The sequence below is a fragment of the Cavia porcellus genome, unplaced genomic scaffold (assembly GCF_034190915.1).
Source record: "Cavia porcellus strain 051 isolate PalLab524CR breed Dunkin Hartley unplaced genomic scaffold, mCavPor4.1 scaffold_18, whole genome shotgun sequence".
NCBI lineage: Eukaryota > Metazoa > Chordata > Mammalia > Rodentia > Caviidae > Cavia > Cavia porcellus.
The window spans coordinates 50,541,072-50,612,668 of NW_026947501.1; the positions used below are offsets into that span (position 1 = coordinate 50,541,072).

The following is a 71,597-nucleotide window of genomic DNA, read 5'->3' on the forward strand; positions in this document are numbered from 1 at the left end:
GCGTGTGTGGGTGCACACAAGTTCAGTTTGGGTGACACGCTTTCTCTACCTGTTACAAGCTATAAATGACTGGGCTGGGGGCCTGCTTGGACTAACTCCGGCCACCCAGCACTGGTCCTGCCAGCCCTTGTAGGGAAAAGAACGAAAGGCAGAGACAGCCTGGGTGGGGGACCCAGAGTGGAGCTGGGGAGACCAGCTGCTACTTGCTGGCGTCCCTTGGCACCGTCACCCTCTGGCTTCTCACCCCCCATAGGGAGCAGGGGCCTCCAACTGACACACAGAGAGGCCTTTAGGAAGCGCAGTTTGCCACCCGTGGCCCTTGCTGTTTTGCGTCCCTGACTTTGGTTTCCTCCCTCACTTGCTCCTGCGCCCATGATGGACTGCAAAGGGAAGAAAGAAAAGCATGAGGTGAAGTAGATGGAAGCAGCAAGAAGTCTTTAAGATACAAACAGGGTCCACATACCCTGCCCAGGAGAGCGGACGCCTCTTAGACCTGTGCACTGCTGCACGCTGTCGGCCGTGTGGCTTTGGGCTGCTAACCCTTCTTTGTGTCTACCACGGGCTCCCACTGTAGTACTGGGGCTCTGGGAACAACAGGAGGAGCCCACTGCTCAGGGCAGGGCACAGAGGGGGCCATCCATGGCCTGGAGCTGCAGGGCCTCCCACAGCCCCAGGAGCACGCTGGGCTTTCAGGCAGGACTAGTGGGAGGCCCTGACCGCAGCAGAGTCCTGGACTCTCACCAGTGCGGGTGACTCCGATTCCGCAGCTCAAGGTCAGGAATCTCATGGCAAATTGTTGACCCGTGAGTGGCTTCGATGCTTTAGGGTCAAGGGGAAGTAAGTGCCACATGTGAAGATCTACACTGACACCTGCTAAGCTACTGCCACACTGTGACCCAGCAGAGCTTAGCGACGGACATACAGCCAGACAACCTGAGCAAGAACCCCAAGTCCACTTGGAGTACCAGGGCCCTGGACAGAGTTTCTTACCTGCTCTGTGCCTCGTCTTCAGCACCTGGAAAATGTCTATAAGAGGACGCCGTGGTCTAAGTGTGTGTGCCCCTCCTCCATTGACATGTCCAACCCAGTCTCCAGCTGAGTGGTCTTCCCTCATGGATGGGATTAGTGCCCTCTTAGAAGGGACCCAGAGAGATCCCTTGACCCTTCCACTTGGTGAGGCAATAGCTAGAATGTGGCCACCAATGAATCGGGAATGAGGTCCTCACCAGACCCCAGACCTGCCAGTCCCAGGTCTTCCCAGCTCCAGGACTCGGTTCCTATGGTTTCTAAGCCCCCAATCTATGGTGTTTTGTTACAGCAGGAAGAACTGACTAAGACAGGCAGCAGCTCCTGGGCAGGAGCTCACCTGCTCTTCTCTGCTGCCGGCTGCAGTAGCGTGGTGGGCTGGCCAGTGCCAGGGCTACACTGCATTCCCCACCACTCTGCCTCTGCAGTGTGGCCGTGGGGATCCCCGGAGACTGTGAGTGCGAACACTTTGTGCTAGTTCCAGGCTGAGCTTGGAACCGCCTCTACACCTGGTCTCTGTCTCTGATGGCTTGGGCAGAGACAGAGAGATAGTGGCAGAGCACTCATCTTCCCTCTTGGACCTTGCATCTCCACTTGAGAGAAAAGGGACACCTACTTGTTATCCTTACTGACATCCTCCCCACAGAGTGCTGGGCCATCAAGTCAGCGAATAAACACAAGCAGTAAGACAGTGTCGGCCAGAGGTGGAACTGTGTACCACAGGTACCTGCTGGTAGTCCTGATGCAGGGCACATGGCTGCAATCTAGCATTCAGAAGGCTGAAGCAGGAGGATCAAGGCTGCCCTGGCTAACATAAGGAGTTCAAGGCCAGCCTGAACTACATAGTGAGACCTTGTCTCAAACAGCCCAAATGATGATGATGATGATAGTGGTGACAACAGTGATAATGAACCCTGTCATGCAATCATGAAGAAGAGGCTTGTGTAAGATGTGTATGGCATATTTCAAAGCTATGTGCCAGTGGGCTACGCCTGAGTCACTGTCTCCACGCTGGGATATGATACCCCACACCCACAATGTAAAGGAAGAGAGATTTATCTTGGCTCACATTCCAGTCCATGGTCAGGGACTCAGAAGAGGAAGCTGCGCTGCAGAGGGTCATAGTGAAGAAAAACAGCCTGCATCATTGTGGAGAGAAGCAGCCAGGGAAGAAAGGAGCTCCCAGGCCAGTCCCCAAACAGACCCACCTCCCAGCAGCTGTGGTGTTGCCCTAATCTGGTCCCCTCCCAGGAGCCCCAGCCACGAGAGTGTGAGGCTCCTAAAGCACATCTAGGGAGAGACTGGAACAGCTCATGTGCCATAGAGTGTCCTAGTGCCCAGAGCACAGGTATCCCGGAATGGAAGCTCATGACATTTTGGGTGGCGTCTTTGGTTGTGCAAATTCCTTACGATGACTAAAATAATGCACCCAGCTCAGAACGTTGCCCAGAAAAGTAATCAGCACCTCATGCCAGGAAGACAGGAATAGAATGATAATTACCAGGCTGGATGACTTTTCAGTTACCTAGAAATATAAATGTGAAGAAGATGGATGTGCAATCCTTTTGCTGAATTCCATTGCTGTGTTTCTTTGTGTCTTTTTTTCTGTTTTTCTACTTTGACACTGATGCTGTAAGTGCATTTCCAGAAAGTTGTGGGAATCAGCCATCACTGCTGAGTGCACAGCCCCTGCAGCCAGCATTCTGGGATGCACACACTTGCCTGGTTGCCTGGTTACGGAGCAGAGGAGGAAAGGGGAGCTGGGAGGAGGCAGCCTGGAATGGCAGCAGGTGGACTGCACAATGCTGGAACTGCCAGGAGTCTTTTTGTTTTGATAAATACATGGACTTTCTCCAGATTTACTGTGTCACAGCCTGGGCAGACACAGTGACCTCGCTGTGAGGTGCTAATGGAGCTGGTTGCCTGCAGAGGGCCAGTATGGTCATCAGCATGGATCCCTGCTTTGGACAAGAACGAGAAAAGCATGAGCTATTTCCAGCTCCCCTGGCTGGGAACACTGACTCGGACTTCTTGCTCTCCAGCCTCAGAGCTCAGTAAGAGACAGACAGACAGCTTCTGGACCAAACTCAAGGACTAACAAGCCCCATGCCAAGATTATCCTGCCCCCGCCGGAGCCTGAAGAGCTGCTCAATCACACACCAGCCTGGGTGAGTCGGCTCTAGATGTCCACCGAGGCCAGGTCAGCAAAGGGGTCACTGAGAGCCTCTTGGCTACTGAGCCACTGTCCAGCAAGGGACCCCAGAATTCCGCATTGCCTGGTAGCATCTAGGCCTGCTCAGATGGTAGCCATAACATCCACTCCACAGGTGCTTGAGATTGACCAAGGTAGGACTGAACCCACAGAAAGTGGGCCATCAAAGGGCTCACAGGCACAGGCTCTGAAACACACATCTGATTCTGCCACTTACAGGTCAAAGGACTTTGATGTGGGTCCTCTCTTTTCTCTGGCCTGAGTTTTCCAGTGAGGCAATGATGACACACAGACTGACCTAACAGAGCCTTCGATAAGTAGAGACAAGGTAAACAAAGGACATAACAAGGAATCTTCCACACATGCATGTCCCATAAGGAGGGTGACCATCCTTACTCCAACTCATCTTTTACCCTAATTACTCACAACACTCAACTTTCCATTCAAAGAGTCCTAGTTTGAGTGACAAAGGTTATGGTCACCCTATTAATAGTTGACAATGACAATGACTCACAGGGGCAGAGGCCTTCTGGGGAACCTGGAGAGGTCGCTGCATGGGAACAAGCTTGAGCACCATGGTGTGGAACTGCGTTGCTGGCATCTTTTGGTTCTGTACCACTCAGCTATGCTGTGCCCAAGGAAAAGGACATGAGCCTGACACACAGTGGATTGAATGATGTGCAGATGACAGATGAGATGTTTTGTTTGAAAGGGATTCTGTCCCCTGTGAGCCTTTGGTCCTGCTGAAGCTATGGCCATCAAAAGCAAGGCCAGTAGGAGACAGATGAGGAGCCCAGAGCAGGCATCTGCAGAGCTGTGGGGAAGCCAGGTCCTGTTCACACAAATCAGGAAGATTCAGGAAAGGGCTGGACCTGGGCCACCTGAAAACCCTCTGAAGATAATTCAAGAACTTTCTTCTTGATACTGTTTTCCCTCAAATACTTCATCCCTCTGTTTTCCCTTCAGTGAGGAGCTCTCTGGTGACAACACAGATGACAATGACCAGGACACAGAAACTGACACGGCTCTACAACCCAGAAAGAACAGCCATTTTTGCCTGAGTTGGGATGAAGAGCCACCATATTGTTGGTCTTTTCTTCACCCTAATTGGAAAGGGTAGGACTGTAACCACCATTCCCAAGGACAGAAAAGTGGAACCTGGAAAGATGAAGCCTTTCCTTAAGGTGACCCAGCTGGATATGGTAGAATTCCACCTGGAATCTACCATCCAGGGAAACTGAGCTCAAGTGGCTCCTACACTGGGATAGCTTGTTTGCCAGGGTAGGGTCTGTGTCCAAACTGTGGCTGCTCCTTCTCAACAGCCCTGGGTCCCAGAGAAGAAGACAGAGTCAGCTATGAAGGATCAAGAACACCCCTCTGAGGAAGGCTTGCCTTCAGAATACAGCACACAGATACACTGTTCAGTTTTCCATTACTGTAACAAACACCTGAGAGGATCCACGTGTGAGGAGGAAAGGTTTATTTCCAGTTTACTGCTTTAGAGGTCAGTCCATGATCATTTGCTTTGGGCCTGTGATAAGGCATCACATCATGGCGGGAGCATGTGAAAAAGCAAAACCACTCCCTTCATGGCATGGAAGGGGATGGGAAAGAAGGAGCCTATGTCCAGAATTCTCTTTAAGGCCCCTGCTCCTCTCTTAAAGGGTCCCTCACCTCCCAATAACACCAAGGTATGGACAAAACCTCTAATGCATAGGCTTTTGGGAGACATTCAAGGCCCAAACTGTAGCATTAAGGGGCACAGGGTGGCTTTGCAGGAGCATCAGTCTAAGAGCCCCCGACTGGACCTGGTCTCTCCTGTCCCTGTCTTGCTCAGGGCATGTCTACCTTGTGGAGAGCAACAGTGGCACCCACCCCCCCTCAAATTTTTCCTGTGTGCCAGCCTGGACATGGTGGCTCATTTGAGATATTTTTTTAATCTCACAATAACCCCAGGAGGTAGATGTATTTGACAGCATGGGCCAGAGATGCAGCCAGCTCCATCTCATACACAGGATCCAGTGCTGGAAGCTTCTGGAAGGCAGAATATGCTCTAACTCAGGGCAACAATTTAACCCCCTGAACATGATGTGGGACAAATTCCCCAGCGAGTAGTGGGCTAGAAGTGGCGGTGCAGTGGTTCTGAGAACTGTAAGCCTGGAGAAGTTTCCTGCCAATTGGTTTCCTGGCTTTGTCTCAGATTGTATGTGCATGAGAGAGAGAAAGAGAGATGAACTTCCAGTGTTATGAAGGAAATCACAAAATGTGAAAATTAGTTTTTCTCTGCAGGATAACAGCCCCAGAGCTGGAGGAGTGATTCATTGTGCAGGAAGGATGTCAGTGCTGGCTGGACTTGGCATGTGTATCGTCAGAGCATCAGAGTATCGTCATGGTGAAAGCCAGGGTGAGTGTGGCATTGGGTGAAGATCAAGATCAATGTGTCATCAAAGTGAAAGTTAAGGCCTGATCAAGTGGTACAAAGTGTTTTCTGCTGTCATCACAACATTCCTGAGAATGAGTAATTCATTCTCAGGTGCTGGTTTTCTTGGCTTATGATTCTGGAGGCTGGAAGTTGGAGAACAAGGCAGCAGAGTCTGCTCAACATCTGGCAAATGTACTGTTTCCTGGGGGAGGACGTTATGAGGTGAGACAGACCAAGTGTGCCAGTGCACGTCTTTCTTCCTCTTCTTCCAAAGCCACTAATGCCATCCTAGGGTCCCACCTCATGACCTCATTGGAATGGCCAATTGACCAGCCTGCAAATGCTCTTATCATCTGAACTTGGGGATAATATTTCAACACAGGAACTTTGGGGGACACATTCAAATCACAGAGAATCTCTGATTTCTAAGGCCTGGAGCACAAGGTTCAGGCAAGCATATGACAGGAGAATCTGGGGAGCAGATGGGCCTGGAAGGGTTAGAGTGCAAGGATCTAGTCACATTGGCTGTAAGCACAAACTTGGCCCAGAAAAGGAAGGGCTGGTTACTAGGACAGAGCTACAAGAGCAGAATGAGATGAGAGGGGCATTGGGTCCCCTGTCTCCAACTCAGAGTTCCTCAAATGCCCCTTGACTCAGGCTGTGACAGTGGTTGCCACTGGAGGTGCAGGTCACCAGGAGGTGGGGCACAGGCTGACGCAGAGGTGGGCACACTGTGAGAACCATTGTTTGCTGAATGCGCTGCGTATCCCTTTTTCCTCCCCTTGCTCCCCATTCCTGCTTCCCTTTGACAGAGGTCTACCGCCCTGTTCACTAGCCTTAACTTTTACTTTGTTTTTAATTGACTTATATGTCAGCAGTCTTTAGTCCGGGAACTGTGGCCTTGGTGACGACGGTCCTTGTGAATGATGGCTTAGTGATTGAGAAGACAAGCTTGTGTCTTGCGATCAGCAAAATGTCAGTTAATGGCAGGGGGACCCCAGATGTCTGTCATTTTTCTCCTCTCTGAGACACAATACCTGATACTCACAACTTATTTGGGCTCACATGTTAGTCCACAGAGGGGTGGCGCATGGCAGAGGGTCATGGCGGAGGAGAGCTGCTCAAGGAATGGAGGACAGGAAGCAGAGAGCAGAGGGAGGAGCTGGGAAAGGAAATGAACCCTTCTGAGCCACAGCTCCAGCCACTGCCTCTTCTGACCAGACCCCATCTCCGAAGAGGAAGTCAGCGGTGAGCGCCCCCATGATCCATGCATCTTCCAAAAACCCTGCCTGTAAGCAGGAGGCTTTGGGGGGACACATCTAGACAGAAACCATAGCCCCAGCTTCTATGTGTCTCTGAGAGCATCTTGCACAGCCTTTGTAAGCAGTGCCCCCACTGGTATTTCCGACAAGAACCGATTTCCCCAAAGTAGGTTGGGAGCTCCAGAGAAGCTTGTGAACTCTCACTTTGATTTTTCCATGTTGAAATTCAAAGAACATGAACTTCAAAGTTCATTGGAGAGGGAAAAAATACTTTTTAAATATGAAATACGCTTGGCAGGAAGGGAATTGAAAACTGGCAGGGAGATGGGAGACCCGAGCTGTGGCCCAGCAAACGCGCCCCATGGCTGGCCTCGCCTTTGGCTAGGGCTGGATCCTCGGCTGCGGTGGCTGGTGCTGCCCTGGATGCAGAGTCCCTGAGCCCAGGTGCATCGGTGGGTGTCCAGCACCTTCAGCCAGGTCCACTTGTCTCGAGCTCTGTCATTGAAATCACTTTTCCACGCGAGCCATAGTGTCACTTGGTCAGCTCAGTGCTGCCCGAGCTCTCTGCAAACTGCTCTGCTCTCTTTATTGACCTTTGCCAGAAAAAAGAAATGGGGGACACTGATTAAGGGTAGGGGGCATCGTTTTCCAGCACAACATGAATATGAGCCAAGCTGAGCCCTGCCAGGAACTACTTTTAAGGTGCAGGCAGGTATCCTGCATCCTCAGTGGTTTTCCTGGGATTTTTATGTTTGTGAGCCTGTGTTTGCAGCACAGGCTGATTGCATTCACGGCAGGGAGTTGGTGCACGGACAGAACACATCTTGACTGGGTTCTTCTTTTTATCCCTTTTTCCTCCCCTTGCTCCCCACTCCTGCTTCCCTTTGACAGAGGTCTACTGCCCTGTTCACTAGCCTTAACTTTTACTTTGTTCTTTAATTGACTTACATGTCAGCAGTCTTTAGTCTAGGAACTGTGGCCTTGGTAACGGTCCTTGTGAACGATGGCTTAGTGCTTGGAAGAACGAGCTTGTGTCTTGCAATCTGGCAAAATAGTCTACACTGGGAAGAACTGGAGGATGAGGTTAGGAGTGAATCCACTCTCCTGGCCCCCTGGGACATCCATTACCTTTGCTGACTGCCATCCCTTCCCATCTTCTCTAGACATCAGCACTGAGTTTCCCACTCATGACCCAATTCTCCCACTGTCAGCTTCTCAGATCTGGGTGAACCTGACTGTCCCGGCTCCAACTGGCATCAGCCAAACTTGAAAAAAATCACAAAATCAACTGCCATGCTTTGGGTTCTAGAGTCAAAGGGGTCTAACATTATAAAATGACTTTTTCAAATAAACCCATATGGCAAATTTATAATAAACTGTGCTCTTGGCCCTGATCTCTCCCTCTCTTTCTCTTGAAAGTGCCAACAGATGATGCTGGTACAGGCTATTCTGTCCTCAGGCATTGGGGGACATTTATACAAATGACCAATGGGAACAAATTAGATTCTATATTATGTTGATGAATCTCAGCAGGCGCAAGCCCCCTTCTGATCTAACAACTAGAGCTACCTCAGCTATAGCAAAATGTGAGTCAAAGTTTGCAAAGGACCAGAGTGGAAGTTTTAATGCATCTTGAAATTTTGTCCTTCTAACACCAATATTAATGCAGATCAAAGAGACGCATCCACAGCTTGGTTGACATGAGACTGCCTCACAGAAAGTCTGTCATTGCTTTGCCCACAAATCTCTTCATTTCTGGCCAGGCTTTTGGCTAGCATAGTGCTGATGGTTGAGCTCAGTTTCCTCCCAACTGGACCTGGTCATGGTATACTCTGTGGTCTAAAGACCTTGACATGGTGGTATCATTTGTCCATGAAGACTTGCCAGTGGCAACCATTGGTAGTAAAGCTAAGAACCACGCCACATGGTATCAGATTCTCAGGTCCGTCTCTTGGAAAGTACTTTTGTCCCCCAGGGAACTTGGAGATTGAAAGAAAGGGCAATGTGGGTGCCTCTGGAAACAACACCAAGTTTCATCTTTGTGTGGCTCAATATGCCCAGTTAGGGACTGCAAGAGCTTTTCTAGTGGTTGTGGAAAAAGGGCCATCTACTCAGGCCTGTGACGCTCTGTCCCCCTTGGACTGGCTAGTGTCAGGCTCTGGGCACAGGGAGACCAGGAAGTATCCCCTGGAAATCTACTGGGGCGGGGTGGGGAGGAAGCAGTCACCTCAGTGTGAGACCTCCCTGCAGAGGAGTCCATCCTGCAAGGCTTTTGCTAGCAAAAAAGAAATTCTCTTTCCTCAAGAATGTCTCACAAAGGATCACAAAGGATCACGCAGAATTGGGCTCCATCCTTCTCTGTGCAGGCAGTCCTCTGCCAAATTCACAGGTGAAAAGCTTGCCAAACAATTTGGGACTCACAGATGTTCAGCTAAATAAAAGAAAGAACTGGCAATTTGTCCTTAGCAAATTTTTTTCTTTTATTGATCCTGAAACTCTTTTCATACCATTAGCTTGCATTTGAAATTCATGAAGAGGGTACTGGGCCTTCCAACTTAGTTATTATTATCTTTTATTTTAAAGAGAATAAAACCTAATAAAACTGGTCAAAACAAAACAGTGGAAGAGGTACAGAACTTCAAAACAGGATCACAGCAAATCAACAATGGCTACCATAGTATATCTTGTTATCATCCTAAGATGTCCATTCCATCAGATATAGTAACATCAAATAAAACAAAACAGAATAAAACCAACCAAAATAGAACATTAAATAAAACAAAACAATACTTCAGAACAAAACAAAACAGTGAGAGCAATATTGGATTTCAAAAACAAAACAAAAGGAATCCCCCCATACTTGCTGTACTGCATACTGTTATCCTCCCAATAGATGCTCAAACTACAGGCCTTAGGCCTGCAAAGTCAATCAAACAGTACAAGCATTTAGTTGTTTTTGTACCTTAGTTGCTATCAACTCAGCCTGCTTCTGCATCAGCCAGTTGCTTATGGGCTGGGTAGCTTCTTGATTCTCAGCCCATGCACTGGTTGGCTCATAGGAAGGGTGAACTGACTTTTCTTTTCCTGAGCCCTGAATGGTTTGCACAGCTTACAGGAAGGGTGGATTGGCTTCTTGTTATACTCCTCCCAGATCCAGCATGGCTTCTGCTGATTCACGGAAGGGTGAACTGGTTTCTCTCTTCCTGGGCCCCACATGGTTTCCCTTCCAACTTAATTATCAATAAAGAAACTCACAGGGATTTTTGACCCCCAGGTCATCAGCACCACTGAGACCTGACCCTAATCCCTGCATACAAGTCTGTTCTCAGCACAGATTTGAGTGCAGGGACAACAAAGAATCCTCCCTTCCCAGAGAGAAGCCTGGAACACTGCAGGTTTTGTAACTCCTGAGGACAGTCAGTTTCTGTCCTCTCATTTCATGCAAAATGTCCCATCTGAGAAAGGGGAATGTAGCTCAGTGGTAAAGCCTTTGCCTAACATGTGCGAGGAGGCCCTGGTTTGATTCCCAGACTATAAATAATAATAATAATAATAATAATAATAATAATAATAATGTGTCCCTTCCTCCAAAAATCCCTTTTCTGTGAAATCTTTTTTAACACGGTGGAGGTAATTCTGAGAAGGACTCAGTTTCTGCCCTGTGCCCGCTGCCTTGGAACCTTGTCTGCCACCCACCCTTCAGCCTGCTTTACTATGGCAGCCACCATCATCAGATCTGCCCCGCATTTGTGATTGGATCCACTTGGTTCAGTTCACCTAGGAGTCCCTGTTTGTCACAACTTGCTCTGGAGACCTTGTCACAGTGTTTGCAGTGTGGCCATGGTGGGACACATGAAGAACACAGAGAGGACAAGAATGTGGACAAGTGGAGGAGTGAGGTCCCATGATCTCTGCTGTTTCCGTCCTGTTTGTTGTCATTCAATCCCACACCTTGCAAAGCTGCCTTGACCTTCTCTGACCTTGGGCTCAGGATGCTGTGGAGGCTCTGGCCCCATATGATCCCTCCTAGAGAAAGACTCTTGGATGGATGGATGGATGGATGGATGGACATGTGGACAGGCGGATGGCTGGAGAGGCGGAGCTCTTCTGACAATGCTCAGATACTACTGCCCAACAAGACATAAGGACCAACATATTTTCACTTTGATTTATTTAAAGTCAGAAGAAAAAATGAGCATAACGATAACGAATACAACATAATGAGTCCAGCCTGGATTATTCATCTTTACACAATGCGATCATACAGTAGAATTTCTAGTACATTTTTATGGAGGAAGCCAAAGTGCCTGGCTCCTGAGAGCCATCCGAGGTCCTGAAGACTTGGAATCTTCTGATTATGGAAAATCCTCCTTCGACCCTAGAGACGGAAACATAGACAAGCCTGTTTCCTCCTCCTCCCTCCCATGTGCCGAGAACAAGCTGTGTGCTTGAAACTGGAAGGACAGACTGCTCTAGCAGGGGACATGGATGGGAGAGACACTTAAGCCCACATCACATGGGCAGAGAAGGGGGACTTCAGAGCACCCCAGGACTCGTGGCATGCATGGTGCCAGGACCAGGTTGGATCCACCAGCTGGCCTGGCCCTGCCCTACTCCTACATGCTGTCCTGCTGGGTGTCTGCTCTGTGTGAGGTCAAAGATCCTCCTGGTCCTCTCTCCTGGGAGGGACATGAAGGACATTGCCCACAGGCAAAGACCTCATGAGGCACAAACAATGGGGGTCACCATGGATGGGGAGATAGGCTGTGAGATAAGAACCCCACAACTGGCCTGCAAAGGTGGGGGTGCTCAGAGTGCACCAGCATGTGATGTGATCAGGTTTATATGTTACAACCGTCACCTGCTGCCTGTATAGAATCAATTGCCAGGGGAACAAAGCCAGAAGCAGGAAGGCAAGCAGGGAAAGAACGACCAGGAAGGCACAGAGAAGGGAGCCTTGCGTGCGGTGGAGTGTGCAGGCTCCCTGGGGTGTGTCCATCCTGAGAGACACCATGAGAAGGTATCAGTAAATTTGGGGGCCCCTGTCAGCTGGGGACTGGGGAGCTTCCTCACAGCGGAAGGCTCTGGTTAGCCCATGCTCACCTTTTCCCCTCAATACAGACCACAGGAGGAAGCCGCTGGGCTCTGATCATGACAGCGCTGCTTTACCATCTGCAGAAACGGCGGTAATCCTGACCATCAGAGACAGCAGAGCCCATTGCCCAGGAGGCTGAGCCCAGGGTCCACCCACTGGCCACACCTGTGCAAGTCTCTGCAGCTTTCAGAGCCTCTGTTCTCTGCTGCTGAGTGGAGAAGCTCATTCTGGTACCCTGGGATCTGAGTGTTAGTGTCCTAGGCATCCTGGGACTCAGAGGTCAGGAGAGCCTGGGCTGGGCACTCAGTGGGTTTCCTGCAGCTTCCACTCTTTTCCCCAGCATCTGCCTTGCCAGCCTGCAAGCCCCAGGGGATATCTCGTTACCTGGTAAATGCCTGAAGAATGACAGAATCCCCCTCTCTGCCACTCACCCCACCTTGTCAAGCTCTCTGTCTTCTAGGAGCTGCAGGGAAACTGAGGCAACCATCCTTTATCCACCCTTCAGGGCTCCTCTTACTGTGTAAACAGGACCCAGGCCTTGGCCAGTGAACCTCAAGGCTGTGCCTTCCCCCTTGGGGCAGAGGGAAACGCAGGGCTGCTTGGTTGCTCAGTAAGAGGGCTAAGGTGCATTTCTGCATGCACTTGCAGAATGAGGGGCTCAATGTAGCCACGGCAGTCAGGAGATGCCACACCCTCCCACACTAGCAACGGCCAGAGTCATTGCCATGGTAAAGGGGTACGGCAGGGCAGCCCTATCAGATCCTGGGTCGGTACCGGTGGGGGGCACACAGATGCACCCGGCTGCTTCCTGCTCCCGCATGTGGACAGCAGAGGCCTTCTCCTTATTCCTACTCTTTGTTTTTCTTGAGAGGCCAGGGTTGGAATCCAGGGTTTTGTGCCTGCTGACAGGTGTCTTCCCATTGAGTTCTGCCCCAGTCCCCACATGGATTTGGACTTGGGCCAAGGTCCCAAGTTCAGCCAGAAAAGCTCTAAGTGTTGTTGCTTAACTGTGATATCAGGTGACAGGATAAGAAACAAAGAAACCTTGGTGCTACACTGCATCCATCTAATTATCAAGCAGCGTTATCAAGCTACAAGAACATCCTGATGAACTGCAGAGCCTGGCACACACCTGCAGGAACTTGTTACCTGGTTGAGTGGAAAACAGAAAAGACCTTTAAATGTCAAGTGACAGATGAATACAAGCAGTGCAATTCTGAGTCCGCCTGGAGTCACAAATAATTCTCTCTCCCTACTCCTGCCCACTGAGGTTCAGTAGATGAGGCAACTGTTCTTCCTCCAGGTTCCAATTGGTAGGAACCTATACTGCAATCTTCTGATTGGTGGCTGCCTATATAGTGCGTGTTCTGACTAGCAGGTGCCTATATAAGGTACATTCTGAGTGGTGCATGACCCTGTAGTGCATGGTCTGATTGATGGGTGCCTGTATATAGAAGGTTCTGATTGGTGCTTAATTATATAATTATATACTGTATACTGATTGGTGGATGCCTGTAGAGCACACGTTCTGATTGGTAGAAATTAATATAACTAGCCAGCAGGCAGATAACTATCTCAGACATCACCTCCACTTAGATAGGACTAGCATTCCTGTTATTCTACCAAGGAAGACAAAGTTGAGAGAAACTGGTGACACAAACAGCCAAAGAGCAGAATCCAAACTCACAGACACACTAAACATAGGACAGACAGGACACAAGACAAACATAGAGCAGGCCTCAGAGCAGGCAGCATTTACCAGACAATTAAGAGGGGAATAGTCCCAAAGGGAAGAGGACAAAGAAAAAGTGAAAGACTTCAGTTCAGCATGAGAAATCTCACATTTGAGTTGAGTCAGCTAATTTATGCTGTAGACTTCTGCTACTGAATTATACCAAACAGATGGATTAACTTCTCTGCGGATCCATCTCCTCTCCTGCACGGAGGCATCATGTTAAACATAACAACAGCAATGAAGCCACTTGCAGGAAGCTGAGTGAGGCATTATGGGAGGGCATAATAACACTGCTCAGTAGATTAAGCATGGTGGTGGTCTAACAGATTACGAGCAATTAACGTGGGAGACCCTGGGTGCAGCCAGAGCTGCCAGAAAGGATGTGTGAGAAAACCTCGTGTGATACTGTCTCCACTCTCGCGTTAGGGCCACCTTGCTCCCCTTTCTTCACAGATGCTTCTTCTGGCTGCAGAAGCTGCAAGGGGTGCACATGTGGGGTCCCCCATCAGGCTGCACCCTCCCTCATGTGGTGATGGCTCTAGATGCACAGAGGAGGACTCAGTTCCAGGGTTGAGCTAGGGGAGACATGAGGTGGGCAAGGCCTTGGGGCCTCTGCACCCACCCTCCTGCAACCTGCACCCCTGTCCATCCCATCCCTGCCTGGAGGCTCCCTGTCCCTCTCTCCCCACCACCCCTGAACCCCACACTTGGGACTCTGCATCCAGTCAAGTTGCCTTCCACAGGGAAGAAGACTTTCTTATTTCTTTCTCCCTCTGTTCACAGAATGTGATTTTGTTCATATAAAACTATTCAAATAATGGGGAAAAAATACAAAATAGAAAAAATTTTAATTACCCAATCAGCTACTACCCAGAAATTTTGTGAATATCATTCCGGAGGTCCCCATCCTACATGCATAAGGCTAGACTTAGAGAAATAATGACATTAAACAGCATTTGTATGAAATAACTTTTAAAAATGCAAAAGGATCCGATTTTTGTTGAACTTAATATTAAAAATGCATGAAAAGGACTGGCTAATTTCAGATGAATTTTTCTTCTGTTTTGAGCTGGTACCTTTGGATTTATTCTGTTGTTACAAAACATTTCAAATGCACAGAAAAGCAGGTTGAATAATAAACCAGCTTCACATTTACCATCCACTTTCAACAACTCTGAAATGTGTCTTTGAGCTGAAGAGGTTTTTTTGGTAATGAAAATGTTCATTTAAAGGAATTAATTAATGGAGGCAGATTTCCCCCCGTGGCTGGTTTCTATTCCCTATGCCACAGGCTGGGAATCCAACATGTGGCCCCACTGCTCAGTCCAAGGCTTGCGGGAGCCCCTGCAGGTCATTGTCTCTGTGCTGCTGATCACCTAGAAGGGTCATCCTATTGTTTGCTCTACTGTGGGGAAACAGAGGCCCAGAGAGTGGACACCACTTACTCAGGGGACGTGGCAGAGCCCCACGCAGATTCAGGTCTGTGGACCATCAGAGCCCAGCCCTGGAGGTCATTTCTAAAAGGCCACTGTCTATATAGAAGATGCCCAGTTGCTTAGATTGACAAGGATAAAAGGGGGGGGGGTGTAAAAGAAGGTTTTAGACCATATGGTGACCTCAAAATCCCATCACCCAAGCAAAATGAGAGGAAGTTCTATTCCCTCTGAATTTTCTAAGGGAAGAATATTCTTGGGAAACTTGCACCCCAAGAAGGGGTTTGGGTAAAACACTTTCCAGGGAGGTGTGGCCTGAGCCTGGGTGCCTACCCAGCTGAGGGCTCTGGGGTTCAGCCCCTCCCAGTGAGTCACGGTACTGACATTTGATCAAAAAACCCAGTGAGTCAGGAATCTAGGATCTTTTTGTTGAAGCCTGGAAAGTGAATGTAGGAGTCAGCTTCCCAGGTTGAGTCAATGGTAAACATCTCTGCTGGGAGGTAGGCGCTGAAGGTCAGGATTACACACAGCCAGAGCAAGGTTCACTGAAGCCGTACTAGGGATAGCCGGTCACCCAAATGGCCATCTAGTTTTAAAAAGTGGATAAACAGTAGTGGACACATTTGAGGAACAGTGCAGTGGAAAATAAGTGGATTGTAGGGCCACAAAACCATGTGGATAAGTCTTAGAAACATAGAGTTTAGGGAAGAAAAAGTTGCAGAAGTTACAGAGCTCAAAACAAGCAAAATGGCATGATATATATTTAGCTGCACACAAGCATATGGTATTTTCTAAATGTGTGATTTTAATGAGTTATTTTTAAGTGACCAAAAAGACAAAAAAAATTAAGAGAACGGCTAGGTCTTGTAGCAGCTCCTATTTAAAAGGCCTGGGCATCTGAGTTGGCCCCATTCTGCGTGGTCCAGTATGTTCCAGAACACTGGTGAAACACATGCTAGCTCTGCAATGACCTAGGTAAAGTGCCCAGAAATAGACGCTGTGGACCCACTTGAGTCTCTACGCTATCTATACCCAGGCATGAAGGAGCTTCAGCAGACTGTGGACCTCATGAGCACTTTCCACAAGTCTGTGGCTTTCTGGAAGAGCAAAGGTCAGATAGCTTGGAACAATGGTTGAAAGCTGAAGGCCATTGAAGGACTTATGGATGCGAGAGAAAATAGTAAGTACTGGCAAGAATGCGGTAAGTTAGAGCTCTTTCCATTACTGGCAGGAAGGAAACACAGCATAGCTCCAGGGTGAAATGCCCTGGAAGTTCCTCAAAAGCCTAACCATAGCATTTACCATGCACTGCAGCATTCTGGGTTCTCTGACCCTATCTTCCAGAGACCCAAAGACAGGGACTTCAACAGATATTTCTACATGCATGTTCATAGTGGCAGCACTCACAGTGGCTAGCAGGTAGAAACAAACAATGAATTGGGAGTGAGCTCAGTGTGGTATAATATGTATAATACAGCATTGTTCTCCCTTGTAAAAAAGAAAGTTCTAACATGCTACAACAATGCTAGAAGTCATTGGGTGAAGTGAAATATGCCAATCAGAGAACAAACGCTGTGTTTCTCTACTTACATGGAGGAGTCGTACTCTGCATAATGATGCTTTGGTCTACAGCAGACCACATGTCCGACAGTGTCCCCATAAGATTGTATTACCTGGTGACATCATAGCCATTTTAATGCACAAAGCCCATTCTGAGACATGCTAGGGCCCCCCTCTCCACCAGCATGGGAGGATCGGACCCAAGCCCAAGGTCCTCTGTGCCACCAAGCCATTTGCCACTTCCATGTACCACAGTGTCCATCCTTTGCCTGGCAGGGCCCCCAGGTGAGCACTGTGAAAGATTACCTGGTCTCTGCACCTGTCCAGGATGCTGGTTTAGCCCAGCACTGACTTCCAGGCCCCTCCTTATGCAAGCCAGCTCAGGTCCACTTCAAACCCAGCATGAAACCCACACGGCCAGGTCCCAGGGACGTAAACTCTTCTGTGTTCTTAGCAGTAGTCTGAAAACCTAGGCATCTAAACTTGAACTGCAGTAAATGCCGAGGTTATCCTTAATACTGTACAATTATAGAAATAAAGTAAAGGAATCTTAGGCAAGTAAAGGAACTTACAAAAGTAGAACAAAGCAAATACAAGTTCAAAGCAAAGGTAAACTGAGGAAAATTTAAAACATGATAGAGTGCTAGTATCCTTAATATGCAAAGAATAGTTACAAATCAATAAAAAGAGAGGCTTTGATAAAGAATGTTTTTTTAATAAGAACTCTTGAAAAGACATACAAATGTCTCTTACAGCTTCCTGTCTTCCACGTGGATGTTTACTCTTTGGCTCTTTACTTGCTTTACATTTTTATTTTTATGAGTCCATGTTTGCTGTAGATAATGATCGCCATCCTCAAGGGGTTAGCATGGGGACATCACGCATCTTCATTCTTTACCTGTCCTCTCCCTTCATCTCTTGGTCCACTTCGCTTTTGCAAAAGTTCTGTCTCCCTGTGTATTTTAAAGCTCAGTCTTCAACAACAATGAAATAATCCTGACCAGCTCCCAGGCTGCCCTCCTGTCCTGAAGTCCCTGGGAGAGAGTCTGCACTGAATTTCTTTCCTGCCTGTATCCTCCAAGCTCATGTTTGAAGAGGCCTCTCTCAGGAAGCTGCAGCTGTCTCCTGCAGCATAACCAGGGGTCCCCCGTCCCACGTGGTCATCACGGCCTCTCTGTCTCCACACCCACTGCAGCTTTCTCCTCTCGAGGCCTGGTACCTTGGCCAAGACCAGACCCTAGGGCCAGCACAGGCTTGTCACGAGCAGACCCTCCACGGGTGGCTGCTGAGACTCTGCATGTGTGTGTGTGTGTGTCTGCATGTGTGCACGCGCGCGCGCGTGCGTGTACACGCATGCAAATAAATATGGTAAAAGCAAGACTGTTAGCGCTGAGCCCAAATGTTACCTGATTCATTGTGACACCTAGTGGTGACTATTGTCCTCTGCGAACTCTGAAATACCAGCCATAGGAACTAGGAAATGCTATCCCAGCAAAGACCTGAGCACCAGCTAGCTGCCAGGGACAGTGAGTGGAGGGGACCCTTGGGTGAAAGGTCAAGGCCTGTCCTGGGGGGTGTACATGCCAGAGACATCGCTGACACCATCCCCAAGACTCAGCATTTGCATCCATACAGCGTCACTCTGGGGAGAAGTAGGGAAATTTAGGAGACAAAGATTCCAGAATCTGCAGAGAAAGTCAGTGTCTAGGAAGTGGAAATTGTTTGGTTACCTGAAAACACCTCCAAAGTCCTGCTTACTGTTCCCTTTAAGGCCACCGTGTTTCTAGTTTCAATCGTACCAACTTTATTCCTAGTTTCTGCAAATATTCCTGGAAAGCTGGTAACCGAAGCTGAGCTGGAATCATTTGTTCTTCCAGCTCTGAAGAGGAAGGAGCCAGGGAGCGGGATTTCCCCGGGTCCAGTGCTGCCCACTGCTTCGTCCCTCCAGTCTCCTGGATGGATAGCCATCCAGAAGCAAAACAGCTGATTTCTTACACTAAAATTATAACCAAGCAAATGCAAAGCTTTAAAACACCAGGAAAGAATGTGACACTTGTCACCTGGGTCTATCCTGTGACTTGGTGCTTTGCCTAATGATGTGATTCTGTCTCGATAAACCCATTAGCAGCTGAAAACCAACCTATGGACATCACAGCCTTGCCTGCCTTTAGCATTGGCAGAACAGTCAGAGCCTACGGTTGGGCCAACTCATCTTACACAAAGCCCATTTTATAGTACAGCCCCAAATACCTGATGTAACTTAGGGACCACTGTAATAAAAGGCAACATGGTCCCATGGGTAGGCTTTTACACCACTAAAAACTTTTTAAAAAATTCTTTCATTTTAATCACCATACCTTGAGTATTATCAGAAGTTGTAGAGGAAAATAGAGACATTTGACACTGTAACACTTTCATATGGCAAAAATAAAATGAACACAAATTACAGAAAGCACACTAGTTCAAAACAAAGATATACTGATAAAAATAGCAGCACAGTGATAGCACCCTTAATATATAAAGAACAGTTACAAATCAATAAAAATGAAGGAATGATACAGTAAAATACAGTCAAAGAAAATGTAATTCTTCAAACGACATAAAAATCAGTGCTGGGAGTGTGTCCCAGGAATATAGGAATATGGTGCCTAGCATGCACAAAACCCTGGATAAGATCTGTAGCATGAAAAGTGAAATCAAATTGTCTGCTGAATGGACAAAGAGGTAAAGATTTCTAAAACTTAATGGTGACAAAGGTGTCCATGGGGATGTTGAAGTGGTACATTTCCAGAAGAAAATTTGGCAATGAAGTTACTCAGTAAAAACTATGAAATGCATTTATCTCTTTCCCTGAAGCCCCACTTCCAGGAGTATAGTCTAAGAAGGCAACTGACCAAGATCATCAAATTGCAGCATGTTCACCAAAGAAACCATAGTGCATGTGTGTGTATGAAATAATTTGCTTTCTATAAAGTGAAAGTCATTTTTAGTTAGAAGCCAAAATTTTAGTTGATTAAATAATAACATAGAGATTTGTCTTGGTTACTTTTCTCTCATTGCTGGAATCAAACACCGAACACCCAAAATGAAGGAAGGAAAGATTTATTTATCTCACTGTCTGCGGAGGTTTCAGCCCATAATCAGCTGGCTCCAAGGTAGGGTGGCGGGGTACTGGGGCAGCACTTCAAGGCAGCAGCCAGAAAAAGCAGCCAGGACAAAAGCAGGGATGAGCAAGTCTCTTTTCCTCCTTTGTATTGTACACAGGCTAACCTCCCTCCGGAGAGGATGTAGCACTCACAAAATCTCTGTGCCCTCCTCTTGCACAAGATGAAGATATTTACAAAATAAGGATCCTGGATACCTACTGAGTCTTAAACTTCTAAACTTCTCAAGTTAATACAATGTATCAACAATGATACAATGTATCAATGAAACAATGATATAATATATCCATCATAACTCTACCTCTTGTCAATTTGGCAACCAGACACATTTCTTTAAATTGATTTCCAGATATAAAACATGCTTATTCTTAACATTTTTCAGTTTGAGCATTATAATACAGCTTAACAATCATTAAGAACCAGCATTAAGTGTATCAACATTATATTAGAAACATGACATTTTGTTCTTGGACCCCCAAAGACACATGCATATCCCTTTATGCAAAAGGCATTTTAGTCTATCTGCAAGAGTTGCCAAAGTCCTAACAGTTTCAGCATTGCTGAAAAGTTCAAGTCCCAAGTTTGCTCTGAGATGTAAGGCAAACCTTAGGTGCAAGCCCCTGTACAAACGAAAACAAAGTTAAACACTGCCAACACGCAGTGATACAAGATAAACATTCCCATTCCAGATGGTACAAATAAGGAGATACAAAATGTACATTTTGTATCTTACATTTTCTTGGATTGGGACCAAGGCAAGTCCAAAATCTAGCAGGGCAAATGTTAAGTCCTATAGTTGCACATCTAGCATCTGAAATGATTGTGAGTCCCAAAGGCGTGTGTGGCTCCACCCCTATGGCACTTCTGGTGGTTACAGATTCCAAGTTTTCCCTTAGGCTGGCTTTGTTCCTTCCTTGCAACTTTCCTTAGATGATCCACCTTCCCGGCTTTTCCATACCGCTGGGGTCTCCACTGCACCTCTGACTTCACACTCACAGCTTCACACACTGCTCTCAGGGGCACACTGCCTGGCCTCCCAGGTCTTCTGAAATCAGGGTGGAAGCCTTTTTAACTTGTGCATTCTGTATGCACCTAAAACCAGTGTCATGTGGATGATGCTGAGGTCTGCTGCCAGTTGGAGCAGTAGTCAGGCTCTCCTCTTTCTTGGCTGTAGGGGTTGAGTGCCTGGTTTGCTGAGCACTCTGAAACTGATTCTGAGAAACAAATTTTCTATGTTGCTGCCATTCTGGCACCTGGTGCTCTTCAGCTTTCTCCACCTCCAAATAAAATCTTTCACTTTTGCAGTTTTGAGGCTGTAAGGCATGGGGACCTTCTGCCTTTTCCTGTGATGCCTGCAGGCCATCTTTTTTATTTTTATTGTTATTGTTTTTGTTCTTTCTCAGCAATTGAGATCTTAGCTTTATCTTTACAGTGTAGAGCTGTACTGGAGCTTCTTTTCTGGCCAAACTCACAATGTTTTAAATCATTGCACTGTGCTCTTTGCTCTTGATATACAACATAAATCTGGCTTAACCCCCCCCCCCAATAATCATGCCATCCTCTCAACATTAGACTGACTTGAAATTTCTTTTGCCAGATTAGTTAGTCCATTGTCCTTAATCTTAGTCTCAGGCAGAGTCTCTGGACTTGAGTAAAATGCATGCAAACTTTCTGCCAAGCCATAAAACACATCTCTGGAGTCCTGAAGCTAATGCAGTCCTTCTTTCCAGCAGAAACCTCCTGAGCCTGATCTCTATTGGCAGGATTTCTATCAGCCTTCTAGTTTTCTGAGCTCTGACCAGAATCTCCCATGCAGAACAGCCTAAGGTGTTCCAGCTCTATGCATTCAGGTGATGTCTTTGAACATTTCCAGACTCTTCACAAAAGCCATTTGCAAAGGCTCTTGAACCACATGGTCAGGAATAGTCACAGACACAACCCCCCTCTTTTGGTATCAAATTCTATCTCGGTTACTTTTCTCTCATTACTGGGACAAAACACTCGACATCCAAAATGAAAGGAGGAAAGATTTATTTAGCTTGCTGTTTGTGGAGGTTTCAGTTCATAATCAGCTGGCTCCAAGGCAGGTTGGCATGGCACCAGGGCAATACTTCAAAGCATCAGCCAGAACAAAAGGAGGGAAGAGCAAATCTCTTTTCCTTCCTTATATTGTATGTAGGCCACCTCCACCAGGGCAGGTGTAGCACTCACAAAATCTCTGTGCCCTCCTCTTGCACAGGGTAAGGATCCTGACTCCCTGCTGAATATCTTAGCTGAACTTCTAAACTTCTCAAGTTGACACAGTGTATCAACCTTAACAGGATCCCATACTGCTAGCATATCTCGAATACGAGACATGATAATGTAACTCTACATTTTATTATCAGCTTGAGCAGCAACAAAATGTTAGCATTATCTCTAAATCCACATAAACATTGCAGATTGAAAAGGCACTCACCAAAATGCCAGGGCTTCACCTGCGGATGGTTGGATTTAGGATCGTGTTGACTTCCTTTGAATTTCTTTTTAGACATTTACATGACAAGAATGTGCTTGTTTTAAAATTAGAAATGCAGAATCCATTTGCATTAAAAGGAAAGAACCGCTACCTTTCATACATGTCCAACCCAGCTACCACACTGGTACCTGAGGTTGCCCACAGAGAAGCTGCTGGACACTGTCTGGTGACAACCAGAGAGAAGCCACAGCTGAGACTCAGGGTGAGGTGTGTGGTCCTCATTTTTCTTTAGAGTGACACTTTTTTTCCCAAATACCTTAAATAAAGCCAATGGACACCACAGCAATCTGTCACACTGCGGACTCTTCCAGCTCTGAGAATTCACAATGCAGGAGCAGCCGGCAGTGGAGGCTTTGGCTTTTCCATGTCACGGGCTCCGATTGAGTGTCCCTGCCGAGAATAGATCCTTCCCAAGGCTCCCATTTACAGTAAATGTAATTACACTTTAATGGCATTCATCTCATTCTGTCACTTTTTCCATTGCTCCTATTTTTAACCAGCACAATGGGAACATTTGTCCTCTGATTCACTGATGAGATTTAGGCCAGGAGTTTGGCTTTTAAAATGACAGTGCCCTTAATCTTGTACTGATTTTTTTAGATGAAATAACAGCCTGTAATTAAAACAATGGAACACAGGCAAATGCCTTGTGCTAAGAATAGCCGTGCAGCACCAAGTTCAGGTAACTGTGTGTGTTGGTAGCTGAGCTAGGGAGGAGAACCGGGCTCTGATCCTGGTTGGTGGCCTTTGGAAGTCGCTGCAAAATCCTACAGCATGGCTCTTTGGCAAGCCTGGGCAAAAATGCCCACCTGGGGCATGGTATGATGGTATGTACCCGTGATCCCAGCATTCTGGGAGGCTGAGGCAGAAGGATTGCAACTTCAAGCTTAGCCTTGGTGACTTAGCAACTTAATGAGACCCCGTTTTAAAGAAGTAAAAAACCAGGCTAATCCCCAGCATTGCCAGAGAATGCCAGGACTTTCACTCCTCCTGATGAACTCCAAAGCAGCCCTTCTGCTCACTCCGGCAATGACGAGGCATGTCCAGAGCTGAGTCAAGTTCTCCACGTCACCCTGGGTGCTATGGAGAGTGGGTCTCCGTCTCCCTGGGGACCTCAGCTGACTTGGGACACTTAAACCCTGGAATGCTGTGGGGATGATGTCTGGGATGCCTGGGCCAGGCCACCGAAGGCCAGGCTCTCCTCCCTGGCTCACTCTTAGGACTCCCTCTTGCAGCCTGGCTGCCGTGATGCACAAACCCAGAGGGAGATTGGAACAGGAGTCTCCAGCTCACAGTCCCCACAGCCTCGGAGCCTCAGACAGGTCAGGTGCGAGATGACAGAGCCCCAGCCACCTGCATCACTGCCAGGCTTCTGGGACTTCCTGGCTGAGGTCCTAGCCATTATGGAGCCAAGACAAACCTTGTGTGCTAGATGGATCTTGATTTGTGCAACACATAAGCATAGTAAGGGGTTGTCCTTTATGTCATCAGGCCCATACTGGGCAGCTGGACACCATTAGTACCTAAAAGTCCAGGTCAGATGTGTGATTTCACTTGTTCTTGCTGCATGTGAGACCCTGTTCTACAATGTTGTATTACAACAGCCCAGTCTAGACTGTGCAGTTGGTAAAACTAACGCTCAGAAAAGTTAAGTAACTTGCCCAGAGTCACATAGCTTGCAACTAACAAAGACAGCATTCACACTGAGGTCATAGGGACTCCAGAATGGGTGCCCCTGAGCCACTTGGGAGGTATTTTGCTTCCACTCTACTCTTTCTAATCTAAGCTTTATGCACCAACTCCCTAGGTGGCCTCTGGCATCCACTCAGCAGGGTTTGCTTCTCTCTGTCTTGTCTTGTGATCTGAGGCTCCAGGGAAAGCCACCTATTTTGCATACCTTAAGAAAAATCAAATACAAATGTCCTGTCTCCCCAGGAAAGTACGAGTTCATTATGCATCTTTTAGACCAGCCTCACAAGGACTCCTGGTCCTGACCTGATTTCTTGCAGGCCCCAGGCAGGAAGAATTTACATCTCTGCAGCCACACATGCAGTCCCAGATTGCTTCTTCAGCTGCAAGCCCCCCTTCACAGTCATTTTTGGGGGGGGGGTGCACATTGAGTTCCCTGAACTCTGGGTGCTTTCTCAGCAGGTTTGCCATCTCCAGCAGAGGTGACTGTGTGACCCTGGGCTGTGAAGATCTTCTGGAACTCTTTGGGGCTGGATTTCTCTGCTTCCTTAAATATTTGTATTACCCACTAGTACATCCTCACCCAATAAAAGATAAAGCTTTGTGCAAAATCTTTGACCAAAGCTTTTCTCCTAACTCTACTTTTGCCTTGTAGAAGTTTTTCCTGGAGCTAACTGGGGTGCCATGAGATCATGCAAAAATCCCTCTAAAGGTCTCCTCTACTGTAGGTATTGATCAAAACTGACCAAAACCATCCCTTTTGGTTGATCTATTCCAAACAAATAAAGACCTGAATTAAAATGACCTAGCTTTCTATTACCTACTCTTCTGTTTGCAGAAGAGAACAGATAGACTCATTAACTTACCAATAACTGCCAACACAAGCCCTCAGACATGGATTCTTTCCTCCCCCCACCCTCCTTCCTTCTTTCCTCTCTCCTTTCCTCTCTCGCTCCTTGACTTAGTCGCTTTCTTGTTGCTGGAACATAATACCCAACACCCACAATTTAAGAGTACAGGCTTATTTTGGCTCACAAATGTTTTAGAAGTTTCCGCCCACAGTTGGCTGGTTCCAAGGCAGAGGGGAATGGCGGAAGTGTCGGGGCAAAGGAGAAATGCTCACAGCATGGTGGCCAGGAAGAATCCAGGGCTAGTCCCTGAAAAGCCAGTGCAGAAACCCAGACACCTTGCAACTATGGGGGAGACAGACACCTCCTGCTGTGGGCCAGACCTCAAGACAAAGGATGCATTCACATCCTAAGGACTGATCTTTTAAATAGCTCCCTATCACCCTGAGAAAGCCAGGAGTCACCATTCCAACGTCCTAAGGAAAAGTCACTGCTCCCTAAAAATGCCTGCTTTCTTTGTGACTCACTTCCCGATTTGTCCCTAATGTAATCAATTTTGTCTGAACTATTAATCTTATTGGCTAACCATAGTTCTGTCCCACCTCATGCCCTTAGGCCTTATGAGTTCCCAGTTTTCCATAACTTTAGACCTGCCTCAACTCATGGTTTTATTCTATAAAAGTCCCTGGAAAAGACAGAGTCTTTAGCAACCTGCTCAGGACCTCTTCTGTCTCTCTGAGACAGAAGCTTTCTTTCTCTCAATAAATATGTTCTATTCTTAACCTCCATTGTTTCTAAAATTCATTCTTTGATTTTAGAAAAACACAAACTCGCAGACATAGTAGGTCAGGAGTTTCATTCCCCTGTATCACCACCAGTGTTCAGCCTCTTCCACCCAGGCCCACTTTCTGACGCCACTCTGGCTGTTGCACCTCCTAATCCAGTCACTTTCCATGAGTTCCCACCTAGAGTGTGTGAGGTTTTGAGGACCACCCAGATGGAAACCTTAACACTCTTTTATTTCTTCAATCATGTGCTTTTTGGGTTTGGTGTAAGAATGATGGTGGGTCCCAATACAAGTGGACCCTGAGGGGGTCTTGGGAGCAAGTGCATCTATTTGGTTATAAGCCACAGGGACTAGGACGTTATTTTGAAGGGACTGTCCCCTCCCCATCCATTGTTACTGACTGAATCAGAGACTTGAATCTCTGACTGTAAAAGTTCCAAGATTGCTTGGAGCCAAAATGTGCTGGGAAGAATCAGGCAGCAGGATCTAGGGGACACATTAGCAGGGGTGGAGCAGGAAGCCTAGCAGGGACTGCGCAGATTCAAAGAACTTTCTTCTGTGTTAGGTCTGAGAGAAGGGGGAGGATGGGAGAGAGGGAAAAGTCCGTGGGAGGAATGGAGCGGAGTGGACGGCTGTGAAAGTAGTGGGCAGCGGTGACTTTATTCCGGGAATGCGGGGAGGGGGCCCCCCGCCGCCGGCCACGGGGCGCAGCATCTCTGCACCCGGGGCCGGTGGTCTCTCCGGGAACACGGGGAGTGGAGACTGGCGCGCTGGCCGGCGCTGGCCGCTGGAATCTGGCGAGCTCTCTCTCTCTGGCGAACTCTCTCTCTGGCGAACTCTCTCTCTGGCGAACTCTCTCGGACACATGGCATGGGGGCATCTAAATAGCCTAAGCTTAGGGCAGCGCCCTAAGGCCATTAGAGATGCACAGGTATCTCATTGGCGCACAGATTCTTAAGGATGGGGATATAGGGTTACAATCAAGTCCATAGGGGGCAGGGGGGGGGAGGAGTTTAGCTGCAGCCTTTTCTGGTTACAGTGTTCCATCTGGGCCAGCAACTCTTTCATTCTGCTCTTGTGCCACACAGGTCTGACTCCATTCTTCCGCCTCATACTCAAACACCATGGTACCTACAGATGTGCCTGGAACCCCAGCTCCATTATTCCAGGTCTCAGAATTTGGTCACAGGCTCTGGGATCTGTATACCATCCTATAAGAATTCACATCATGGGGTCCCCAAATGTTAAAGGAAGGACTTAAAGTCTACCCAGCCAATCAGTTGGCCTGACACTGCTTCAACTGTACCTCTTTCCACATTGTGCCCAAGAATTTATACCTTAAATCTGCTGACGCTGATGAATAGTCCAAGATAGGCCAATACCCCATGATGTAGTAGTGGCCTTAGACCAAGAATAACCAATGCAAAGCAACCAACATTGCATCCATGTGGACAGGAGTTGTCTTAGAAAGTAACAAATGTCACATGTGAGGACATAAAGGCCTCTTGTGCTTTGTCCTGAGAAACCTCCTCCAGGAAACTAGGAAAGTGGAAGATGACTGCGAGATGGATAGGGGTTCTTAGCATCCTGAGAAAAAGATGAAAGAGCATAGGGAGAAGACAGAATATACAAGAAGTACTGTGGTATGGTACGAGGGCAGAAGTGAAGAAGAAAGGGGAGAAAAGGGAGAAGGAGGAGGAGGAAGAAGAGGAGGTGGAGGAAGGAGAAAAAAACTACAAGAAGTTCCCAAATGAGAACCTTAAAGGATGTAATTTAAGGTCCTCACCCAAACTGAACTCACAAACGTAAGAGTTTCTGGGTTGTGTGAGGTTCAGTTGGAAACCACAAGTGCTTGGTCAAGCAATTAATCTCAACTTAAAAATCTTTCTTGATGCCAAAACCTCAGTGCTTTCAAAATGACGATGGATGTGATGGTGACTATGACTGAAACAGTAAGACAATGAGGCACTAAGAAGTTCTTCTAAGTGCTGTACTCGACAGTCACAGCTCATTTAATTCTCACCACAACCCTGTGAGTTGGGTCTTTATTCTGAAGGAGGAAACTGGGGCCCAGGCAGGAAAACTCAGGCTCATGATAGCACGAGTGACCCATGCCATACTGCAGGCAATGGTGAGGACAGAGATGATGCTCCTTGGCTCAGGAAGATGGGTCCTTTCAGGGTTATTTGGGGGTCCCCAGGCTTCAGCGTGAGGATCCCCAGGTCCTCAGCTTGACATAGTCAGCAGCCCCAAAGGCTGACCCAGAGGTAATCAAGTCTCAGGAATGGATTAGTGTCATCCAACAGTTGCAGTTTAATTACAAACCAGAATGCTGATTTATCAATTAACAGGTTCCTAAACTTCCATGGACTCGTGACTCACTAGTTTTTCACTGTGTTCTTTGCCAGAAGAAACACCCAACATTTCCTTTAGGAAGGAGTCAGAGCTAGGCCACTTCATTAGCTTTTATGTCTTAAAAATTTTAGCTGCTTGAAAGGGTACAGATGAAAAGTGGACACTGAGCCGTGTCTCCAACCTTGGAATTCGACTGGACACCACCAGCTTTCCCTGCTCCACGCTGACTTTTCAGTTGTTCCTGGTTTTATCACAGCAGCTACCAAAAGCCCGGCTTTGGGAAGATGCGATGTCACAAAAAGGAAGGTGGCACAAGCTCATGCAGGAGCTGCAAGCTTCGTGCAGCTGTGTGGAGCAGGGAGCAGCCTTGCAGGGTTCCCCTGAAAGTCCAGGATATTTTGCTCCTGGGAACTCTCAGGAGGGCCTGGGGCATCTCAGCACGTGAGTTGAGAATTGGGATGTGGATTTCCACTAAGAAACAGAACTACTGTTTAAGAAAAATATAATTGCTGAGTGTCCTGGACTTCTTACCCTAGATAGGATTGGGAAAACAAATTAGAATCATGAAATTTGGGGGGCCCAGAGTCAGTAAAGAGAGGTGACCTACAGCCGATGGATCCGTCTTGATTTTAATTAGTTACTGCAGCTAAATAATATACACATATGTGTACATATGTGTGAGAGACACTGCTTCATCTAGGTCTTCCAAACCCCAAGTAGAACAAAATGTGGTACTAAAAGGCAAAAGATTGTTTACCAGCCATTTGGCTTTTTATTGAGCACAAGTTTTAATGTATGTACAAATATATGCAGATAATACTGTACATTAGGGTATGACCCAGTATTTATAGTGTTGCTCAAACTATTCCAGCTTTAGCCACTGAGAAATCTGTCCGCTGGTCCCTAAGTCCGTTTGACATACTCCCATCAGTGTAGTCAGGTAGTAGATGGAGATAGACACACTACATAGCAACACATATTGATTATCGATGTGATGTACTTTTAAATTTTTCAAATCTTGAAGAAAGCCACTTAGTTAAAAGTAGTGGTTTTCCACTTCCCTTTGAAAGACTGCACTTGTTGTAGTAGACACTCATGGGACAGTTAACAGCACTGCTCTTATCAGGAAGTTGGTATTTTCAATATTTTAAGAGTCAGTAAACAAACCGAGAGTGGATGGCTGGCTTTTAAAAAGAAAGCCTAGACGGTCAAGATGAGCCCCACCCTATTATCCAGGGTGGGCTGAAACTGTCTCCTCCTGTTTAGCATCTGCAAGGCCAGATGTCCGTTTGTCTCCCTGCAGGCTGTCCTCCTCCTCAGCCACCCAGAGCAAGTTGTCATCGTGTGCCACCTTCTGGAAGGATTGAGAAAGCACCAGCTTCCAAACTGGCAAGAAAGGCCCCAGGGTGGGACTCAGCGAAAGGACACTTCAGGGACACCTTAGCCAGCTCATTCGCTTCTGCTTTCCTTTCAGGATACACAAGAGGGACATGACAAAAACCTGCATTTGAATGTATTTATGTCAGGTGTCATTTAAGGCATAATACAAAACTGTGGCCCACGCAGTTTGGAGCCACACTGTTCCCACAGCATCCACAGCGTCCTCTGCTGGGCACACGGCTCAGCTCCTGCGCAGGCCCAACACAGGAGTCCCGGAGCAGCCGTGGCCCCACCAGCGTCAGGGAATGCAGAGCCCAGGCTCATGTCCAGAGGCAGACATCTCTCCAAGGCTGCCTGACGCTTCTTTGCTGTTCACCGCTACCTTTAGAGCATCAGCCTGTATCGGCTTCCCCTTATCCTGCCTGCCCTCTCAGAGCCCAGCCTCCTGCATCATGGGATCTTCTCTCCATCAACCTTGTACCTGGAGCCTGGCTCAGTCACTGCCTGCCAAAATGAGACCCACATGGCCTTTTACTTCCGACCCCTTCTTACAGACATATAGGACAATCAGGAACCGAGCACCTGGTCTGGGGATTACTCAGGGCACCGGGCAGTTGTCTGGCCTTTGAGGGACCCTGAATTCCATACCTGGCACTGCAAAAATCAACCAAACAAGCAAGGAAACAACTAAAAACCTGAGCAGTTTTTTTTTTCATTTTTCGTTTTTATCGGTACCAGGGATCAAATTCACGACTGCCTACTTACAAGGCAGGCGCTTATGCTGCTGAGCTAAATCCCCAGCCCCTAGCACTGCCTTTCTTAATGAGCTGGAATTTCCATTTTGGTGTGACTCATGAACCATTCTTTTTTTATTTTAATGGTTTTACAATTTCATAAAGAGTTCTTTGATGACTGCAGTGGTGAAAGTTGTTCCATAGTAGTCACAGGAATGGTTTTCCTGATTGGTCCGTGGTCTTTGATAAGTGCGGGAAGTTACGGCAGGAAATGTCTGCTGAGCATAGGGCAGTGCTGGTCCATCCGTCCTCCTCGGGATTGCTGGTGACCTGGGCATCTCTGCCCCGAATAACCTTGCTTCCTATGTCACAAGGCCGGGCTCACCTTCACCTCAGTCACTGTACCTTTGGTCATAACACACAAAGTTGCATGTACAGGTGATAAAGGATTTTTTTTTTTCACGCCAAGTATTGGCCGGCAAAAGGTGGCTTTCAGTAGGCATTTGTAACATGGGCCTTCTTGAGTCCTAAGCCCATTGGTCTAACGAACGTTTCCTCTTTAGGTGGTTTTCTTTCAAGCCACAAAGCAGACTTTAGTGACCATCCTCTCTCATGCCTTCTCCACGTCAAATAACTTTAAATACTTCTGTTTCCCCCCACCCCCTCCTGAGACTTCCCATTTTCCTGCCTTTTCTCTTGGTTTTTGTTTAATCGTGTTGGAAAGTCCCTTTGCCTAAGACCCTCCCGCTCCATCCAGCAGATAGGCAGGTACTGGGCCCTGTGGAGTCTCTCCAGCCTTCTTTCCTTTGATGTTTCTCTTTTCATGCATCTTGAGAGTCTTCCTCATTTGTATTTTCTCATGGCAGCAGAGCTTAGCCTTCGGGCTGATCATTTATTTTATTTGTGGCCTTCTTTGCACGTTCATGAGCTCTCAACTCTTTTTCGAATGGTGCCGGCTTTTGGGGGGCAGCCTCAGGAGTATGAAGAAAAGTCTTGATTTTGGGGTCTCTTATACAGGCAAGCTGCCTCCATGCCGAACCACTTTGTTTTTAAATAAATTTATTTTTTAGCATAGTTTTAGAGCTTCTGAAAGATTAGGGAGCCAGCACAGCACCCAGCTCCTACTACGATTAACCTGCACACTAGGACAGTGCACCCCTCACATTTCCTGAGTCACTGTGGGTTCGCAACTGACTCCTTCCAATTCTGTCACCTTCTGTCCTATACTGTCACCTTCACAGTGTACACAGAGGTGGGGCCATCAGCATGACTGTGGCAGTTGATTTTGGCCTCATTGAGACAGTGCTGGGTTTGTGCTCTGTAAAATAGTTCTTGTGTTTTCACCTGGTGTCCTCTTTTTCTTCTGGGATTCCATCTAGGACTCCACATTTCGTGTCTTCACTGAGACAGGTTCTCTGACTTTTCTTGTTTTGATGACACTAACAATAGTTGAATAGTTCTGGGCAGCTAGTCTGTGGAATGCTCCTCAGTAGGAATCCCTCAGACAATGTTGTCTTGAGTTAGGGTTTCTGAAGATGAGACTGTCACCTTCACAGTGTACACACAGGTGGGGCCATCAGCATGACTGTGGCGGTTGATTTGGGCCTCATTGACAGTGCTGGGTTTGTGCTCTGTAACACTACCCTCCCCCATCTTTCCAGGTTACAGACTTTGGAGGAACATTGTATATGCAGCCCACCTTTTGCACTTTCATGCTTTCTGCCACTACCAGATGCTCCAGTCCCATCTCTATTTCCTGTTTCTGGTTCAGAATCAGGTATTTCTCCAAAGAGCCTTGGTTCCTTCTTTGCAGAGGTTTGTAACCATGATCTGAGTGACAGCTGTGTTCTTTGCTCCTGGGATGTCATTGCTTTGAGGCCCACTCCACCGACACGGTAAGGAAGTGCATGTGCATACGAACCTGCGGACAGTTTTTGCATGCTAAAAATGAGTTTCATACCAAGATCTCCAACTCTTACCTGTGACTACCTGGATCATTCTTACCTACTTCCTTGCTTATCTGTAAGTCTCACTCTCCCAGGGAGAAATCTAGTGCTCATCATCCGCTAGCAACTTTACTTGTTCAGTTTAGTACTGTGCAGCAGCATTGTAACTGCTAACCCACTCCCGTGAGAAATCGCATTGGCAGCCAGACCACAGCACCTGTGCAAGCTTCCTCTGCTCTTCTCTTTGAAGGTTCCACTCATCTTGAGCTGCTGAGGTCGGTTCCTCGTTCCCCTACCTCCTGTCTGCCAGGGCTTTTCATACATCTGTAATACCACTTGGTTGTTCTGTTATGTGCTGCATCCCACCCATAGATCCCCTAGCTCCCAAAGTGATTTTTTTGTTTGGATTTATTAGACTGTGTTGTAAAGCTCTATGGGGTTTGACAAATTCCCACTGTCCTCTCCACCATTCCTATCAACCAGAATAGTTTCATACCCACATGCCTTATGGATTCAACCCCCCAGCCCCAACACCCACAGATCTCAGCAAGGTCCCCTGGGGAAGTGGCACTGAAGGGGGTGAGGTTGGGCAGCCTTTCAGGCAGATGGAAACACCGGACTGAAGGCTGTGTTCACCAGTGACAACAGGGTTCCAGAACTGGGACATCACCTTCATGAGGACATGTCTCTAAGGTAGGTGATCGCCATAACATTTGGCCTGTCACATTTAAAGATTTTGTCAGAATGTGGGGTCATTATAAAAGAAAGCTGAGTCTAAAGCTGGAAGAAGTAACAAAATTCATACGCTGGTGCAGGACAGCCTTTAACAGCCCTTCCCAGTTTCCCAAGCAGCTTTTCTGAAGTTCCTGGGGGAACAGGAAGTGGCTCGGCTGATCAGAAACTCTCTTCCTGACTGCCAGGGGTTAAGATAAGCAGCCCTGGCTATGTCCTCCCACCATGTCACTTCCTGGGAGACAGCCAACCGTGGACTTAACACCTGAACCAAAGCAAACCTCTCCATCTTTAGTACTGGGTAACTTATCCCAATGATGGGAAACATGACTGTGTTTCTGCCATGGAATCAGACGCTTAAGAACCAAGTTTCATCACTTCCATCAAATAGTGCTCTGATGCAAAGAGGAGGGAGACAATGGTAGACACTGTGGGGATGTCTCCCAGAATCAGCTAACCTGTAGATACTTACTGGCCAGGTTTCAAATCACAACCCTAATTTTAGGGTGGAGACACTGGGGCGTTCTCTGACTCAGTCAGGTGGCTGGACAGCTGCCTGGGTCCTAGATGTGACACCACAAGACAGCACCTGAGCTCTTGCACTGGGGCCAAGGGCTGTCTCTGCAGGGGTCAAGATCACAGGTCAGTTTGCACATTCAAATCAAAGTGAGAGTCTGCATGGGCTCCTAGGTCTGCAACACTGCTGACACCGCCTGCATTCAAAAGCAATGTCTACCTGCAAATGTGCTTCAGGTTCTCAGGAAGCTGCCTACCCTTCCCCCCCATTTCTGAGCTGTCAGCGACCAACAGGAGATCTAAGAAGGCAGGTCTCCTGCAAACCCCAGGAAGCAGGGACAGAACTCAGTGAGCTTCTTTGAACTCTGCAATTAAAATTTCATGAACACTGTTCAAGGTAAAACTGTTACAGGAAATATGTTTCAGCAGTGCTGGCTGTCATGACTGAAAAATCAGACAGAAACTTCTGACAAATAAAATGGGTCATAGCTGCCTGTCTTTCTGTGAATTAGAGCAAAAACTATTTTACAAAGTCATCAGAAAGTACTCTGTGCTGATTCTTGCAAGATTCAAATTAGCGTTAAGTGCTGTGTCATTCTACACAGATACTGGCGATTATATCCTCTATTTTTGATTAGCAGCAGGATCATTATACAAGAAGTGATGGAGGCTAACAGGATCCTGATTCACCAAACAGCCTCATGTGTTTTTTACCTATTAAATGAGATAGTTCATGTGTGTATTTATATTTTATTTCCAAAAAAATAATTTAAAGTCACCACTTATAGAAGTCCAAATGAACTGACATCATAATGTTACTTTAACCATAAAAAAATACTTAGGGAAAAATGGTGATAAATTAAAATTTGTCATTTATGACCTTGACAAAAGTGTCTTTTTCCCCACAAAAATTCTCCAATTCTTCTAAACTAAATAAATACTAACATGTTTTCCCTATAGAGCACTCTTACATATTTTTGAGTTGATAATTTTTAACTTTATAAAATGAAAAATTAAAATATAAAGCTTTCTTCACAATTTCCCCAATATTCAATTTTTAAAAACTCAACATTCCTTTCTATATAGTAATTATATTTCAAAACACAGGGAATAGCTTTACCTTTTACTTAAAACATAAATGGGAAAATATAGCCATTTGGCATATCAATAAATGTCTTAAAATTTCCTTTAGAAAAGAACTGTTATTTCAAAAGGGCTTCAAGAAATCCGATACCATTTCGAGCCAATGATTACTTCTGAAATGCATGAGATATGAAGCATAATTATAAAAAGGCTAAAAAATCAAAAGCTTTCGCTCTTGGTTTTTCTCTTTTTAAAAAAATTCAGATGACTTGTCACATCCAGAGAGTTCAGGGCTGCAGCCTCAGTCGCCCTCGCCCTCAGAGTCGCTGTCCCCCCTCCTCATGGGGGCAGAACTCCGCACGGAGGACAGCAGGGCGTCCTCCACCGGCTTCCGGGGGTTCTCCTCCAGGTCCGTCCTGACGGCCCCCGCCTTGGCCAGCTTCCACTCCAGCTCTGCGAAAGGGAGAGTGGGAATCACACACAGCTCCGCAGTGTAGCTCTCCCCACACCCTTAAGCCATATATATGTATTTTTTCTTTTAAACAGAAAACATCATCAAAATTGAGCGGCAATCCTAGTGTCACAATTTTACATTGCTGAAAAAGAGGAAAAAAAGCTGGACCTAAAAAAAGGAAAATTTCAAACACGTTTACTTTTTCAGATGATGAGATCAGATGAGACATTACATAAACTTGAACCTATATGAAAACTACAGTAGAGACAAAGAGTAAACCTGTCCTCTGGTTTCACTATAGCCCCTCAGCTTGGACTTCAGCAAGAAACATTTAGAGGAAATAGCCTCCCCAGGTCACAAGGTACCTCCTTTGCCAAATCTAGTTTCAGTTACCTCAAGGAAAATGTCAGTCTAACTGCTGGAGATAACCCTAGAGCTAGTACATTTGTTCCAGGTGATGCCAAATGATGAAAAATAAGGTGCTGGAAAGTAAGCAAACAGAGACTGAAGACACAGTTCCTGTATTTCACTCTTAGAAATCGGTGAAACTGTAAACGGAGTGAGACCATATGAAGCCAAGTCAGGGGGTGCATTTCTCATCAAAGAACCCAGGCACCACCAAAGGATGTCTCAAGAGATCCTAAAAACAAAAGCCTGGCTGACAGGAAGGTCAGTGCTCACCAGCTACCAATCTGCCACATTTCCCAAAGTCACATTAATGTGCTCCATGGGGCAGCGAGCAGAACAAGCCCTGGGGATTTAACATACAGCACAGTGATCGCCATTAGGGACAGTGCATTAAATGCTGGAAATCTGTGGGTAGCATAGATCTTAAGTACTCCCACCAAAGGAAAAGAGAAGAGATAATTGCACCAGGTGGTCGATATACTAATTAGCTTGATTGTGGTGATTGTTTCATGTACTTCTAAAGCAAATCACACTGTATACCTTAAAAAATATATATATACTTTTTTTTGGTCAATTACATCTCAGTGGTGCTAGGGGATTGCTTCATGCAGATCAGATGATTATTCTCAGATTTAGGTACGATGGCTGGATGCTGTGAAAAAACAACGAATTTCTGCTACAAAAAGTAAGATTTCTGATTCCTGATTCAAAAATAGATTTACATATCCACACACACACACACACACACACACACACACACACACATACATGTACAAGTATCCTCGAGACTGCCTGGAAATACAAAGACTAGATATACCTGGACACAGCTAAGGTTTAGGTCCAGAAGTGGGGCCTTCAGGAGGGACTCATGTTGGTCTCCCAAGATTACATTGGTTCTCCTGGGAATGGATGGTTCTCAAGAGTGGGTGTTATAACTCGGGCCTGGCAGCTCTGGGTCTCTCTCTGCACAAGGGCCTGTCTCTCCTTCACTTCTCAACACCCACGTGACAGTGAGGCCTCACCAGATGCTGGTGCCAGGCTACACGAGCCAAACAAAACTCTTTCCTTCATCAAATACTCAGCACTCAGGTGTTTTGTCATAGCTACAGAAAGTGGATTCAGACTATATCTCATGATCTGATCCGAAAAGAGCAAAATGAGCTATCAATTACTTTGAAATACTGTCTACATCTTTGAACAATGGAATCATGTATAATCGATTCATCTCTATGTGTGTTAATGTTTCTATTTTCTCCAGGTGGGTATCTTAGTGGAATGTTTAAAAATACATTTCTGAAGACTAGTGTAGCTGATACATTATTTCAGTAAAGAAATGTGGTCAGCCCCACCACAGCCAGGGAGCTGGAAAGCAGGCTCCACTGCCCCTTGCCCAACCCCGAGGGCCTCTCACCATCTCTCGTTAGGTTCATGCCGCCGAACACCAGAGGACCGATGAACTGAGCCTTGATATCACCTTCACGGTAAATGAATATTGTGGGCAGGTTCCGATCGGGGTAATTGGGTATGCAGGTTGTTGAAATGGCCTTGATAAATTTGACATCAGGAAACTTCCTGGCCAGTCCGCTGAAGTGCTGATTGATCAGGGCACAGAGAGGAATCCTGCAGAAATGGAAGCAGAAGCAGCTATGACCCTGCACGTTTACAGAACAAAGCCCAGCTGCCCTGCTGCCCTCCATCAGGTGTGCACCCAGAATGGTGACGGGAACCTGCTAGAGACAAGCGGCCAAACTGAAATCCAAAGCCCATTTATTCATTGCAAAGTGGTGCAATTAAACCTGAATACTGAGGGTTAAATTCATATCTGTATCTTTTGTCTTAAAAGTGTGTGAGTGAGATAGGCTCACCACCACTGGTCTGGGAAGATGGGAGTCACATTTTTAAAAGGCTTGTAGCACGTTCAGGGAATGTGAAGATCTCAAATACAAAGCACAGGTTAGCTGATCCGACAGTAACTAGAAGGACAGCTTCAGGGTAAAAGGTTACAGCTATGTCATCTCACTCCATCTGGGTGAAGGAGAACCCGAAGGTTCAGAATTGCAAATCAGGTCAGAAAGTATCCCCTGCTTTAAACAAATTCTTCAACAAGCACTAGGCACCATAGTTTAAGAATGACACTGAGCCAGTGAGAATCCTAGGCATCCAAAGTGTCAGGAAGCATAATTATTATTAAGTTCACCCTTGGCCTACAAAAGCAAGGCATTACAGGGAACTTTAAAGTGCCAGGGTTTCCTGTAAATGTGTCCAACCTCTGGCTTGCTCTCTCCATTTTCATCTTATAATAAATACATCTTTTAAAAAGGAAGTAGCTACTTATGTGCATTAAATACATGATCTATTTTACACGTAGCCAGGACAATTCCTTGTCACTCCGTGTGGCCCCAAAAGCTGAAAGGCTGGTCATGTCCCCGAGAGATGGGGACTGACTCAGACTTTTTAGCAGAAAAACATGAAGTTTTATTTTCTGCTTTTACAAAGGTATCTGTATTAGTCACAGGTATCTCTCTGCAAGTCTTAAGATGAAATGAGACGGTAGAGTTGGGCAAATCAGCAACAAAACACAGCAATAGGGCAGCAAGTGAAAGCAAACGAAACCCTGAGAGGTACAAGTTCGAGACATAAATTCAAAGGAGCATCTTGCAGACTGCGAGGAAGAGGAGCTCACCCTTGCTTGTAAAGGTGCAAGACCACCCACAAGCCCTCACCGGCTTTGGTAACTTCCTGGACATAGTCCTTTCCAGAGATCTCCAAAACTTCGCCAAATTTATTCCTCAGTTGAGTTGCTTTCCACTCAGCCAGTCTCTGCTGCCTGCACAAGGGAAAGAAAGAAACACCTTACACACACATAAGCCGACACACACAAACACCCCCCCCACACACACACACTTACATCATCCGGAAGGCAAGGCTTGCTAATCATCTAGACTTACTTACCTATCTTACAGCAAGAGTTCAAGACCTCTCCGTTGCAATGTGCAGTATTGCTGAGTAACAGTCTTTCCAAATGTTACCTCAGCCATAATACTAACTTCTCAGGACACACCATCTTATTCCCCTGCAAAGCCCCGAAACATCCCACTAAGTGAACCAACCTGTACATTTCAATGGCCCTTTCGTCTTCCTCATTGAATTCATCTTCATTATCCTCTAGCTCTTCCAAAGTCATATCTTCATATGTTTTCACTAAATATAGTTAAATTGGCAAAAGGGAAAAATTTTAAAGATTCCCAAACAAGTATTTCAAGTTTTCCTCTTTTCTTTCCCTGAAGAGGTGCACACAACACCAAGACAGACACTGAGGGATTTTGCTACTAATAAAAACCCAAGAGCATTTTAAAGAGATTTACAAAAGTATTTGCCAGCCTGATCTGCTTACCTCTACATGGTAGTAAGAGCAGGAATACGAACTTTCCCAGGCTTATAAAATAAGAGAGTTACAAAGACTGATCAAAAAACATAGTGTGTTTAAGTAAAAAGGAAAAAATTATTAAGGTACAAGACACTCCATTAATCCCCCCCCAAAATGCTACCCTTCTTTTTGAGCACACTTATCCCATTATTCTTGCCACTTTCTAAAGCAGTTTTGAAGCCTCTTTTTGTGCATGGGATGTAACAATAACAAAAAAGGAGTATGCTGCTGCTGGGTGCCAGCCAATGACAAGGCAGCTCGTGAAAACTGACTGTGTCCTCATCCACTTTATTCACCAGATCTAGCACCGGAGACCTCTAGCTCCTCCTCGAAGTCAAAATGACCATGAAACGTCTTGGATCAATTCAGGACATGGAGGCAGCCACGACTGCACCTGAAGACCCTCAGAAAGAGCACTTCCGGAACTGCTGCAGGAAATGGCAGGAACCGTGGGATGAGTGTGCTCAGAGAAGGAGGGAGGATTCAGCAACATGTCTTTACTATAGTAAATTAAAAACAAACAACAACAACACTGTATTTTTTGATCACACTTTATGTATTTGCCTGAAAACTCCCGATCTGAGCGCGTGTGTATGGCCACGGATGGGGGTACCAGCAGCTCTCCTGCCCACAGAGGGGGCAGGTGGGTGAGTGGCCCCTCCGCCAGCATAGTTCCTGAAGCAAAGTGGGCATCGCACACTTCTCCCTCTTTTCTTGTTACCCACTGCTATGAAATCTGCACCCTACTTTTACTGCTATAAAAACTCCTACTTCTTGATATCAAGTCAGGCCCTTCCCTGCCCTTTTTTACTCTCTTTTCTAGGTCAACGATGACCCCGTTTCTTGATGCTGGGTGGCCCCTGACCCAAGAAATGCCTCCTCTGTGAAGATGGTCCTCCTCTGGCTTCCAGACTTCCCCCATGTCTCACCCTTTGAGCTCCTTGGTGGCAAAGATTCCTCAGGGCTTGGTCCTTTCGTCTGTCTGTTTATTTTTGAGAACAGAGTCTCTTTACGGGGCCCAGAGTAGCCTTGCACTGCGTATACAGCTCAGGCTGCCCTTGGACTCGTGATCACCCTGCCTCAGCCTCCTGAGTGCTAGGATTACAGGTGTGCAGCCCTATATCCAGTAAGGCTGCCTTTGAGTCTTTTCCTCTTTACCTGTACCTTCTTGGGTGACTGAGTCGAGTCTCATGGCTTTAAATACTGTGCCTATGCTGACGACTCCCAAAGTTAGGCTTTCTGCTGACTTCCCCAACTGGAGAAAAACAGACTCAGCACCCACTCAGCATGTCGGCCTTGTCTAGCAAGAATAAAAAAGACAGGTCCTGGACAGGGTCAGACGTCTCCCTCTGAAGCTGCTCCCCTTCCAACCTTTTCCCCTTTCAGGGCAAGCAGTCATCCTTGTCCCAGCTCTCACAATCCTCAGATCCCCAGGATGTCCAGGGGCCCCAAAGTGAGCCCTCTCCCATCGGACTGGCCCAGGCCAAGGAAGCCCCAGCCAGAAGTAAAAGCCAAGGCCCAGAGAAACCTTTTACCACAACATCTGGAGGTTTAGAAAGTTTGTTTCCAAACCCAAATAATCACAGAAGGAAGTCAGCAAGCTCACCTACTGACTGTTGGAGGATCCTCTCCTCCTCCTCTTCCGCCTCCTTTTCCAAATCCTGCAGGCTTTCCTTGGAGGGCAGGATTCTCTTTTTGCGTAATATGTCATTCCACTCCGTGTCTGCATTGGGGTCCTTGAATAGCAGGAGTGAAGACAACGTGAGCGTCCAGTCTGGTACAGGGGGCACATGGTCCAATGGGCAATGAGGATGTAAGGAATGCTGGCCAGATCGCTTTGGGGCTGTGTCAAAAGACCCACAGTCTCCTCGCAAACAGGAGCTCGGCTTGGGGTACAAACCAGGGTATGATGTACAGATCAGCATCCAGGCTGAAACCAAGGTTCTGAGCTTCTGAGCATTACACTCACCCAACTTACAGTGATCTGGTCAACAGATATTTGCATACCCACTACATATAAATTACAGCATAGCTAACTCCCATCTGGGTCAGTGCAGAAGGCAGACAGAGGACAAGTTCATATACACTGTATTCTCTTCCTAGATGCATACTGTGATTGCTGGTCTAGAATTAAAGGGGACTGGCATACCATAAGGTGGACAGAGATGTTCTTTAGAGCAGGTAACACTGCCCACTACGTAAGGGTGGGGAAGAGTGGCCAAGTGAGAGTGGTGATTTAGAAATAACTTCCCAGGCAGAGGGACCAGCATAAGTAAAAAGCCCCAAAGGAAACAGATTGTGACAATCTGAGCATGTCAAAACCATGGTTGGTGACAGAGGGGAGGAGGAAGACTGAGGTTAAGCTCACAGTTTTAAGGTCCAATCGGGAAGGAAGAGCTGAGACCCCTGGGGGTGGCTCTTAATAGCTAAATTTATTAAATACTAAGAGACGGGGGCTCAGCCCTCCAGCTGTGTGTGTATCCTCCATCCTGGAAAGCTGAGGTGAGGCAGGGAGTTTAGAAAGTTTGCCACCTCCCCCACACACACCCGGGCCAAACTGCCAGAGCCAGTGCCACATCACAGATGTCAAGGTGGGCTCTGCAGGTCCTGAACCTGCACAAGTACAGGTGTGCATGGCCTGGCAGCACAACTCCTGGTGCTCAGTGTCAGCCAGGAAAATGAGCTCAGGGAGCACTGGGGAAAGCACGTAGGGCAGCTAAGTCCAGCTCCACTTGTGTGACCCAGACTTGCTGAGATGTATGGAAAGAAAGGCTACCGACAGGATTCAGGATTCCTTCCAAGAGGTGGTCTGGGATGGGCTGGGGGGGGGGCAGCCCGGGCCCCTCTGTTCCTCACTGCAGGTCGGGGCCGACTTGCTGTAACTGCAGATGATCACCCCCTCCCTCTCTAATCAAGGCCTCACCATCTCTACTTCCCATCTGCCTTTGAGTGGAAACCACTGGTTCAAAACTCCTGACCACAGCAAGCTCAGGGAGGGCTGGATCAAGGGACTGGAGCATTTGGTTGTCACTAATGTTTTGTTCTTCAAGGCCATTTCTATGAGTTTTCTTTCATTTTTGCTGGGCTTTTGTTAAATTCCATTAGCAAAGTCCAAGGAGGGAGGAGGGAAAGCAGAGGTGAGAGATAGGGAACCTAACTAGGAGACTCCGACAGCATTTATTTTAAAAGATTAAGGCTGAGCAGAGGGATCCCAGAGCTGAAAGGGGGAAGCTGGGCCGAGCAGCAGAGCGAGCCACCAAGCGTGCAGGCCGGTCCCAGGCGCCGGGCACCTCGGGTTCCGGCCTTGGCTCGCGCGGCGGGGCGCTCATTCCCGGCTCAGTTTCCGGGTTCACACGCCGGCAAGGGTCTCATTAAGGAAGTTAGCAGCAAACGACTTGGGTCTCCTGAGACCCGCTAAGTCCTTCAGCGGCTTCACAGGCCACCCTCTGAGGCAAGGAGGGCGAGGGATAGCCTTCCAGGACCGAAACTCGGGGAGCGCGCTGGTTGGGGAGGGGCACGCCCGTCCTCCCGCACTGCGCCTGCGCGGGCCTCGACAGGCTTAGCGTCTGAAACGCGGCCCCGGCAACTCTTACAGGCCAAGCGCCCGCGGCCGGAGCAAGCCCACCAGGTCCCACTGGAGCAGCCCGCCTCAGGCCCCCGCAGACCCTGCCTTGCTCACCTGCATCTCGGCCTCCGATTGCTAGAGCCGGCCCCTCCGCGGAACCCCGACCTGGAGGCCCCCCTCTCTATTCTGCGCACGCGCACAGCCGAAGCCCCGCTTCTTCCCACCCACAAGCGTGAGCTGGGTGGAGCCAAGGAGGAAACGAGGCCTCTGCGCAAGCAGCAGTTCCGCGATCTCTTAGCACCGCGATCTCTTTTGCGCATGCGCGATGCCGGATTCCTTGAGCAGGGAATCATCACCCGGTGCCCTTATACGGGCTTGGCGGCTGGGGACCGGCGGGGCAGACGGGGCGGTGCCCGGGAGTGACGCGACTTTCTCAGCCTCCTGCCCGAACCTGCGGAAACGTCTCTGCCCGCCAGACGTAGAAGTCAGAAATAGAAACGCGTTCCGCCCTCTGACGCTAGGAGTCAAAAGCTTTCTGGCCACCTGGAGTTCACCCACTACGGAGTCGCTGTCGGGTGTGACTGCTCCTTCCTGAAACCGATTTCCCGAGGGCCTCTGAGTGCTGGCCACGACCCTAGGCTCCGTGGATTCGGCGGTGTCCAAAGGGACCAAATGGCTACGCTTGCCCCGGCATAAACTCCAGCACCACCCGCAAAACAAAAAATATGACTGGTGGAAGTCATTGCTTCTCGTTAAGGCTCTGGGGACTGGCATTGCAAAGTGCTTAGATTTGCGGCGCTGGGTAGAAATCATTAACCTGCCTATAGGATGCAGCTGCCAGGCCCTCTCGCCGGTGTTAGAGGGCTGCAATACACGTGGGCTGCTCCTGGAGGCCACATACCTGTGGGCAGGACCGAAGCTCCCAGCTTTGACTAGGCAGATTGGGAGCAATGAAGAACAGCGGAGGGGAAGGAAGGATTGAGCCCTCCAGATAGTAAAACAATGCGGTGTTGTACTGATGCTTGAATAGACAGAAGGGTCAGAGGAACAGTGTAGCAAGCTCAGAGCAGTTCCAGAAATGGAACCAAATACACAGAAGCATTAGGATTAGTGTGCATAAGTCAGTTTTCCTGTCCCTTGGAGAAGAGGTGGCATTTGAGTGGGATATTGCCCCATGGCATTGTGGCATTGTGTTGGGACATTTGGAAGAGCATTGGAAAGTAGAGAAATTTGGGTACATCATCATATGAAGTGTGTGGGTGTGGGTGTGTGTTTTGAGTCAGGATTTTCCTGTGTAGTTCCAAATGGCCTTGAACTCACTATGTAGCCAGGCTGGCCTGGAACTGGTGGCAGTCCTCCTGCCTCAGCCTCTCTTAAGTGCTGGGATTACAGGCCTGCACCACCAGAATTTACATCAGAATACACCAGAATTTAAAAAGAGAACTGAAAGTGCTAGATTTTAAAATTTAAAATTTTTTAAAAATGGAGAAAGATTTCAGTGATTTATTTACATCCAGAAGGCAAATTTTATTTTTAAAATTTTTATTTTAAAGAGAATAAAACCAAGCAAAATAAAACACTGTAAATGGTACAGGATTTCAAAACAAGATAATAAGAAATCAACAATGGTTACCATAATGCCTCTTGTCTTCAAAATAGCTGCCTATCTCATCAGTTATAATAAAATCAAACAGAATAGAACCAATAAAAACAAAACAAAGATTTCAAAACAAGATAATTGTAAATCCAGAATGGCTATCATAATATATCTTCCTTTCTTTGAAATAGCTGCCCATGCCATTGGATATAATAATTAAGCAAGACCATATGAGATAAAACCCAGCCCAACAAAGCAATGAAAATGATATAGGACTTCAAAGTAAGATAAAAGGGAGTTAACAATGGCTACCACCTTCAGAAGGAGATTCCCCATAGATGCTACATTGTGTATTTCCATCCTCTGAATAGACCATCAGACTACTGGCTTTACACCTGCAAAGACAATGAAATACTAAACACTACAGCATTAACTTGTATTTTACCTCAATAGCTATCATCACAGCCTGTGTTTCTCCAGATCAGCTGCTTGCTTATGAGAGGAGGTGGGGTGGAGCAAAGCTGACTCTTATTGTCTCCTTGCCCTCCTGCTGGAAGGGACTGGCATCTGGTTCTTCCCTCAGTGGCCCTTGCATGGCGCCGACTCACAGGGAGGGCTGGTGACTTGTTGACTTCTTGTTCTCTTCCACTGCAGTCTGCAAATGGCACTACCAGAAGGCAAATTTAAAAAGTAAATAGGTTCAACTACATTTTTTGCATAAGAAGACTGCTTAGCAGCATGGTGCTTTTTGTGTAAAAAAATACATTTGTGTGTGTATTAATATTAAATTTTGCAAGAAGAATCAGGAAAATGGAAACAATTGAGAAGGATGAAGTAATAGAGGCAGAGATGGGAATGAGAATCCTAATAAATTTTATTTAGCAGCAAAGACAATTTTGTGGAGTCTGAAACAAACAATCTTGAAGGTATTCTTTAAGAAAAGAATGTAAAATTATGCATGAGAAATTTGGCATGACTGTTTAAGCTGAAAGAGTTACAAAGTTACAATTTATGAAAGCTGACAAATTCCACAGATATCACAAACCAGAAAAACACTACCCTTCTCTTATTGTCTGACAGGTTTCTATAGACTGACTTCCTGGTTAGTACAAGTCAAGCCTGTTTCTTCCAAAACTACTCAAATACCTACCCCACACACAGCCCCCACAATTCCATTCTTTTGTGACTTTGTACTCTCAGTCCCTTCATATTCCTGAGTGAGGCTGGATAGCTGTCTCCTGCAAGTCATTTCTCACCAGGGATGACCAGAGATTATCATGCATGTAAACAACTCCAAGCCATATAAACATATCAGTAAGTACAACCCCGGACTCAGTTTTTTCTTAGGGGTAGTAGTTTTTGTATTCATTGTAGAGCACTTTAATAAATTGTAATTTTCTTTCCACTAATTAATATCATCCTTGTGCAAAACCTTGGACTAGCTTTTACCAGATTTTGTTTCCATGTCCTTACATCTAGACATCTCCATAATAAGGTCAATTTTCTTGATACTTTTGGGCACATTGGCTCCTGGCAGAGATGGAAGACTTGGGGTTGGCCTGCCCACCCTTCCTATCAGTGCCTGCTTATTCCCTGTCTCCCTTCTGGGACAGGTGTTCATGATCCCTTATAGATAACGAATGGATTTAATAAAACATGGAGCAAAACAGAAGTCTGAAGTTATACACAGTACGGAGATTTTTTTAGCAGGTAAACAGTAGACACAGTTCTCCATTTAGCTCAAGCACCTGTGGAAATATGGCTCAGATACGCATTACCAGGACTCTCCTGTGACATGCAACTATGTGGGACATCATTGTTTCCTTATGCGAGAAATTTTCTAGGCAGAATGCCTCGTGTTCATGACTCCTGCACAAATCCTTGGAAAACTACTGCAGCTGGCATGAGCACTTGGTGACTGTGAGTCTTTGCATTACCGAATCCTGTGTGGGAAAATGGTGCTATTAGCCCAGGTTCCTTCTCGTGGGGAAAGAAGACCTCAGAGTCATTTAGCAAGCTGATCTCAAACTGTCCTAAAGCAGAGAGCCCATCTGTGAAGATGCAGTGGAGTGGCAGTGGTTAAAAGAGCAGTTCCCATTTGTGCTCTTCAAAGGAGCCATCATTAAATGTGGGGCTCCGTGGCTGCTGCCAAGGAAACCAGAATTCATAATCCAGATGTGTTTCTGTTTGCTCCTAAGGCACCAACATCCCAAGATTTGTGTGTATTTTTACTGTTAGTGAAAAACTGTGTTCCTCCCACCCCTGGTTTACTTGTCATTAAACAAACTATAATGAAATGAGGTGAAAGTGCACTGGTGGGTCATTAGGGGTGATTGTTGGAGACCATTATGAAGCCACTCTGAGCAGGATTTAAAATGAACTCACTGGCTTTCTATGTTTATCTGTGAGTCTGTCCTAGGCCCTTGGGAGCTGATTCATAGTAAGTGAACCTCTCTGAATCACTGGTCCTGGCTGAGGCCTACAGTGGCCTGTGATGCCAGAAATAAGGCCACAGCTAAGGACACCTTGGCTCCAGCTCTAATTAAGTAAATAGAGACTGCAGTTGTAGGCATCTTACTCCTGCAGTCTCACTCGTACCATAAACGTCATCCTGGAGATAGTTCTCCTAAATTGTCATAATTTACTACTTGGAGAAGTCTTTGAAGTGACTCCCAAGGTCCTGCTCATTTCCCGCACTTTCCTCCGTTTCCCCACCCTGCGTTTGGACCTAATAAATATGGGCAGTCCAGAGAAGTCTTTGTCTTAGCCTTCAGCATCTCAAACTCAGCTAAAGGATTTTGACACTCTTGGAGCCCTAAAATTATACCACTTGTCTCATTTATTTAAGCCTTCACTGTACACTCATTTGGGAGATTGGGGATCTAGGTCAGGATCCGACAGCTTCCCCCCAGTTTGAGACCAGCCAGATTTCAGTCTTTAGGAGGTGGGAATGTGAGGATGTGAGGCACAGGTGATGTGTGGAGTGAAAACTTCCTTGAAACTTGAGCACCAGTGAACCCTCCTTAGGAGGCAAACAAGCAGGAAAGACATATCTAGGAGAAAGTTTAGTGATCTGAGGTTGTGGAGAGGCTGCTTTCCCAGACGGCAACCTGGCTACTGGACCTCAGCAATCATTTCGTAGGAAAGCAGTCACAATGGAAAGAGAGGGAAGCACTTGATTTCAACGATGGCTTACTAGTTAAGGTTTCCTGGTTTTCATAAGGAGTGGATCACAAAATATCACTTACTAGGAAATTGCTAAAAATGCAGATTTTGGATCCAACTTCCAGAGCCTGTGGTTCTGCAGGTGCAGGGAGGAGCTCACTCCCCACCCTTGGATAGCTGCTAGGTGGTTCCAGCAGTGATGGTCTTTAGGCTACATTTTGTTTCACTGGAATTCTACGTCATCTTTAAAAATGGTCTTGCAGACTCTTATAAGCATTTTGTATGATGTTATATAATGCCAAGTAGAAAAAAGCAGGTATAATTAGGACATATGGTTGATTTTACATCAATCAACGACAGGTTGAAAATATTCAGGGAAAAAGCCATACCTGAGCTGAGCATGTACATTTGAGCATCTGTAATGCTCATACCCGACCCATATCATCATCTCATCCCCAGGTTCCTGCAAAGCTCCAACCCAAAGGATTTCTGCAGCCACTGTCTGAGCTCTCACTGGTAGTAAAAGGTGATCTTTCTCCTGTTTAAACTTGGCTCCTCATGAACTCGGAATGGGGCATCTACCTATTAACAACTCTCTAGTGCCGTGTGGTGGCAGCCTTCAGCTCTATCACCATAGCTTCCACAATACCCTCAGTGCTACGTTCCGGTCACCTTGCCCATCTTTTCACAGTTCTTCCTTAGTGGAGAACTCACTTTTGCTCCAAATCACACACACAGCTCCCAGAATGCTCTGCACTTCAGCCCCAGTTGACAACTGTGCTCTTCTGTGCTTCTCCACCTGCCAGCTCTCAGGTCCCCTAGTAATCCACACAAGACATGCCCTTCCTCCCACTTGGAAATAAACTTGATACAGTAGATGAAATGACAAACAGAATGATTTTAAATATTGTCATGATTTACCTATGAAAGAGAGTTATATATATATAATATATATATATGTATACATATATAGTTTTAAAAATATTTTTAAAATTTTTTAAATGAAAAAATAAAAACATTGATAAACTCAAAACAAAATAATAAGAGTTTAACAATGGTTAATATATTGCATGTTATCTTCAAAGTAGTTGTTCAGATTATAAGATATTGGCATGAAAAATGATCAAACAATGTAAACCATTCTTTTTGATGAATTAACAGAGATGAATGGTATAGTTATGTCTTGTATATATATATACACAGATATATACACAAATGTATATAATCTTTTTCCCTCTGTCTTTGCTTCTTTCCCTATCCAAATTGTTCTCTCCTTTTGAGCAGTTTCTTCCTCTTTTACTTTCTTTTTTCTTTTTTTTTTTTTTTTTTTTGTCTTTTTCGTTTTTATCGGTACCAGCGATTGAACTCACGACTGCCTGCTTGCAAGGCAGGTGCTTATGCCACTGAGCTAAATTACCAGCCCCTCCTCTTTTACTTTCACAATATCTACTGTGTATTTGGGGTCTTATTTAGTCTTTCAGTTTTTTACACTGAGAAACAATATATTTACACTTGTGAGTTTGATTTATTTCACTTACGAGTATGGTCTCATGTTGCATCCATTTACCTATAAAACTTCAAATTTATCCTTCTTCATAGATAAGTAATGCTCCATTGTATAAAAGTACCACATCTTTCTTATTCAGTCCTTGGTTGATGGGCACTTGTGCTGTTTCTAAGATTTAGCTATTACAAATTGTGCTGCTATAAACATGGATGCACATATATCGCTGTGGTGTGATGTTTTCGATTCTTCTGGGAAGAAGGGAAGTAGCTGGATCAAATGGGACCTCCAACCCTAGTTTTTGAGGAATCTCCACACTGATTTCCACAGTGGTTGCACCAGTCTACACTCCCACCAACAATAGAGAAGTGATCCTTTTCCCCCACAGTCCCTTCAGTATTTGTTATGGGTTAATTTCCTGATGATAGTAATTCTTCTCAGAGATGAATTCTGTGTTATTTCAATTTGCATTTCTTGAATGACCAGTGGTGGTGAACATTTTTTCATGTATTTATTTGCCATTTGTATTTCTTCATCGGAGAAGTGCGTACTCATCTCAGATGCCCAATTTTGGATTGGGTCTTTCAATTTAGGGGGCCTGATATTTTTCAATTCTTTGTATGTTCTAGATATAAGTCCTTTGTCTCAGGGACAGTTGGCTATAAATTTTTCCCATTCTAAGGGTTTTCTTCCCAAAGAATAATATATTTTGTACATGAAAATTCTCCAGTGCAACTACATGAGCAAACATAGTCAAGTAGTCAGGAAATGACAAATTTCTAACGAAAAAATTTTCCTTTATTTCTGACCTTTTGACATGAGAGCTAAAGAAGCATATTTGTCTAAACATAAGTGAAATCACTGTGAGTTCAACTAATATTAATGTGGACTAATGCTGTGTGTTGCCTTGGAAACTGAAATACCACAAGCAGAGTGACTTGGTTTTCTAAAATGGGGAAAAACTTGGTAAAATTCCAGCCAAAGTACAATTTCCCCTCAATGTAAAAGAAAACTACTTTCCTGAAAATTTTGTATATTTCTCAAAAAATTCTGTTCAAACTGAACAAAAATTTATGCTTAAACATAAGCAGATTTTTCAGCTTTGTGAAAGTTCAAGACTTTTCTAGAACAGCAGCACTCCTGACCTCTGCTCATGCATGCCAGCATTATTCCGTTGCCAACCAGGCACCATAGCAACCAATAAGCCTTTGGTGACTTCCAAGTTGTCTCCTCAATACTGGGCCTTGCCTTCCAGGGAAACCATGGCCTTTACCTCAACTTTGTCAGCTGATACGTTTAAAATCACCTATTCACTTATCCTAACATCAGCAAAAAAAAAAAAAAAAAAAAAAAAGGTTTGAAAATTTAAGAAAATATTGAGAAAAGTGTGTTACTTTCCAAAGCACAGAGTCCTTACCTTGTTGGTACAATCTCCCCCACAGAAAACTGCCCACGAGCCCTTTTATACTACCCATGGAGACAGCTTTGTGCAGAGCTAACACTCTACACCTCCTTCACAGCTTATGCATAACAATTAGGAGGTAGAAAAGACCACATGGGCTGTATTTTGGAATTATCCTCAAATGTGAAACACGTAGCCAAGCCTGTAGCCCTCTCCTCTCTGAATGTCAACTCTCACCTTCTCTCTACTATTTCTACTCTACCCACTTTGGCCCATCCTCTAACACTTGCACAGGCTACAAGAAGGGAAGCTAGGAGTCATGTTTTACAAACTCCTACCTCTTTCCTTCATCAAACTTGCATATCCTACTCATTAAGTTTGGCCCAAAGCAGATTCCATATATATATTAGGTTTGCCCTAAAGCTTTCTCTGTAGGTAGAGAATTGTAACCTCACTTGATATGTAAACCAGTTGTAATCTACTCTTGTAACATGCAGCCAGGTCTCAGTCAATCATAGCAGCTGATGATCAGTCAACCAGAGATGGCCAACTATGCAAACCAGGTACAAACAAGGTAAGCACAGACATTAAACAACCCTCACTTCTATTTTCTGTATGTCTCCCCTTCTCCCTATTTGCAGATGTGATACCACCATGTGGCAGCCCCAGAGTTGCTCTGAATCTGTTTTGGTCCTGGGAACTTCCTGCTTCCGTGACTTGGTCCTTGCTAGCTAAACTGTGTTAAATTAGCACGCTCCAGTAACGATCCCATCCTGTGCCTAGCCCGTTCCAGGCTGCACTGGCACAGCTAAGCATGGCCGCAGAAATGCACACAATCCATTTGACTGGTGTTACTAAATCTAAATTTTAGATTACATGTCTCTAGTGGGCTCCCCTAGCTCCATTTCCCTGGCCCATTCATTTTATTTGCCCTAAAGAGCTGTTTCATACCTTCTCGTTTCTTCCCAAAGTCTCTCTGGCTTCTCCTTCTCATTTTCAGGAGATGCACTTAAATTTTAATGGAGACAAGAAAAGCAATCAGAAGGAGCCCTGACCAAGTTCTCACTATGGACTCTAGTCATCCATGTGTACTGCTGCCTACCGACCCCATGACCTTCCAGCTTTGTAACTGTCCTGTCCCTGATGTGAGCACACCTACTGTGTGGCCAGGTGGGTAAAAGTGTAGTAAATACAACTGTGTGCAGTACTTAATGCTTGATCATGGTAATAAATGCCTATGTCACTGGTTCATGTATTCACTATGCGGTGCCTTAACTTCTAATAGAAGTTTACTATAAGCAGCATGCTGTGTTAGCTTGCAGAAGTCTTGTATGTGTCCCGTTTACCTGTCTGTTAATGACAAGTATAGTGACTAACCTACACCCCCTTGACGTTTACAAACACCCTGTATCATGTTAGCAAAACAACAAAATTTGTGTATTAACACATTTATCAGAACTTATCAAATCTCAACTACACAGGACTCTACTGCACCTCCAATGTGTGGACTAAAAACCTTTCTTGACTCACGTGAGTCTTCAGCTTCAGACACTGTTTCTGGAGCCCTTTTCACAAATCTCCCACCCAGCTGAGCTCATGACCTCCTTCCTTGCCTCACTTCCATCCTCCCAGCACAAACTCAGCCACCTGCTTGGTGCGTGGTGGGAAAAATGCCTCTTACGTTGCTTCATCCATTAATATTCTACCAGTGCATTTTTGTATTTTAAAATTGCCCACATTCATTAAATGTTTCATAAGTTTCAATTCCTTATAGATATAAAAATGTTATAAAAGGCATGACTGAAATAAATTTGAGTGTTTATTAATTGACCTGTATGTCATTTCATTACAAATTGCATTAAAATATATAATATTTCAGTTTTGCAATTGTTTAAGTAAACAGCATGACATTTGTTTTAGTTACTTTCTTGTTGCCAGGACAAAATATGTCACACCGATTAGTTAAAGGATGAAAAGTCTAGTTTAGCTCACAGTTTTGTAGAGTTTTCAGTCCTCAGTCAGCTGACATCAGGCCAGGGCTACATGGTAGAGGGCATGACTGGGGATAAACAGTCCATGAAATGGCACACAGGAAGCAGCAAAATGCCTTCTCACCCTTTTTGTTCCATCCAGGCTAGAAGCCTGTTGGTTGGATTATTTTTTTTTTTTTGTCTTTTTCCTTTTTATTGGTACTGGGGATTGAACTCACGACTGCCTGCTTGCAAGGCAGGCGCTTATGCCAGTGAGCTAAATCCCCAGGCCCAAGCTTGCTGGTTGGTTCCACCCACAGAGGGAAGAGGGGAGGGTCTTCCCTTTTCAGTAAGTCCATTATGTACACCCAGAGCCATGTTTAACTGATCAGTGAACTAAACCAGTATCACACATCCATGATCTAATTACCTCCCCCAAACCTCACCTATGAGTGCATGAGGCACTGGGGGGACATCTATAAATAAACCATTAGCAGTCTTATCTTTAGCATAGAAATGCATATCAAGAGATTTTACTTAATGTAATATAATTTCACTAAAATAAACTCTGAAGCTTCCTCTGTGCTCTATAGACAGGTAAAAATAGAAAAATGTTTCAAACTGCTCAGAATCTCATAATGGGCAGAAGAACAAAATTTTTCACATTCAAACAAGAAAGAACATTCACAGCACATTCCCATGGTTACTTTGTATTCCTTAGGTTTAAAGTTATTTTCTGCTGGTATCTGTTCTTGGATATTAAATTGTAGTGGGACAGGCAGGCATGTGATACACATCTGAGGCACATTCCTAAGAGAAAGACAAAACTTATTGCCAACATTGTTTGTCACACTTTAAAAGTGGTTAGAGGTAAAAATAGAAATGATACAGAGTAATAGAAAAAGCAAGTTTCTTTCCTTCTCTCCTATTCTCTAGATATAAGCACAATAGCAATTTCTTGTGTACCTTACAGGACATTTACGCTGCATAGAAGCTCACATATGATCATGCACATCTGCTTTTACACCACATACATTCTCTAGGGTGCTCTTCAAATAAATGAAAAACACGTAAATGAGGTTCTCTTAGAAGTCCAGGATTTTATTGTCCACCCAGCACCAATTTCTCCTACCCGAACAGGTGCATGATTCTACCGTTGGCCCGTGGACCAGGACAGATGGGCTCATATTTTAGCTCAAGCTCTCACTAGCAGTGCAATCTCGGACAAGCTATTTAGCTTCCCTAGTCCCCTCAGCTTCCCTATTTTAAATATGGGGGTGACAGTAATAGTACCTACCTCAAGGGGCACTATTGAGCCCTGAATGAACTAACATAGCACTGGCACTGGAATATTCCATCCATGTTGGCCTATTCTACAGTCCCCTTATCCTTAAAATATAGGGTACAAAAATATGTACATCAAACAAAATAACTAGGGGACTATGCGAGGCTGGACGGTAGAAGAAGCCAGGAGTGCTGTCATTACTCAAACATAGATGGCAGTGTCTTACTTATCAGAGGGGTGAACGCTTAGCTCTGAGCTCCCTGGAAATCAGGGGACCCTCCCATCTGCTTCAAATCACAATGTCTTGAAGGTCAAAGCAAGTTATCAGATCAGGGAAACACAGGTTCCCTTTGTCTGAGACTCAAGAAAAATTACTACGTGGTCTAAATTTCCAATTTGCTCCCAGGAAAGTTTTAGGAGAAGGTGGCCCAAACAGAATCAGAGTGAGGGAGTCCCCCATGGATTTAAATCTGGCTTGTTTCCTGTTGTTTAAAATAAAACCACATGGCAGATCATAAATCTGGAGAAAAGACCAGTCTTAGGCTGAGTTTAAGGCTCAAAAGCTTGATATCAAATTATGTTAGAGCCAGGCACGGTGGCACATGCCAGTAATCCCAGAACTTGGGAGGCTGTGGAAGAGGTGTTGCAAGTGGGAGTCCTACCTGGGCAACTTAGTGAGACCTTGTCTTGAAATAAAAGATAAAAGATCTGGAGATATAGTTCAGGTCAAAGACCCCAGATTCCAACCCTAGCTACAAAATAAACAAATAGAATTAAACTAGGATGCTTAACTATCTTTAGTAAGGACACGTGCTCTCTGAAAGGCCACGACTGATCCAGGGTGGGCTGACTTCTTCCAGAGGCTCTAAGGGCTTGTAGCAGAAAACAAGACGATTGTGCTGCCTGGCTGTAGCCACCTGTTTTCTATTGCTATAATAAAATCCCTGAGACAAGGTATTCTATAAAGAAAAGAAGTTTATTTGACTCACAGGTTTGGAGGCTTGGAAGTCTATGCACGGCATGATGCTACCACTGATCAGCTCTGGCGTGTGTCTGACGGGGAGGGATGGATGGCATCATGTTGGGAATAAAAGAGGGAGAGTTCATGTGGTGAAAGTAAGTCAAAAAGAGTGAGGTGAGGCCAGAATCACCCCTTTATAACCACGTAGCTGGAGTCCCCTGAGCACTACTTACCCCTTCCGGGGAACTCCGTCCTCTTCAGCTGGTATCAGTGTTTCAGTCTGGCGGAAAATGCTTTTGATGCTTACGAAAATGTCAGAGTCCCGTAACAGGATATCAACTACTCCTCAGATTCCACCAACAATATTTCAGACAGAAATATTCACTCCTGCTTTGGAGGAGTGAACGACTGAGGCAGTCTCGCTGGTTAAAAGCCTTTCAGAAACAGAGAGGTCGTCAGTGGGAAGATAATATGAGGAGCACTGTAGAAAGAAATCAAGACACAGAGTTAGGCCTTTGTGTCTGCACCTGCAAATTCAACCAATGCTGAATAGATAATATTTGGGGGAAAGTGCCTGTATAATAAACACGAAAAGAAAAAAAAAACATGGAAAGGGAAGAAAATCATGATTCAGGGCAGTTTTCAGGTCGCATCTCAAAACAAAGACGGAGGACTTTTGAGGTCCAGGGCACATGCCTGTAGTGGCACCTTGGTTCCGGAATTTAATTCTTTCCGTAGTCCTGGGTAAGTTGGCTGTATTAGTGTTCATTAGCCAACGCCAAGTTCGCCAACTGAAGCAAAGCCTTGCTGAACACTTCTGTTTGTGAGCCAGTGGCTCGCTGCTGCATACCACGCTGCTGCCCCTAAGTGACCTCCTGCAGAGAGCACACAGGAAAGTAATTCAGGCGTGAGAAACTTTACCCAGGGTCAGGGCCTGCAGAGCCGTTCACACCTTTTATTGGAGGTCGCAGCTGTAACTGTCACAAATGATAAATTAACCCTAGACTCAGAAATAGTCCTGAAAATCAATCATGTTTGCCCAGCCATGCATAGCCCAGGGGAAAGCTAAGGTCTCTGGACCAATCGCCTTTATTTTCGTGTGCTCGTGGGAGTCTCTTCCTCTTTAAAAGTCCTGTGTAAGCTGAATCGTTTCTTTTTCTTTTTTTTTTTTTTTTGTCTTTTTCATTTTTATCGGTACCAGGGATTGAACTCACGACTGCCTGCTTGAAGGCAGGCGCTTATGCCGCTGAGCTAAATCGTTTCTTAGGAGCAACCATTCCATGTGGTCTAAATCTGCGTTTTCCAGAATTGCAACTCTCAGGCCTCACATGGATTTCTTTCACTCTTGTGGTTTCTGAGTTTGAATTGACACAACTACTTATGCTGCTTCCACCCTGTGTTAGGTATTGTGAGCCATCTAGAAATGATTTGAAGCACAGTAGAACATGCACATGTATACATGGTAAATACTTTGCCATTTTATGGAAGGGAACTGAACACATTAAGTTTTAACCTGAAATCTCACTTGAAACGATCTACATTAACTGTTTAATATTTTGCCACTAAGACTAGGGTTTACCTAAATCAGTCTGTAGATGTAGCAAATTCCACTGCAAGAGAAAAGATTTTTCCTCTTAGCCTTCAATACAGAACAGCAAGGCTTGGCTTTGAAAATTTCAGCTAATTAAGACTTTGATGACAAAATAAAAACATGAACATTTCAAAGTAAGAGTGATTCCAAAATTGACCAGATATACTTGAAAAAGAATCAAACTTCTTGGAGTAGAATTATAATTTTGAAAATTTAAAAACTCTGAACATACTAAATGTATGAACTGAGTTATATGAGAAAAAGATTTGCAAGTCAGCAGAGCTGAGAAGTTGTCCAGTGTGACACAAAGGAGCACAAAAAGACATTAAGAACCATAGAGAAAAGAATGAAAAGGTCGAATATACGTCTCACACATATTTCAACTGAAAGCAGAAAGAGGGGTGTCAGGGCTCCCCAGAGAAGCAGGGTCAGGGTGGGGTCAGGGTCAGGATGGACCCTGGCCCAAACCTTGGTTCCAACGATGAGGCTGGTGCTGACACATGTATGCATGGCAGGTTCATATGAAAGGTTTGAACTCACCTAGTGAGGCACTGGGGCCAGCAGGGCTAGAGTCTCCAGCAGGTCTGGGGGAATGATTCATTATAACACGGAGAGGAAGAAAACCTGGGATTCCAGGGCAGTTAGCATGTGGGTAAGGTGAGGATCCATGCACCTGGTGTGAACATCCCACTGCTATTGGGAAGGAGCAGCCAGGCATGCCCACCAGTTTGCCCTGGTGTGAAGCAGGAGGAAAAGAAGCAGAGCCACGGCTTAATGGCAGCCAGCCATACAGAAAACATGGTAGTGCTTGTATGGAACCACCCAGCTGACTCTCCTTGAAAAGAAGAGCAGCTGTCTCCATTTGGGATAAAACTGGCCCTGTCTCCAGGTATTGATATGTACAGGGATGACCAGGTTATTTCTTTGCTCCTTCAGGTACTTTAAGCAATGTAAACTGGGCTGGCTGAGGAGCTGATGCATAATCTCTGAAGCAAAGGACAGGTCAGTGTTACCCTGCCCAGTGAGTCCCCAAATCCCTGGTTGAGCTGCAGGATGGAGAGCCATGCTCCATGCTGTCAGCTGGGACCAAGCCTTGAGAAAGAGGCTGTGACTGCCCAGGCAGAAGGACCATGCATCAGAGCTGAACACCGACCCCAGAGTATTAGCTCCCACCTCAGCTGTGTTTGCAGATTGCTCCCTCTGCAGTTCTTGCCCTCTGCTTATCACAGAGGTGATCTGAGGCCTCCTGCCCAGCCCAGCTCACCACCACTCTCATTGTCACTCTTCCCGGAGCCACGTCCCTCACAGACAATTAATAAAACCCAAGCTGGGCACTGGGTGAGGCCCCTGTTCCAGTGAACACCATCTTGGCTGAACTTAGGACCCCTTGGCTCCCCGTAATTCTATATATGTCTCAGTGTCTTCATTCTCACCTTGAGTTGCAATGGGAAGAGGCAGATTGGGATTAACTCACTAGAATTCCAACAACTTCTCCATGGGATTAAAATATAAACCTTCCTGGACCACAACGAGGTTGGGGAAGGGTTCTCTCTAGGTTCTTTATTTCATGGGAGGAAAAAAAATTCAAAGAAGCTGAAAATTGTCAAAATTAAACAAAAATACTCAAATTTTGGAGGCACAATAAATTCTGAGAATTTATAAAATAAATCCACCACAAACATCAGAAACTACAAAACACTAACATGCTTGATGTTTCCTGTTCCTACTCAGGCTCCCCATCTACCCACTTATGAGCTCACTCTCATTACTCTTATGGGGCTGGAAGACTGAAAACTACATTTCATAGTTTTCCCGTGCCAGCTGGACTATCATTAGCTTTTTAATATCTAAAATGTGGAGGGTGGAAGAGCTGTTTCACCTCTTTGCCTTTGCTGAATTGGAGCTCAGGGTCCTGTTGGAGACATCAGCACTGTGGGAAATACTGATCCCTAAGTAACACTGTGCTGTGCTTCACCCCTTCTTCTCTGCCAATGCTTTGTGAATGTTCCCTGCCATCCTTATTTGCTTAGAAGATGCAGAGTGACGTTACCCAATAGAACTTTCTATAGTGAGGGGACTGTTCTATATCTGTGACGTCCTGTCCAGTCACTGTCATCACCAAAGGCCATGGAGTCCTTGGGGTATTAATCTAAAACTGAATTTAAACAGCCACACGTGGTGGTGGTTCCTGGGTTGGCCAGCACAGTTTTCACCCAGCATGGTTATTGGTGTGCTGTGATTGCATGAAGTTACAGAGGCTAGGAAGGCTTTGTTCTGGAGGCAGAGGACTGATACAAGCTAAATGTGGAAGACGTGTGCTATCAACTAAAGAGCAAGTATCTGTAAGTGAAGACGAGAAGCCTAACAAATTCTGCAAAAGCCTTGTGGCTGTCTCCCTAGATCCGACTCCCGCTCAGGTTCCTGCACAGCACAGGGTCTTATTTCTTGCACTTGAAACTGAAACTCCTGCTAGAAAGACCTGTGGGGTGATTGCATTTGACCCCTGGTCCAGAAGAGACCTGAGTCAGGTGTCACCTGGCTCCTAATGTCTGTGCCATTGGTTGGAAGAAAGGGCTAGGAATTGGGGAGGTGGACATGGAAGCTCTTTGAAGAGGTGAAGTAGGAGGTTGGCAGTGAGAGTGGCTGTGAGTGGGAGGCTGAGGGAGGTAAGAGTGAGGAAGAGGCGTTCACCACTGAAGGTTTTGGCTGCCGCGCACCTTTGGTGTTTGAGATGAATGAAGCCTGGCTGTCTCCTCACATCAGCCATCTCATTTAGATCAGTGCAAAGCCACACCAATGCCAAACACTCACAGCAAACCACACCCACGGCTTTGCCATATGTTCCCATTTTGCTGGGAAAATTACTTTTATGTCTTCTGGTCATTTGTTCTAGCATTGTGGAGGTTCAGTAAGGAAATGTGTTTCGCTACCTTTGTGAGAGAAGAAAACACTTGAAATGATCGTGTCAAAATTGGAAGTTTTTCTCAATATGCTTAAATCTAATTTGAGTGTGAATCAAAATAGCAAAGTGTTTCTCTTAAAGGTTTAAAATAAAAATGACATTTTCAAAACAAATCACTTTGTCCTCTGCTCTGTAATTTAGTGAGGCTGAGGAAGCCATAAATGAGTGTCTCATCACCTTATCCCCAACAGCTGCTGAAGGTGGAGTTGGGATTGTGGTGGGGCCTGGAGGGATTTGTTGAGTGAAGTCTGCTCTGGTCCCTGGTACACAGGACACTGGGGCTCCCTTGGGTGGCTTGGTCTGAGTCAAGATCAGTGGCCCCTTGTCTAGGCATTGTGCTCCTGTGAGGTAAGGAGGAGGAACTCATTCAGATTGGGAATCTTCCCAGATTCAAGAACCTAAGTAGAGGATGTGGGGCCTTAGCTGCTGATGTCAGGCCAATGAAAAGGAGCAGGGGTGGCCAAGATTGAACCCAAACCATTCTTTCTCAAACTCTTGGGTCATTTGTAAGAAATAAAGTAGAATCTGAAAATTGAGGAGGAAAACTTAAAAACGCTGTCTTTAATTGTTGCAATAATAAAACAACATCATTAATAGGCAGCTAATAGATTCAAATATCTTTATGTTCATCCACTTAGACATCTAATGAATTTAATTTCTTCTATGTCCTATACCTACTGGTTGATGCAAGGGTTCAAAGTTGAATAAAATACAAACATAGTCCCTACCTTTAATGTAGTCCCCATTGAAAAGAAACATGCAAATAAATAAATTTAACCAAATGTTATACAGCTGTGTCAATTGGCACTTGGATGTGTAACAAAATACTCCAAAACTTAGTAGCTTAAAACAACCACTACTTTCATGTAACTCGTAAGTTAGGACCCTCTGGATAGTACTGAGCCAACCTGACTGATCTCTGCTGAGATCTCAGTGTGTTTTATGCTTATCAAGCTGGTTGCCTGGGCTACCACCACTTGTCACCTAAGTCTTAGTCAGTTTTTCTGCTGCTTTAACAGAATCCTTGAGATTGGGTGACTTACAAAGAATAGAAGTCCATTCCACTTGCAGGTCTGGAGGCCAGGAAGTCCAAGTTCAAGCTGCCTGCACCTGCTTAGCATTTGATGAGGGGTTTCCTGCTGAGTCATGGCACAGAGGAAGGCTTTACATGGCAATAAACAGCAAGTAAGGTGGAGAGAATGCTCTTTTACAATGAAGACACTGTTACTGACACAGGAGGTAGAGTGTGGGAGGTAGCTTGGCCTTAAGCTCATCATAGATAGGATGTTTTCTGTTCTTGAAGACCACCAGGACTTCTTGTTTAGGAAATGTTTATATTTCCTAATATTTTGACATGACCCTCAAAAAGACACTCTTGTCTTCATCACCCTTCCTTGACCTCAGGCAGCAGTCTGAGGAACATGCACCCTAAATGCTTCAGAGTAACCAGGAAAACCCCACCATCTTTGTAACGTCACTAACCTTACAGTTTTGACATCCCTCCATGGACACTGATGCTCATGCTGGCTCCATCTAAGCCCATATAAAATCAAAGCCTAACCCACTCTGTATGAGGGTGGAGATTTTTAATTAACTGGATGAACTGTGTTGGTTACCACCAATGACCATTCCCAAAATTCTAAGGAAACAAAGAGAAACCAACCCTGGACTCACTACAGTCACTGTCCCTGGCTGTGCTCACCCTCCTCTCTGTTATTGATGGTTCCACTCAGAGCTCTGTCTTCTTGGAATCTCCCAATGTCCTTGAACTGCTTGCACCTATGTTTTCAAGATTTCTATCTGCTTTCTCTCCTGTAGATTCGGTGTTTCTATTTTAATATTTAGATCTTTGATCTATTTTGACTTTAATTTAGTGCATGGTGATAGACATGGGTCTAGGTTTACAGCATGCAGAAAGCCAGTTTTTCCAGCACCATTTATTAAAGAAATTACCTTTCTTCCAGTGAGCATGTTTAGCCCCTTTGTCAAAAAAAGACGGTCGAGTGTGTTTGTAGTTGTGTCTGCATCTTCTAATCTGTCCCACTGATACTCAGGTCTGTTATTTTTTTTTTTTTTGCCAGTACCATGCTGATTTTATCACAGTAGCTTTGCAGTATAATTGCAAGTCAGGGGTTGTGAAGCCTCCTGCCTTGCCTTTGCTGCTATTCTAGGTCTCTTCTGGTTCCAAATTAATTCTCAGAATATTTTTTCTAGTTCTGGGAGGTATGCTTATGGTATTTTGATCAGAATTACATTAAATCTGTACAATAATTTTGTGAATATAGTCATTTTCACTATGTTGGTTCTTCCTATTCATGAGTAAGTAATATCTTTCCATTTTCTGATAAGCATCTGACTTTTAACCAGCTGATTCTCAGGTGTGGTCAGGTTTGAGACCATTGGTGCACACAGCTGATGCCACTAGCAGTGCCTCTCCATGAATTTGTGCATGGTATGTGGGCTCCTGAGCCACAGAGCAAATCTCTGGGAGCAAACATTCCCAGAGGACCCATTTGTGAAACTGGAGATGAAATATCAATAGCCAGAGACATTGATTGCCCCATTGTCCCCCTATTCCCTTCTGCCCCAGGACGAGCCTAGGGAAACCCCAACTTCAGTGGTCAGTCTCAGAGAAGATATCCAGAGTTGCACTGCAAGGTTAGGAGGGCCAAGCAGGGCTGCAAGGTGGCTACCACCGAGCCTTTCCCTGTCCTGCTCTTTAGTGCTCTCTGGGGGCTGTGTCCTCTCCCAGAAGGTCACGCACCTTCTTGGTCTAGCTCACAGCAGCAACCTCAAATCCTTGGAAGAAATGGATATGACAGCAGCTTTTGAAGAATGAGTCTCTGACCAGAAGCATCTGCACAGTCTGGGAATGTGTGAGGAGTGCGAGTTCTGAGGCTCCACCTCAGCCAAAGCGGGAGCTATGTTTTAAGCAGCACTCCAGGGGATTCCGATGCACAGGAAGTTCGAGAAGCTCCACTTTGGAGATGTTGTGTGCCCAAATCCTTGTTTCACTTGTACAAACCTCAGGAAAAGAGCTCATGAGCTCTCTCCACAGTGGAAACTGATCACTTATTTTTCCCCCAGGTATAATTGCCTTTGGTGATAATAGCTGAGGCTTACTGAGCTCCAGATACCAGGAGTAGTTTATGTGTGCCAGTTTATTTAATCTGCATAACATTTGTAAGGGTGCAACTAGACCATGAGAAAAGTAAAGTGTAGTGCCATTCAGTAACTTACTGGAGGTCACACTGGTAAGCGGCTTGGCTGGTATTTACACTCAGCCAATCTGGCTCCACAGCCTGTATGCTTAATTAAGGTCTACACAAAGATGTCTTTAGTTTTTTAAATTTTAAAGGATCAAATTAGAAGTTCCCTATGACATGTACATATCTTTAGCATAATAAAATTGTGCTTCCAAGTTTGCCTACATCTTCACTGGATACTTTGACTTTGGAATTACCAATTTAAGTGTTCTGAACGAGCTCTTGATATCTGAACAAAATTTGGGAGCATGTATTTCAATAGAGCTCTGATTTTATAAGGAAAAGTTGTCAGAACCCAATGGATTGAATATCTAGCCATGGCAATCAGTGGTGGAGGAACTGTTTGGGGAAGGCATGTTTCTAGTTGATTTGCTGGGTCAGCTGGCCATCCTGATGACACCTAGAAAAAATGAAACTGTCCTTTAAGGGCTTACCAGATAGCCATTCCCACTTTTCCCCATTTGAGCAAGTGGTATGAGCTCCAGTTTTCCAAATGCGAAACTGCAGATCCCTAATTTGAGTAACCTAAGCAAGTGACCCAGATAGCACTAGCTTACAGTAAGGGCTCTGCCTCCCAGGTGTTTGGTCTCTGAAGAATGAGTGATTCTGATTCAATCCCGGTTCACTCTCCCACAAGCATTCTGCTCAGTATTTTCCAGTAATGCTGCAGCTCATCACTCAGCAAGGAATAAGGAGACCAGAGATCCCTGGAGTCTGGTGAGAGCCAGGTGGAGGAGAAAAGTAACCCAGAAAGCATTTTGTAGAGCAGAGAGTCTTAAAGGAGCTGGAACTATCAATGATGCCTCTTCTGGGGATATCTCTCCATTTAACTCTTTCCCTGGCTGAAAGAGGTAAGGAGTGCATTTAAAACCATCCACTTGCTAGGCAAGGCTGGTTTCTCCTTGCCCCTGGTAGATGGAGGAAGAAAACTGGCTTTGTAGAAGAGCAAGCATCTATAAATCCCAGACACTTACAGGTGGCAGTGACCTGAGTCTCTCAGGAGAAGCAGTGATGATGCAGGATGGAGGACTTGAAAGGAGAAGGCAGTGGGGTGCAGGGGTGCACCGTGCTCTGTCTCTTGCATCTCACCAGATGCCTTTGTCTCCTCCTCAGACCCTCAGTGCGGTTATCTTTCCAGGGGTTCTTGATGGCATCCTCAGTGGACACAAATATTTATTTGAGAAGATTTGGTTGGCTTCATGTCCTCCCCTCCTCTAATCACCTCTCTGCAGGCTGTGGTCCTTTGTGTTCAGAAGACGACAGAGGAACAGACCCCAGGGTAGGTGTGTGTTTCCCCATGGCCACACCCCTAGATCCCTACAGTGGGCCAGCTGTTCTCAGAGTGCCCTTGAGCATGTGTGTCTGTGTGGTTGGCAAATTTTAATGCCTCTTGGTCCAAACACTGGAGCTGGCCAGACACACAACAGTGCAAGCCCAAAACAGTGAGATGACCATAGCCAAATCCAGTCCTGCCCCATTGGCTGGGCACAGAGACAAGGAGCTCAACGGCCTATGCTCCTGAGGGGCATTCCCAACATCCCTCATGTGTCAGTCTGCTTTCTGTTCCTATGACAATGTCTGATATAATCAATTGTACAGAGAAAGGGTTGATTTGGGCTCATGGTTTTAAAGGTTTCACTTCGTGATCAGGTGAATTTATTGCTTTCAGGCTTCTGGTGAGGATTCCTGAGGGAAGTGTTAGGGAACTCAGAGCAGACCAAAACATGACTGGGCAAGTGGAGAGAAAAGGGAGAGAGGGTGGGAGGGGAAAAAGAGAGCAAAGAGGAAGTTGCCAGGTCCTACAATCTACAAGGACCCATTGACCAGGGAATCTCCCTCTAGGCTCCAGCTTTTAAAGGTGTCACAACTTCTCACTACCACCACCTGGAGCACAAGCTTTTACCCCCTGCACCTTAAGATTCATCTGGACTCATCCCCAACAAAGTGGGGCAGAAAGCCAAAGTCCTGTCCTAGGAAGTCTGATTTGGTGAAGATCAAGTCCCTGGCCATGTTCAGCGTGACACAGATGCTGTCTCAATGTAAGGTACATAAGATGCTGTAAAAGCTTTCAGACTTCAGGCTGTACTTTATTAGCAAGTAACTGTAGACTTCATTGTGAGACATCCTGTGAGCCAATCCGTGGAAAGTTTTCTCTTTTGTAGCTGGTGTTCCTTTCAGAGGAGAAAGGCTGCTGTCAGGCATGCAGAACCAATAATAAATGGATGCCTTGACCCAGTAAGTCATGTGCGCTCTCACTAGGTCATCACCCTGCAGAGGCACTGGCATTGGACCACTGAGCCCCTCCATGGGCCTCAAAGGCCATCTGGACTTGGCCTCCAGATACCAGGGAGTGAACAGTGACCTGCTTGATGTCAGCACTACCACTATGACCTAGGACATGTGGCCATTTCCAGTGCTGTCTGGCACATGGCTCTTAAATCCTCTTCCAACACACAATGGGTGTGACACAGCTCCTAGCAACTGGGTAAACAGCAGGCATTTTCATCTTACTGGGTTCCTGCTCACTATCCCACAGTTGAAGTCAAAATTCTGGGGCAGGGGAGGGTGCCAAGGGGTGTTAAGGTCTTCCAAAACTCAGTGTGTGGTTTTTCTCACCAGTGCACGTTTTTCTCATGGTTTTTCTCGCTGAAATCCATTATTGGCTCAGATTTTCATGAGAACAGAAACAACACTTATCTAGGCCTTCTTGAGGATCTAGCATCCACTTCATAATAATGAACGCATATTACTTTGTTGTGTCAAATGGTATCAGAAACCTCACAAGTGCTTAGTATTCCACTGCTGAGTCCTGCAAAATGAACACAAAGCATTTGTTGTGACTTAAAACACCAGTGGAGTCCTGGTAGTAGAGAAGGGAGGGGAGGACTGGAAATCATTGCTGGAGGGCAGTCTCGGTGGTCCTCACCATTTGCAGCTGCCCATCCCCAGCAGGGATCTCTTCTTACTCAACTTTTCTGGGTTTCCAAGGGTCACAAACCTCACAGCAAGAGTGACCAATGCTAGGCCAACTGAGCCCCATACTGTGAGGATTTGGGGATAAGAGAAGGCAGAATGGAGCTCTGCCCTTGTTCTTGGGGTTTGCTTTCAAAGCTCAAAGTTCAGAAGTAAAATCCAATCTGTATGTGCTAAAGAGATGATCGGTTTGGGTCAGACATCTCTCTTGGCCTCTCTGAGATCTGTGTTAACCCTTCTTATTCTCATTAGCTAAGTGTCTGATGACTCCGTACACAGGCAGATTTGCCCCGGGCAGGAAGCCCCCTCCATGAACATCATCTGGTTGGATAAGGAATAGAAGTTTTGGGGGATCCTGGAATTGGCCAGGCTTGAGTCTCCCTGTCTGGTGCACTGAAAGAAGGCAGTGTGTCTGGGGTGGGGGTCCTGGTACTTGAGTAGCTCTGGAGCTTTGCTGGGGTGAAGAGGCTGGTGGAGAAAGCAAGGGGTCCAGCTTAAGAGGGGAGCTTGGAAGGATGAGTGCTTACCACATCCCCCAAGAACTCCCAGGGCCTCCTTCTCGAAGAAGGTCAGGGCAAGATCAGGAAATAGTAGCAAAACAAACAAACAAACAAACAAACAAACAAAAAGCAGCAGAAGAAACCTGCCAGTGCTGGCTTTTATGTAACATGTGTCTGCTGCCATTCCTGGTCCCCAACACTGGAAGCAGTGGTGCCTCAGAATCAGGTCACCTTCTCCTCTTTCTTAAGCACCTTTTAAACTCTGACTGGGGAAGGGAGGGAGTCATGAGCTAAACCATACACTCCTAAAATTTGTCAGTTCAAAGTTTGACCCCTAAGATTTCAACATGTGGCTATATTTGGAGACAGGATCTTTAAAGAGTTCCAGGTAAGTGAGGTCATCAGGGTGGATTCTAATCTAGAATACAGACAGACACTGAGGGAGCAGCTGCCCCACGCCCTGGCAAGGCAAGGACAGAATGCTCCGAAGGGCCCACCCTTGGAGGCACCTTGCTCTTGGGCTTCTGACCTCTAGAACTGTAAGGAGATGAATTTTTCTTGCTTAAATCCTTCAGTCTGTGATGCTTTACTTTGAGGCCTAGAAAATGACTTCAGATGAGCATGAGATTTAAATGACAAAGGCAAGAGTTTAAACCAGGCCGAACTTGAATATCTGAATTTGTCTGGAAAATGGATGTGGCTGCTGGTTCAGAGACAGGAAAGGGTATTAGCGGGAGCACTGTTACCGTGGGTAATTGGCATAGAACAGTTTGAGTTCTCCGTCTCCTGCTGTGTTTAGCCGGCTGCCTCCTGACCCCAAGCCTGGTTCCCTCCTGTGACTTAAATCTAATGCTGCTCTCATTAAGGCTTATGGGAAACTGGATCTAGCATCCTCCCCCAGCACTGCTGTGACATGGCACAGATGTCCTTGCCGGGCTGGTGTCAGAGGGCGCTCGGCTAGCAGACTGTAAACGATGCCCGGTATCCAGAATCTGTGGGTGCTTTAGGGCTGTCCTCTGCCATTATGGCTCTTGGTTCTTCAGACCAATCACCCGGAGACAGCTGACACCCTCTCCAGCCTCTGCCACCAGCTCGAGCAACTACACAACACAGACAGAGACTTTGCCCTGACACTGACACCCCACATCACTTCCTGTAGCACCCATCTATGTGTGAGATTAAACCTTAATTCCTCCTTGTACGTGGCCAATGTCATCTTTGACTTCTATGGTGCTAATGGCTGCAGACATGATAGCCTTTGTAGATATGGTCACTTAGTGAGACAACTGCTGTTCTTTTACTAGGATTGGGTGCTGGTTCTGTTGTGTATTTCTTTCCGTGTTGTGCTATTTCATGAGCCCAACTTTCTGAGTCTGAATTCCTTTACAAAACTTTTTAAGCAACATCATACTCTCATATTTCAAATTTAGTTTCTCACTTTCATGTCTTTTATTTCCACTCTTAAAGTTAAGATGTAACAAACCTGGCAAATCAATTCATATTCCCGAGGATTGTTCTATCCTACCTCTGTGTGCAGCATCCCAGAGAACTGTCTGTATTTATTATCAGGGCACACATAGGAGATTGAAAGACTTGGGCATCCAACTAAACCAACTTTGTTCCTATTTTTCTCCTAACACCAAATCTCCACTTAATAGAAATGTGATAGGTGAAACATAACTGGTGCATTCAAAGCACTCCCAGGCTCCCTGAAAGCATTTACAAACACAGCTAACTGGTAAACCTCCATTCTATGACAAGTGTTGCATTGCCATCATCAAAGAGATATGGTAGCATAGGGAAGTGCCATCTTGTCTGGTAGAGCGAAGATGATTTCATGAGGAAAGGTCCCTAAGGTGTGTATTGTGTGGGAAATTTAGGTGCAACTTTGACCCAAATCTGTAAGAGTTTGAACCAGACTTCAAGCTCTGCCTCAGCCCTTGATCACTATTTAAAGTGTACCATGGAGGTAATTCACACTCAAAAGACGTGCACAAGTTATAATTTTATAACTTACAGTTATAAATCTACCAGCATGAGGGTGTCATACCACGAAACAATCTTCCATGTTAGGGTGTGTGCTTGTACTGGCTGGTAGAGAACACAAGCATTTGAGTCCTGATTTCTTGACCTGGCCTGATCTCTTGGGAATGTACTGATGAATGGTGATGGATTCAAAAATGGACCAAGAGAATGAAATCTGCAAAGTGCAGAAATCTGAGAATCAGAGCAAGCCAAATGCCATGCAGGCAGCAAGGAAGGAGAACAGAAAAAAGACTATTTTCATTCAGACATTTTATAATAATTTTTATGCTTGCAGGTATAGAAATTTTTATTTCTTTTGTTTAAAATATAACAACATAACTTTTGCTTTTTAATTTAATTTGTGATCATGCTTTGGATAATTTTAGAACTGTTATTACTACATCTATTAACCCTTCTCCATTTTGTATTTTTCTTTAATATTCTTGTTTTATTCATGTTAATTGTAGAGATGTGTTTGTTTTTCTGGTTTGGGATCTAAGAAATACCCTTACCAATGTTCCTAAGATTACTTAGTTAAGCCTATGTTGTTAGTTAATCCTTTTATTCATACTGTTTGTACAAAAAAGTGTATACACACTCCAGCAGTTTGCCATACTAATAAATGTCCAGAAGCAAATGATCACCATTTTGAGCACTTCTTGTAATTGTGGAGACCAAAGGTAACTCTATTAATTTCACGATGTCTCAATAAAGTCAGTATTAAAATGTTTCTGTGAGCTTTTCTCTTCCTGATGTGTATATTTTTTGGTGGACCCTGTAGTTGGGTTAATTAAAGGTATCTTAGCTTGTGGCACGGTCTCTCTTCTCTTCCCATCCCTTCCTTTCTCCGTTGTTCATCCTGATAGATAAATAACCTAATTTTATTGTATAATTCTAAACTGTAGTACTTATGGTTAGTACAATGATTCTTATTACACTGTATTTTTTATTACAAAATGTAGCATTCTTAACTTCACTTAGCCTTAATGAATCCCACTGAATTCCCCTTACTTTAGATAATATTTGAATAACCACAGGGATTTTTGTTCATTTTATTTAAGAAGAGCTTAATAATATTCTTAATGCTGGTATTAAATATATGTCATTTAGTCCTCTCCAAATGTCCCCTCACTGCCGCTGGCTCCTTCCATTTCTGAGGGTCTGAGAATACTGTCTTCTTAACATTAGGTGAAGTGACCTCTGTGAAGCAGCTGGAGATAACACAGCACGGAAAACGCCACACCCCATTTCCTGACTGTTATTCTTTGTTGTGTTCTACCTTACATTAGCATGGTACGTTTGCTACAGTTGATAGATAGTCCTAATTTGTCATTGTTCACTTAAGCCCAAGTGTCAAAAATCTACATTCAAGTTATAGTTTTACCAAATTTCCTTTCTTCTCTTCCATGGTCTGATGTTCCATCTAGTCATCCTTGTAGAGAACTGGCTGGTCCTCTTCCCAACCCAGGTCCCTTTCCTTGTCCAGACTGCACCTAAGTGGCACCAGCCCATTCTTCTGAGCTTTCCTCACCTAAGGTGCCCCTTGGAGGAACTTGGTCCTTCTACTAGATCCAGGGGCAAACGAGGATGAATGACAGAAACATGGATGTAGTTTAACACATGGGCAGTTGGAGGTTCCTGCCTTTAGTAGGCAGAGGAACCCTGAGCCGTTGGCTCATCCTGCTGTCTTATACCTAGACATGGGTACAAGCAATTAAAGTAACAAAAGAGTCATCCGTCTTCCAATATCCATTAATACATGGGCAGGTAAGCAACTTAATCTCAGCTGCATAACCTTTTCTCTAGAACCTGCAGCATCCCATTGTCTCTGCATGTTGTTTTTCTTCTTTGTGCTCACAAAAGATGCCAATTAGGCCTCAGTTCTCCTCTGTCTCCCACATATTTTGTCTCCTTGTGCTCATGTTGAATGGCAGCCCCTCAGACCTTCCTTATCTTTGATGATCTCAGGTATTTCTAAAATATAAGTGCATGTAACAACATGCTTCCCTCTCTATTGTTTCGACCTTAAAGTCTCCCAAAGCCACGTGCCAAATGCTAGGTCCCTGCTGTGGCACTGTCAGGAGGTAGTGGGACCTATAGGAGGGGGAGCTTAGTTGAAGGAAATTAGGTCTTGGGAGATGTAAAGACTTAAAAATGATAACACCTGAAAGCAGATATAGGTATTCTGCCCATCAAAGGCCCAGAGTGTCAGGGCCAAGAATCAGAGACTAAATCCTCTGAAATGTGAGTCAAAATAAAGCATTGCCCCTTTTCAGTTGCCTCAAGTGTTTTGTCACAGTGATGGAAAGCTGACCAATATACCCCTAGACACTTTGTTATCTACATCTACACATTTTTGCCAGAGACTGACACTATTAGGTAAACTATGTCCTTACTGATTATTTACCTCATCTATTAATTGCTTCAGTGTGAGTGTGAAATCTTCAATCTTCAGATCTGTTTGTTCCTTTTTTCAGTTCTATTCATTTTTTGTCATCTATTTTGATATATTGCTGTTGGACAAATTGTTAGCACTGTTGACTTTTGGGAGTATTTGTAAGTATGCGACCATTACGCAATCTCCCTCTTTATCTGATGTTTTACCTTGTTCTGAAGTCTGTTTTGTCTGAAATGAATGTAACATACCTCAGTTTTTATTTGATTAGTGCTGCCATGGTTTATCTTTTTCTACTCCTTTATTTTAAAGCTGTTTGTTTCTGTTTAATTGGCTCTGTTTAGTTGGCTCCTTCTAGATAGCATCTGATTGTGTTTGCTTTTTATCCAGTCTGACAATCTGTTTTTAATTGCTGTGTATATGATTCGTATTTCACTGCTCTTCATATTTAAAGAGATTACTGATGTTGGATTAATATCTATCATGTTTGTAATTGGTTCCTATTCACTGCATACATTCTTTGTTTTTCTTTTCCCTTTTCTTTTTTCGTCCTTTCTTTAGTTTTTAAAAATATGATTTGTGATTAAAAAGTGTAGCATATAACACAAAGTTAATAGTTTTTAAAAAACATTTTTAACACATCTTGGTTTCTCATCCCAATTTCAAGTCTTCACCTTTAAATACCATGGAACAAGTTGAACAAGGCAGAGTCTGTGTGGTGCTTTGAGAATGACAGGAATCATAATGTCATATTTGTGTTCCAGCCACACAAGGTGTACAGTGGGGTGAACTCCAGACCTTTGGAGCCTCCTTGTGTTTCCCTTCATATGTTTTTTTTTTAATCACTGGTCCCTTGTGTTCTTATGTTTGGACAAAACCCAAATAAAGCTCCTTTTGCTAGTTATACGTGTGTAGCAAGGCTGACTACCTTCCAGGAGCGTCTGTGTTTTTAGGAGCAAAGTGTAACCCAAGGGATATTTTCCTTCCAGCAAGCCTAGGAATAGGACTAAGGTATGATTCATCCCCACAAGAAACCAGACTTTGGGGATCTGCTCCAAGCCAAGAAGGTATACGAAGAATTCTGCTTAAGGTGCCACAGAGACCCCTACACTAGAATCAGAAGATCGTGTTAAATTGTGGGGCTCCTTCTGCCTCTCCTCCATAGGAACAAGGTTCCTTAGTGTGACAAAGCACACTATGCCTTCAGAGTGCTGCTCAGCCTTTGCAGTTATTCTGTGTGCGTGTCATACACACACACACACACACACACACACACACACACACACACACACACAAATACGTCCCTCCCTGATCCACCAAGCATCTGAGGCACAGCTTTCATCTCCGAGGGCCATACCACAGTGCTGCCGGCACTGTGTTCTAATCCAAGCCTTTCAAGGACGCATGAGAACCACTGCCCTCTGTTTTCCTTAGTGCCTAAAGGTATGGGAGCCCATAATTACATTTATTTAATTAGTATTGATCAGACAGCATTTTTCAATCACAGACTGCCAGATTTTAAGCCCTGCTGAACTGTAAGCTTATTTTTCTGTCATCCTGGCACAACAGCTCATGTTCCCATTGTGTCAGCATTTCTCAGGATGATGTGGAAAATTGTAATGATTAGTCTTGTGCAGAAATAATGATTTT

The 71,597-nt window shown here is 45.4% G+C and overlaps 1 protein-coding gene, 2 long non-coding RNA genes and 1 pseudogene across 3 annotated transcripts; 1 reads left to right on the forward strand and 3 right to left on the reverse strand.

Annotated features, from left to right (window-relative positions):
* The first annotated feature begins 2,654 nt into the window (after nucleotides 1-2,654).
* On the forward strand, nucleotides 2,655-9,377 carry LOC111757290 (uncharacterized). The gene is made up of 2 exons (XR_002791665.2): nucleotides 2,655-4,742; nucleotides 5,528-9,377. It is a non-coding gene; the product is annotated as an uncharacterized LOC111757290 (long non-coding RNA).
* Nucleotides 9,378-30,213: 20,836 nt separating this feature from the next.
* LOC134471353 (ribosome biogenesis protein NSA2 homolog) lies at nucleotides 30,214-33,986 on the reverse strand (annotated as a pseudogene).
* Nucleotides 33,987-34,524: 538 nt separating this feature from the next.
* Nucleotides 34,525-42,658, reverse strand: Pdcl3 (phosducin like 3). Its single transcript, XM_003471716.5, has 6 exons — nucleotides 42,466-42,658; nucleotides 40,393-40,522; nucleotides 38,470-38,560; nucleotides 38,043-38,186; nucleotides 36,771-36,979; nucleotides 34,525-34,950 (listed from the first exon to the last, which is right to left on the reverse strand). Exons 1-6 carry the CDS (start codon nucleotides 42,469-42,471, stop codon nucleotides 34,799-34,801), a joined length of 732 nt encoding a protein of 243 aa, XP_003471764.1. The 5' UTR covers nucleotides 42,472-42,658; the 3' UTR covers nucleotides 34,525-34,798.
* A 9,119-nt stretch (nucleotides 42,659-51,777) lies between these two features.
* On the reverse strand, nucleotides 51,778-54,705 carry LOC134471517 (uncharacterized). Its single transcript, XR_010040968.1, has 3 exons — nucleotides 54,469-54,705; nucleotides 54,264-54,327; nucleotides 51,778-52,799 (listed from the first exon to the last, which is right to left on the reverse strand). It is a non-coding gene; the product is annotated as an uncharacterized LOC134471517 (long non-coding RNA).
* Between the last annotated feature and the right edge of the window lie 16,892 nt (nucleotides 54,706-71,597).

Coding starts and splice junctions, on each gene's coding strand:
- Pdcl3 (XM_003471716.5), bottom strand. Junction 38,187..38,469: donor AGGGCCATTGAAATGTACAG/GTTGGTTCACTT, acceptor TCCCTTGTGCAG/GCAGCAGAGACTGGCTGAGT. Junction 36,980..38,042: donor TTGCACCTTTACAAGCAAGG/GTGAGCTCCTCT, acceptor CCATTTCTGCAG/GATTCCTCTCTGTGCCCTGA.